Genomic DNA, 72089 nt, shown 5'->3' with positions numbered 1-72089 from the left:
AGGATTTGGATAGAGCACATCAAATATGACTTGTAGCAAAAAACCTCACTCAATTTGGCCAAATGGTTTGGAAGATATGCCACTTTGAAGTTCAAAAACATTTGAGAATGATTTGATCATAACTTGCCAACCACACTTGATAAATGAGTGTTCTTGGACTTTTTGGAAATGGGAGAACAAGATCTTCAACTTTCATGTTGGACAAAAATTCATTTGAAGCTTGTATGATGATGTAATTTGGAGGAGAAGAACTTTCTATTTTTGGCAAATTCCAATTACAGGTCAACTTTCTATTTCTGGAAATTTCTTGTCTGACTTCAAATTCTTCACTAATGATGTTTGACATGTTATATGAGGCTTATATGGACATGAATGAGACCTCTCAGACCAATTCCCACCATCAAATCACTGATTAAATGCACAGTTGACCACAGTTGACTTCAGTTGACTTTGCTAGGGTTTTGGTTGACTGAACCATGTTCTGATGAATTCCAAGCTCCTACCACTTGATATCTTGATTCAAAATGATGTCACAACTCATATGAACTCTTGATGAATGATCATGGTGCTCAAATTCTTCAAGAATGGCCACCATCCACTGTTCAATGGCTGATTTGACTGATTTGACCTAGCTGGCTTCATCTGCAAGTAACATGGTTAGATGACAATATTTTTGTACCTTTGGTTAATAGACAGATGAAAAGCAATGATACACAAATGCAAAACATGCTTGGTGATCAATAACCACACTCATAAGATAACCCACCCACTAGGAGGGAAGCAAAGGTGCACAGAGATCCTTGAGGCAATGATATGGTATGATATGATGCCATGAGGGATCTTAGGGACAAAATTGGGGTCTTACAGATAATACAGCTAAATTCAATGTCTTCTCATTCATGGACGGATTTTCCGGTTATAACCAGATTAAAATGGCACCCGAGGATATGGAGAAGACAACATTCATAACACCTTGGGGAACATTCTGTTATCGAGTGATGCCCTTCGGTTTGAATAACGCCTGAGCCACGTATCAAAGAGCTATGATTGCGAAGTCAAAAACGGAGAATGAACATGTAGAGCACTTGTTAAAGCTTTTTCAGCGTTTGAGGAAGTATAAACTCCATTTGAATCCGAACAAGTGTACATTTGGAGTCCGTTCCGGCAAGTTGTTGGGCTTTATTGTCAGTGAAAGATGTATTGAAGTTGATCCTGCAAAGGTCAAAGCAATACAAGAGATGCCTGCGCCCAAAATTGAGAAGCAAGTTCGAGGTTTCCTTGGCCGCTTGAATTATATTTCCAAATTTATATCCCACATGACTGCCACATGTGTCCCGATATTTAAGCTCCTCCGGAAAGATCAGCGTCATGATTGGACCGAGGATTGCCAGAAGGCCTTTGACAGTATTAAAGAGTATCTGTCTGAGCCTCCGAATTTGTCTCCGCATGTGGAAGGGAGACCCTTGATTATGTACTTGACAGTTCTTGAAGACTCTATGGGTTGTGTATTGGGTCAGTAAGATGAATCAGGGAAGAAAGAGTATGATATATACTATCTGAGTAAGAAGTTCACTGATTGTGAGTCTCGATTCTCAATGCTTGAGAAGACATGATGTGCTTTGGCTTGGGCTGCTAAGCGCTTACGCCAGTATATGTTGAATCATACGACTTGGTTGATATCCAAAATGGATCCAATCAAGTATATCTTTGAAAAGCCTGTTTTAACTGGGAGGATTGCTCGTTGGCAGATGCTGTTGTCTGAGTATGATATTGAGTATCGAGCTCAGAAAGCTATTAAAGGTAGTATCTTGGCTGACCACTTGGCACATCAACCAATTGAGGATTATCAGTCTGTTCAGTATGACTTCCCGGATGAGGAGATTCTATATTTGAAAATGAAAGATTGTGATGAGCCTACGCTCGATGAAGGGCCAGAGCCTGGTTCCCGATGGGGCATGGTATTTGATGGTGCTGTTAATCAATATGGAAATGGTATTGGGGCAGTAATTATTACTCCTCAGGGCACACATTTTCCTTTTACAGCAAGGCTAACTTTCAAATGCACGAATAATATGGCGGAATATGAGGCCTGTATCATGGGTTTAGAACAATTTATTGATCTTAGGATCAAGCATCTTGATGTTTATGGTGATTCGGCCCTTGTTGTTAATCGGATTAAGGGTGAATGGGAGACGAATCAACCTGGCCTCATCCCATACAGAGATTATGCAAGGAGGATTTCAACTTTCTTTACTGAGGTTGACTTCCATCATATTCCTCGAGATGAGAATCAGATGGCGAACGCACTTGCTACACTTGCTTCAATGATTATGGTGAAATTCTGGAATGAAGTTCCCAATATCACTGTGATGCGCTTAGATAGACCAGCTCATGTATTTGCAGTTGAAGAAGTGAAAGATGATAAGCCATGGTATTATGACATCAAATGTTTTCTTCAGAGTCCGATTTACCCACCTGGGGCATCTGTTAAAGATAAGAAGAGTTTGAGGAGATTATCCGGCAGTTTTCATCTCAATGGTGATGTGCTTTATAAGAGGAACTTTGACTTGGTTCTGCTCAGATGCATGGATAGACACGAAGCATACCTGTTGATGACTGAATTCCATGAGGGTTCATTTGGTACTCATTCCAATGGACATGCCATGGCAAAGAAGATGTTGAGAGCAGGCTACTATTGGCTGACAATGGAGTCTGACTGCTGCAAATACGTGAAGAAATGCCACAAGTGTCAGATTTATACGGATAAAATTCATATTCCCCCGAAACTTCTAAACGTGATTTCATCACCATGGTCTTTCTCTATGTGGGGAATTGACATGATTGGCATGATAGAGCCAAAGGCGTCAAACGGTCACCATTTTATTCCCGTAGCAATTGATTACTTCACCAAGTGGGTTAAAGCGGCATCGTATGCGAACGTGACCAGGCAGGTGGTTGTGAAGTTTATCAAGAATCAACTAATATGCCGGTATGATGTGCCAGATAAGATCATTACTGATAATGGATCTAACTTGAACAACAAGATGATGAAAGAGCTGTGTAGCGAGTTGAAGATTGCACATCATAATTCTTCTCCTTATAGACCCAAGACGAATGGGGCTGTTGAAGCTGCTAATAAGAATATCAAGAAGATTATCCAGAAGATGGTTGTTACGTACAAGGATTGGCATGAGATGTTGCCATTTTCTTTGCACGGCTATCTTACATCTGTCCACACTTCAACAGGGGCAACCTCTTTCTCTCTTGTTTATGGCATGGAGGTTGTGCTCCCTGTGGAGGTCGAGATCCCATCAACGAGAGTCTTGATGGAAGCCAAGTTGACTGAGGCTGAATGGGTTCAGAGTCGTTATGACCAACTGAATTTGATCGAAGAGAAGAGATTAACTGCCATGTGCCATGGTCAGTTATATCAGCAAAGGATGAAGAAAGCCTTTGATAAGAAGGTTAAGCCTCGTGTGTTCCGAGAAGGTGACCTCGAGCTCAAGAAAGTCTTGTCTTTCGCGCCCGATTACAGGGGCAAGTGGACTCAAAACTATGAAGGTCCATATGTTGTTAAGAGAGCCTTTTCAGGCGGTGCTTTGATACTTACAACTATGGATGGGGAGGATTTCACTCGTCCTGTGAATTCAGATGCAGTCAAGAAATACTTTGCCTAAAATTAAAACAGAATAGCTCGCTAAGTTGAAAACCCGAAAGGGCGACTTAGGCAAAAATGAGCGTCTCGGTGGATTGAAAATCCGAAAGGGCGATCCAGGAAAAAGTTAGAGACATGAAAAAAGTGAATATATATATATCCCTCTAGATTGAGTACCTCACCCTAGGGAAATCTAGGCAAACAAATTAGGGATTTGGCAAGTAACTGCATCCTGACAAAACTTTGTTCTACAGCTGTCATCTGTCAAAGATTCTTGCTCATTCATCGTCAACTGAAGCTTCAGATACATGGGATTCAGAGTTGGGGGAGAAATGGTCATTATGTTCAATGTAGCCCTTTTTCCAATATATATCACCAATTTCAAATTTGTAAAGATCCATGGAGTCTCGCCATTTGCAGACTACCATCCTATCAAATAAATTTGAGCCTTTATCCAATTATTTTCACTATTATTTGTTTATGTTTAAACAAATGTTTGCATATTTTAATTGATAAATATCATTGTTTTAAACAAATAAAGTTTTTATAAATTGTTTTTAAACAAAGTGAACATTCACAATGACTGAAAGGATAAATGGAATGTCTTCAGTGCTCTCCCAAGGATAGTACGATCTCCAAAAGGGTAAGACATTTGTTCATATTCCTAAAATAGTTGTATCCTCTTCACCATATTTTAGGTTGTCTCCTCAGCAAGCGCAGGGAAAGGTAACACGCCATCAAGTCCCCCAGGGAATCTGGAGTTTTGGCCTTGATATTTTGGGAGATGTGTATACCTCCATCCTCAGATCTCCAGGGAGTCTGAGTCTAGCATCTGTGTTTTATCAAATATATGGTTGTCACCCCTTGTGTGGACTGACCTAAAATCCCTTATAGATTTATAAAAAATTGATATGCTATCTTTTCGAGGAAGTTGGCCTTCCCTCATTGTGAATGGAAATCTCCCGCAGAGTGAGCAGGAATTCCCATCATGAGTGGAAATTTTCAGCAGGTTGGTTTGTAGCTTATCCCCAGCGGATTCGCATACAATTTCCCCCCCAGCAAGTTTTCTTAACACTCATCCTCAATAGGGTTGCTCACATTAGACTTTCCCCCAGTTGGGTCTCCTACAGGTTATTCCAGTACGATCGCCAGCAGTCTTTCCCCAGGGAGTTGCCTGATCAGAGCCTGATATATTTGTTTTTCCTCCTTATTGGATGGTTTCCTCCTAGCAGCTGGTGTTGAAGATGTTTATTTCCTTCCCAAGCGGAGCAATAGTTCTCCTTTCTCCTAGTGGAGATGTTTCTCTAGCAGATAGGAGGAAATTTGTTGTTTATTGGAACGTCTTTTTGGGGGTTGTTCCCCACAGAGTTTCATATCTTTCCCTGATAAGTTCCCCAGTAGAGTTTCTTCTACGATGGATTTTATCCGTGTTGTTCCCCGATAGAGTTTCCTCTGCATCAGATCTTTTGTTTGTTCAACAACAAATCGTTGGTGATGGCTTTGTAGCTTCCCTAGTTGAGACTTTACCTGATCCTAGTCTGGCGTTGGAACTTCGAGGAGGATGTGTTGTTTCCTTCCCAGCGGAGTAATTGTTTCTGTCTCCGCAGCAGAGATGTTCCTTCAGTGATTAGAAGTGAATGTTTGATTGATGTGTTTCTGTTTGGTGGTTGTTCCCCACAAAATTCCACATCACCCCTGATAAGATCCCCAGTAGAGTTCTTCTATGACCGATCTTATCCACATCTCGGCTTACTATTGGAGGATCCCTAGCATATGGTAGTTGTGACCCTTTGCTTATCCCCAACATCGGTCTTGTTCCCCTAGCAGCAGTCTTTATCCCCGACAGCGACTCTGCTTGATCTTCAACGATGATTGGTGTTTCCCGGTATTTGTTGCCCCCCACCTGATTGGATTTTCTCCTGTGGGCCTGGCCTTCTCTTCTTGAGATGTTGTACCGGATGTCTGTCCATTGATTCTTGGACCTGTTTGTGTTAGATATGTCTGTTTGTCAGCATTAATCATACATAAACCATGCATATACATACATATTTATAGCATTCAGATATTCATGTTGCATTCGTTGCCATATATCTTTGCTTGTTATCTCCTGCTAGTTGGTGAAATGTTCTTCCCCAAGCAGATGTTTGTGTCTGATCTCTCCATTTAAAGTCAGCCCCATAGGCAGAAAGTGTCTATCTTTTCTTCCATATTCCCCACTGAGTTATGTCCTCGTGGATGATTATTGTTTCAGTTTCCTCCCAAAATATATATTGGGATGGGATTACTCCCCTGAGTTATATCCTCATTGGGTTGAGTCTTGTTTCATTGTGTCTTTCTAGTTCGTTCCTAGATTGACTCCTTTCTTGTTATTTCCCCTGCAGTTCCCTGTGGTTCAGGTGACCAATTGCTCAGTAAATCGTAATTGTTCATTTTCTCCCCAACGGATCTTCTGTGGCCTTTTACCCAGTAACCGGTAGTTGTAAACCCCATTTTGTCTCCTTGCAGAGTTAATCCTTGATTTTGTTCATCCTAACCGATGACGGGTACTCTCACTTTCGGTTTTCTACCCAGTAACCGGTAGATGTAATCCCCTATTTGTTGGTTATCTTTATCCAATATTCGGTATTGATATTCCTTCATTTTTTGAGTATACCACCCAGTAACCGGTGATAAATCTCTTGGATAACTGCTCTGATCAAGCAATGTATCCCCGACGATTCATATTTCATTTACCCTTGTTTGGTAATGCTTGTTTCTCCCCTTGATTGGTCATCATTTTATACCCAGTAGCCGGTATCCCGATGTCCTTTCTTTTCGGTCGATTTATCCTTTATTAACCCAGTAACCGGTTGTGGATAATCTTCCATGCGAGTATGTTATCTACGTTCTGACGGTAATAGATAATATATCCCATGCACTCTTTAGTCAAAGTCTTTGTTCTTCCCCAGTTAAGTAAGATTCGTATTTCCTTGTGGAATCGAATGTCCATCCTGTAATCGAGTTTGCTTTTTCAGCCCTCCTTTCGGATGATGAGTGTCTTGGAAATATTCCCCAATTTACGCCTGGTTGGTCACCAATTATATGCCCAGTAACCAGTATCCCCGGTGATTCCTTCCTTCTGCTCCCTATTATGACTTTTTATCCCCTGTGGAGTCAGACTTTCCTGAGTTAAAATATACCTTTTAGGTCTTCCTCAAATGTTTTGGATGATTGATATCTCTCACCCTTATACCGGTCTTAGATATTCTTCCTCCCCAAGCGTGTTGTTCTTTCACCCTTATACCGGTGTATTTGATCACATGTCTCTTTGAGTTTATTACCCAGTAGCCGGTAATACCTCATTTGTTGTTTCCTCAGCTGAGTCCTTTGTGGAATTCCACGCCTGAGTTCGGATGTTTATCCGAAGTTTCCTTTGTGGATAGTTTTGTTGTATTGGCATATTCCCCAATACATGCATCTTTGCGTCAGCTCGAGTCTTTCCATTGATTTATTTTCATGGAATCCCTTCGTGTCTCCCAGCAAGTTTTCAAAGTCGTGACCTGCTCACGCATTTTATTCCCTTTATTCCCCCCAGAGTCTCGGTCTCCCTAGTGAGTGTATTACTCCTTTGGACTTTCAGTTTCTCCTGATTTCTTTTTTCTTTGTGGACATATATCCCCACAGAGTATTAACTTTTGCATGCACACATTTTGCATCATGAGGTCTCTTAGGGACCAAAATTCGTCTCTTTGTTATTATTTAAGCCCATTCTACCTCGTCGAGACGAAGATTTTTAACCTTCATATCTCCGGCTAGAATGACCTTAAATAGGGGCATCTGTAAGACCCTAATTTTGATCCTAAGATCCCTCATGGCATCATATCATTGCTCATTGCATTTGCCTCAAGGATCATATCATATTGGCTCCTTAACCCTAGGGTTGGGACTTGTGTGAGTTGGATTGAGACCACCAAGCATGCTTGAATTGTATATTATTGATTTTCTTATTTTGTTTACTAACCAAAAGCATAAAAGTATGTCACTAACCTCTTTTGTTTTGAAGCTTGAGCAATCATCTGATCCAAGGCTCCTAGGAGGCCCCTATGCTCATTGATATGGCTAGATGAAGATGAAAGCAAGCATGACAGTGGTTCCCAAAGCTCTCAATCATCATGTATTTCTCCCAAGCATCTCAATTTGTCAATTTTATCAAGATAAACCAAAGGGCTTGAGGATTGCTTCCCAAGGAAACCCTAATTCAACTATGCATTGACTGTGCCTTGCTCATGAAGCAACCTCAACCTATGATCAAATCCAATCAAGGGAAGTTATTTCATTCATAATTTTATGCATATATGAGCCCATGTGAGGCCCCTCAATCATTCATTCATCATGATTTGAAGTTTGGACTTGAGAAGTTGACCAGTCAAGTCATCTAACTATTTTGAGATCCACTGAGACCTAACTTTTGATGTGTTTGACAAATGAAGATGACCCTAATAGAACAAATGTTCTTAATAAACATATGAACAACTTTCGTGTTCATCAAAATTTGATTTGAAGCTTGGAAGGTCATCATCCATTCCAAGACATTATAGGTCATTTTGACTGAAACCCTAATTTTGGATCAATTTCCCAAAGACCTAACTGCTTCATTTTTTATGATTTTGAGGTTAGAACAAGTGAATTGGAAATATTAAGATGTATAATTCAATTGTTATGTTGGACAAAATTTTATAATCCTAAAATAAGTACATGTGATAATACAAAACATTATAGGTCACTTTAGACCAAAACCATTGAATCTTGAAAAGGTCCAACTTCAAGTGCCCATAACTTTCTCATTAAAAATCCAAATGATGCAAACTTTAAGTCCAAATTGATTGTCTTGAAACGATCTAAAACTTGGATTTTAAAGGTTTTGTCATTTGAGGCTTGTATCATTGAAACATAAGGGCTTGAAGTTGTTCATTTTTGGCCAATTTTTCAAATACATGTTTTGTACCTTGAACTTCATGGCCAGTTTTCATAAACTTCCAAACTCCAAATGGATTTTTGTTCAACATAACTTTTGTTTCTTATGTCAATACCTTTCCAACCATTACTCACATGCCTATGTTTGGATTTTCCAAATGGGATTTTCGAAGAGATGAATATTTGTGATCATTTATGGAAACCAAGTGAAATCTTCATGCACAAGCTAATGCCTTGCAATCTGCACGTCCAATTCAACTTGGTTGATGTTCAACATTCATTTGCAAGTGGTTTTAGGCCTCACATGCGCCTGTACAGGCCCATGCATGGAGGATCCAAGTTCATGCACACGAGTTTGCTCACCTTTGCCTTGCACTTTCATCTATAAATAGAATGCTCTCTTCATTGAAATGGTTACCTGAAGGCGCCTGAATCTCTGCTGAATTCATTCCCCAACCTCTAACCAAAGGAAGTTGAGTTTTCACTTTTCATTTTCAAGTATGATTTTCAACAACATCAGTTGATTATCATCACTAATTAAGCTGCAAGCAAAGGATTGGTTGAATTGTGCTCATAAAAGCTGCTCTACAAAGGTTTATACCTCAACTGTTTTGCTTCGAATCTTCTTATATTTTGTGCATTGCTTGTGTTGGTTTGCATTTCTAAAGTCCTCATGTGAGAGGCAAGCCAATGGTGGCTTTAATTTTGTGAATTAATGAACTTCAGATTGAACACCTAGTCTTTCAACCTCATATTTCTTCTTCCATAAGGATCTTGAGTGAAAACTAAGGTCACAGGGGTGATGTACATCACCCCAACTTTCATTTGGTATATAGATTGTGCGGTTTGGTTAAAGTTGCAAGACCTGCAACTGGTGGCCGAATTTTGGCTTCTCACCGGAGAAGATGGTGGTTTCCACCACCGTCCACACGTGGCTGATCTCATAGCCCTTGGATCCATTGGTCACGATCTAATCCTGGCCCTTGTTATGTTTGACTCCATTCAATTCATAGTACCACGCGCTTGACTCATGTACATGGTAAGCGCGCGCTTGAGAGCCTTCTAATCAGCCACGTCAATTAATGAGCTCCGATCAGACGCATGTGGTTTTTTCTAAGTTCTTAATTTCTGTTTTAATTTCTTTTAATCCATTTATTTTCCAAAATTCATAACTTCTTTATTTGGAATCACAAAAATATGGGACCAATTACAAAAAATTTCTCTTAAATTCTAGTTTCATAAAATGATTTTTAATTATTTTTGTGATTCCATTTAATAGTTTTTGTGAATTATTTTATTTTGATTGTTTTTAATTCATTTAAAATACCATTAGATATTCAAAAATGCCAAAAATGTTTTCTTAACATCTTTGGATGATAATGAATCTATGAAAAATATTCTCATCAATTTATTAATTGGTTTGAGATTTATTTGAGATTTTAGTCCAATTATGTTATTTTTCTTCATTTTTAATTGTTTAAAATTAGTTTCTGATTTCAAAAGTGTTGAGAAAATTTGTCAAACCTTGTTTGACCATGTTAGACTTATGATGATCCAATTGGACTTATCCAAGTTGATTTGAATTGGATTTGAAGTTTGACCTTTATTTGTTCATTTTATTTTATGCATTATTTTAATTCCAAAAAAATACCAAAAATATGTTTGACCTTTCTTGACTTCTAATCTTCATTTCACTTATGTTTACCATTGATTGATGTTGATTCGATTCATGTTTGATCAATGTGTTTTGGTTATGTTATTTGATTCTCATTTTTACATTCCATTTCCATCTTCATCTTCTTCTTTTTTCTTTTGACCAATGAGTTAATGATTTGTGGTTAGCCTTGATATATGAGAGGCTTAACCTTCTTTGATCCAAATAAAATTCATCTTGATCAAAGATCAAGTGAATTGCTTTGTGTCCAAGATAGGTTGCTTCTTGGTCAAGCAAAAAATCTAAAATCCATACAAGGTCATTCTTCTTTTCTTTTGGCATGGCAAGTTGTAGGAGCTTGGCTTACTAGTCATGATCTCTAACTTGTGTTTATTTGCCTATAGTTTAATTGACCGGTCTCAGATAGGTGTGACTACTACATTAGTCCACTTACGATTGCTTAACATAGCGCTAAATTTGCCTTATGACACACTAACACTAACTACTAATTACTAACTTTTAATTCAAGCATTTAATTCTTGCAATTTACTTTGATGAAATTTAATTTCTTGCTCATTTATTCATATTGTCTTTTTCCCTTTGCTACTTTGAGCTCATGTTTATGTTTATGTCATTTGCCTTTTGCTCACTTGAGCAAAAAGGAGAAAGGACTTAGAATTAGGACCTTACCTATGCTAAACGGATTTCAAGAGAAACTAGGCCTCATGCCTTTAGAATGCTAAATTTGTTGAAGAGCAACTAGGCCTCATGCCTTTAGAATGCTTAACCTTGAGAGTTGAATTGAAAGGACCCTTATTCTAAACTCACTCTTGTCCATTCTTTTATTGAATTGTGAACCTTTTTGATTTGTTTGTTCTTGTGTGATAGGGATCCTAAACTTGAGCTATTTAGAAGGACCATTGTCATGAGCATCCAAGTTAAGAGAAAGACAAGTCTAATTGGAAGATCCTAGGAGCTTGATTGTTTGAGTTAATTGCTTATTGCTTGTTAAGTCCAAAGGAAAGGAGCAACTTGAATCATCTTTATAATCTCAAGAAAGGAACTCCAAGGGTTTTATTCTCTTCTCTCATCTTTGCATGTTTAGGACCTAGCCCTTCTCTTTTTCTCTCCACTCTAACCCAAGCCAAATTTATTTTGTGTAAACACTGACATTGTTTTTTTAAACTAGAAACCTAGGCATTATGTCTTTGATTTTTCAAACTCTTTTCATAATACTTATTTTGAATTGAACCTTAAGTCAACTTTTACTTCCTTTTGTGAATACTTATAATTGGTAAATACAACTCACTCAAATTGTTTTTGTGGTCCCAATGGCCACCTTTGCCAAATATTTTCATAAACATTAGCTATTAGGTTTGAGTTATCATAGTGGTTGATATAAACCTCACCTGTATCCTTAGTGATTGGACTATATGTCTTCCATACTTATTATAGGGTGGATCCCTCACTAGTATGTTGAAGCTCTCCTCACATGGTGGATTGTGGTTTAGGTTGAGTTTTCTCCCTTTGATAACAAAAGACCTTAAGGCTTTTGACAAACCAATTCACCAACTTATTTTGAGATTTTTACCCCGAACTACGAGGTTTTGATCCTACCTGTGATGGTATGTAGGCAATGGGTTTATCCATTCAAACAACAAAATTATAATTAATTTGTATATTCTTTTCTCATCTCCCCAATCATGTTTGCACAAATATTTTTCCAAATACCAACCTACCCTACAACATTTGCAAAAAGGGTTCCCTTAGAGTACTAAGGATGTTTTGGGTGCCATAAAAACAAAAGAATTTCCCGATAAGTTGAGTACCCCACCTTGGGGAAACTTATGCAAAAATTAGGGATTATGGCAAGTACAGAGTTCCGATTCCTTTCCCCAGCTGGGTTGGTTGATTCAGTACCTTGTGGTGTGTTATTTCCCCGGCAATGTTTATGTATTCCCCAACAGGGTGGATCTTCAGCAGAGTAAGATCTTTTCCCCAGTAGATCGCATTGGTTTCCCCACCAGTCGCCATCCGACTCGCTCCTAGTCAGAGCTTCCTCCTGGTTCCCGAGCATCTATTTTGTGTTTATCTTCTGCACGGTTGCCTCCTATTTGATATGGTGTTGAGCTAAAATTCCCTGCACACTCGATAACTTTGCTTCTCCTCAGCAAGTTTCTTCTTTCCCCAGCTAGGGTTGAGCTTTCGGTTTGTGATTTCGGTGTTCTCCAGCAGTTGTCTCCCTCTTTTTGAGGATTGACCAGGGATTGTACCGATGATTCGAATTCTTTGCGACACCTTTGTATCCTTTGTGATCATTTTGTCAGAATAATCATATATATATATATATATATATATATATATATATATATATATATATATATATATACATTCATATAACTTCATAGTTGCATATTGGCATCATCATATTTGTTTGATCTGTCGATTTGAGATTCTCATTCTCTGTATGACGTTACTTTATCCCCATACAAATTTCGGTGTCTGTCCTCCCTCAATTGTAGAGCGTCATCCCCTTAGGCAGAAAGACTTCAACCTTTCTCCTCTTCCCTACTGAGTTTGTTTCCTCGTGGATGATTATTACTTCAGTTTCCTTCCCAGTTGCTTATCTGGATGGAACCACTCCCCTTGAGTTATGTCCTCATTGGGTTGAGTCTTGATTGATTGTTTCTTTCTAGCTCTTACCTAGATAGATGCTTTGAGTATCCTAAGAGTCTATTGCCTAGTAACTGGTAATATTCTTCTTAGTTTACAGTTTGTTGCTTCTTGCCCAATACCCGACAAAAGTATCCCAGTTTTCCCAGCAGTAGAGTCCCCAGTGGATCTATTCCCCAGAAAGTATATCCTTGATATGTTCATCCTAACTAGTGACAGATATCTTTCTCTCCCCTGCCCGAGTTTATCCTTGATATGTTCATCCTAACCGATGACGAATATTCTCACCTTTGGTATTCTACCCAGTAAAAAGGTAGTTATAATCCCTATTCTTGTTTCCTAGAGAGTCAATCCTTGATATGTTCATCCTAACCGATGACGGGTTTCCTTCTCTTTGCGGTCTTCTATCCAGTAACCGATAGTTATAAATCCTACTTTTGTTCCCTCCGTAAAGTTTATCCTTGATATGTTCACTTTAACTAGTGATGGATTCTCTCTCATGGTATTGTATCCAGTGACTAATAGATGTAATCCCTATTTTCTCCCCTCTCAGAGTCTATCCTTGATATGTTCATCTTAACCGGTGACAGATTTTCTCTTTGACGGCATTCTATCCAGCATTCGATAGATGTAATTCCTACTTTTTGCTTAGTTGGTTTATCCTTGATATGTTCATCTTAATCGATGATGGGTATCCTCCTTGACATTTCCCAGGCAAGTCTATCCTTGATATGTTCATCCTAACCGATGACGAATTTTCTTCCCTGTCGAGTTTATCCTTGATATGTTCATCCTAATCGATGATGGATATTCTCACCTTTGGTCTTTTCCCAGTAACTGGTAGTTGTAAATCCTATTTTCCACAGTTTTCCCCAGCAAGGCTATTCTTACTCAGTAACTAGTAATGAATATTCCCTCCTGGATTTTCCCAGCGATTCATCCTTGATATGTTCATCCTAACTGATGACGGGTGTCCTCTCTGTCAAATCTTTATTATCTCCTCATCCAGTAACAAGTAGTAGATAATAGGTTTCTGCTCCTCCTGTGTTGAAGTTTATTTCTTCCCCAGTCGAGTTAAGTGCGTATTTCCTTAGTGAAATCGCTTTTCCTGCATGATTCAAGTACTTCAGTTTTATCCTGATTTACTCGTATCCCCTACAGATGTTGTTGTTTCCCCGACTGAGTCTTTTCCATTTTATATGGAATTCCTCGAGTCCACCAGTAGTTTTAAGTCGTAGCCTGGCCTACGCGTAACTCTTTTATCCCCAGAGTCTCTGTCTCCCCAATGAGTTTTCCTTACGGAATGCATTATACTCCTGCGGACCTTCGGTCTCTCTTATTTCTTTTCCTTTCTGGCGATATTTCCCCACAGAGCATTAAATTTTGCATTCATATCATATGCATCATGAGGTCTCTTAGGGACCAAAATTTGTTTCTATGTGTTGTTATTTATGCCCATTCTATTGAGTCGACATGAAGATTTTAACCTTCGCCTCCTCAGTTAGAATTTCCTTAAATAGGAGTAGCTGTAAGACCCCAATTTTGACCCTAAGATCCCTCATGCAATTTCATCATAAGCATTAGCATTGGGATCATACCTTGGCATCCTCCTTACCTCTCTTTATTGGGTTTGTTTTGGGAGAGATCACCAAGAACCTTGTGATTGTATCATACTTGTATATTATCATTTTACTAACCAAAATACAAAAAATATGTCTTTGCATTTGCCTAACTCTTTTGTAGGTAGGGCATAATCACCATTGATCTATCAAGTTCATATCTAGGGTGTATGACCCTCATGACAAAGAGCACAACCATGAATTGATCCAAGAATGGTTATGAGCATCATATATGAGTTCCATTGATTACTACTTGTTATATTGATCAAGTTTTCTTCAAGAGTTTGGAAGTGATTTGCCTTGGAAACCCTAGTTTGACTGGGTATCTTAAGTAACTTCTCCAACAAGCTATCTCACCAATTGATCAAATTTCTCAAGGGAAACTTCAAAATTCATCATCTTATGTATATATGATCTACCATGAGCCAATAAAGTCAAAAGAATTGTAGGTTAGCAATTTGGTTGATGGTGGTTAGCTAGATGAGTTCATCTAATCAAAATGGGTCTCCCTAGACCCTATCTTCTACAATTTTCACCATATGAAAATGATTCCAAGATAAAATTTACTCTAAATGACATTCCAAACAACTTTCATGTTGAGACCTAGAGCTAGTTTTTCTTGGAAAGACATTTTCTTTGTTGAAACATTATAGATCATTTTGTCTAAACCCTAATTTGAAAGTCAACTTCCCAAGGCCATAACTTGCTCATTTTTTATGAGATGAAATATTTCCAAGTTTCACAATCAAATTCAATATGTATACTTCAACTTTTATGTTTGGAGTGAGAGATAATTCAACTTTTATGAGCATGTGATATGAGGCTACATTATAGGTCACTTTTGACCTATACCATTGAACAAGTGATTTTTCCAAACTTCAAAAATGCATAACTATATCATTTCAAATCCAAATGACATGAAATTGGTGACCATTTTGAAGGTATTTGAAGGAGATACAACTTTGATCAATACATGTTTCTCATTTGAAGCTCACATAAAAAGTTAAGCAAGGTGGAATATTGGGATATATGGCTTGACACTTGGAAAAAATTTCAATATGTTGAAATTTCCAAACTTCCACCTAAAATTTTATCATGATACAAGTTTCAAATGGAAAAGTGTTGAACATGAAAGTTTTCCTCTTGATCTAACCTTTCCAAAAAGTCAAATTTCATCCATTTTGGACAAGAATTGTTATCGTTGCGCATGGCATGAACATTGCATCATCAATTGGCAAAGATCAAACTTCAAACAGTTGTGTACAATTGCCTTGCATTCCAAGCTGATTTCAGACATGTTCACACTTAATTATGGATCAAATGGAATGATCTCATGGGCCTCTACACGCCCATGCACCCATGCATCACTCATTGCCAATTTTGGAAAACTATTTGGAATGTGCAAATATCACATGATCCAGCTATAAATAGAGCTCCATATGCTCAGAATTCAACATACATTCGTGCCAGCTTTGATCCTAAACCCCTAACCCTTCCATTTGAGAGGATAATCCTGAGAATTTCCATTGGAAATTGAGTTGAATTCTCACTGTTTTGATATTCAAAACGCAAGGGATCCAAGTCTTTTGTGCATTCTAATCTACTCCTGCAAGCATCCTGAGCAAGATCAAGCACAAGCCAAAGCAAGAGCAGTTGAATCCAGACCTACATTGAAGGTATTTTCCAGAAAATTGCATCTCTTTGATTCTCTCTTAATTCCACTCAATTCTATTGGATCTTTGGTTGTCTGAAGTCCTACCAATGTAGGCAAGAAGATTGAGTTGCTTAGAGGTCAAATCGAAGCAACTCAGTTGACACACCTCAAAATTGACTCCTCATATCTTTCTATATATGTGGAGTTAGTTAAAATTGATGTCAGATTTGTGCTCTACGCCATTTTTTCTTTCAGATCATGTCCTCCTTTTTCATTTTTTTGATGGTGATGAGTGAACCAGTCCGGCCAGAGTCACCGAAGAAGATGACCGACCCTTGGACGCCGACGATATGTTGGCATGGTTCAGAGCCATTTATCCCTTTTAAATTGTTTAAATCTTGTGCGTTACTTTTAAATACCAAGCCTATGCCGCGTTGACTCAAGTCCACCATGGAACGCGCGCTGGTAGCCACTTGATCTTCCACCTCAATTAATGAGAGAGATCAAGTGGTCCACGTTTTTTCTGATTATTTGAATTTCATTTTAATTGCTTTATTTTCATTAATTCATATTAATTTTAATATTGATCCAAAAAATATGAGAGTTTCACCAAAAAAATTCAAAAAATTTCCTCTTTAATATTCTGAATTAAAATTATTTTTTGGATCATTATTAATATTTTTCATGATTTAATTGATTTTGCATTTGTTTTTAATTGTTTAAAAATACTTTTAAGTCTTCAAAAATTCTGAAATTATTTTTCCAAGGTCCTTTGACCTTGTTTGACCTATGATAAATCTCATGGCCATTTATTTGGTGTTTTATTGAGGTTTTAGGAATTTGACAAACCATATTTAATTCAAATGTATTATTTTAGTATTTTTAATTTGAATAAATGCCAAATAATTTTGTTGACCAATTGTGATGACTTGTTTGTGTTTGACTCTTGTTGTTGGGAATTGGTAAAGGTTGATTTGACTTTGTCAAGTTAATATCATTGGATTTATGGGATTGATGGAATGTACATTCCATCTCCCAAAATGAATGGATGATATTAATTTGGTAAGAGTCCTCCTTTGATCAATTTGAGTTTTCATTTATTCCCCTCCCTCTTCATCTCATTCCCCTTATTTATGTATTCATCTCATTTGGCCTATGATATCTCAAAGTCCTAAAGCTAGTTGATTGAAAAATTAACATGAGTATGGATGAGATTAGACCACACCTTCAGCATATTCTTTTTGTGTGTGGTATGTTTCATGAGCATAGTTCATAATACTATATCTCTAACATGCATTAACACCAAAATTCTATTGCCCGACCTCAAATAGTTATGACTTCTACATAAGTCCAATTATGATTGCTTAACATAGCGCTAAATTTGTGACAGAAAAGGCATAACATTCTAGTTAGTGAGATTGTAAGTCTCCCCTCTTTCATGGTATTGTGTGGAAACTTGGCCTTTTTTCCTTCCTTTGGAAGATGTCTTGGTTCAAGGATCCATGCTTGTGATAAGTGGGTTGAGTGTTCTCCAAAGAATGTCTTAAAATGAAAAGCAAAAGCAAACAATACTAACTTCTAACTCATTAATAACTAACTTTTAATTTCAAGCCATTTACTTTAATGTCATTTAATTCTTGCCTTTATTCATTTGTCATTGTTCATAACGTTCTAATTGTTTATGTTAATGTAATTTTCACTTTGTCCACTTGGACCATATTGTGTGATATTTCTTTTTTGTATATACTTTACTTGTTTGTGTGGTCTTTGACCATTAATGTACATAATAACAACAAAAACCCTAAAAAAACATCTGTGTGGACTGTTGGCTTGATCTTGGACAAATGGACTTAGAACTTAGGCAACATTCCTATGCTAAAGGACTTGGCCAATGCCAACTTATGGAGAAACCAAGTGCTTGAAATTTTGAGATTTCATCTGATACATCATTCAAAATCCCTCTGAGTTCATCTGTAACATGATCATTATGAAGCTGTTATTTTGAACCTGTGATTTGTGGAATTCATCTGTTACATGGGCTAATTTGAAGAAGATCATGGAATGGCTAAAGATTGGATGTGGCTATCTTTATTTGATGCCTTTGCTCTTCAAAATAATATAATTGTGCATTTGTGTGTTGCTTGATTCTAAATGTCCAAGGGAATTCTGGGTTTTCTATTGACACTCTTGTCTATTGGATTGCTACCAATTTGGCCAGATCTTTTCAACTCCTAACTTTTAATTTTGTGCATAGGATATTTTGTACAAAGTGATGTTTACAAACAAATAGAATGGGGGGATGAGAAAAGAATTCATTAATTATATTTTTATGTTTGACAAGACCTTCGGTCTTGCGCCTACGTACCAACATAAAAATGAGGGATCAAAACCTCGTAGTTCGTGATACAAATTTCAAAATGGATGCATTGCTTTTAACAAAAAATAAGTTTGAAAGGCACAAAGGCCTAAAATGGTTTGAATGTGTTAGTTATTTTTTGGCTTTTTGAAAGTTGAAGTCAAGTATAGTTAAGTTTATTTACAAGTTTGATTTAAGAAAAGAAGTTTGAAAATGCAATGGCATAAGGCCAAAGTTTGTATCTTTTTACAAAAGTGATCAAAGTTTAGAACAAAAGTAGTTCACACAAAGAAGATTTTAAAAAAATGGAGGGAGAGATTTTGAAATTAAATAAATGGGGAGAAGATAAAGAGACTATCCTATGTACAAATTAAAAGTTTAGAGTTGAAAAGATCTGACCAAGTGGGTAGCAATCTAATAGACAAGAGTGTCAATAGAAACCTAGAATTCCCTTGGACTTTTAGAATCAAGCAATACACAAATGCACAATTATATTATCTTGAAGAGCAAGGCATCAAATAAATATGGACACATCCAAGCTTATCCATTCCATGACCTTCTCCAAAATAGCCCATGTAACAGATGAATTCCATAAGTCACAAGTTCAAAATAACAGCTTCAGAATAATCATGTTGCAGATGAACTTATAGATGTCTTCAAAGATGTATCAGATGAATTTCAAATTGCAAGCACTTGATTTCTCAAAAGGATGGCATTGGCCAAGACCTTTAGCATAGGAAGGTTGCCTAGATTCTAAGTCCATTTGTCCAAGATCAAGCGAACAGTCCACCCAAAAGTTTTTTAGGGTTTTTGTTATTATTATGTACATTAGTGGTCAAAGACCACACAAACAAGCAAAATATACACAAACAAAATATATCACACAATATGGTCCAAATGGACACAGTGAAAATTGCATTAACATAAACAATTAGAGTGATATGAACAATGGCAAATGAAATAGAGTGGTAAAAGTAAATTGCATTAAAGTAAAAACTTGAAATTAAAAGTTAGTAGTTAATTGGTTAGAAGTTAGTATTGTTTTGCTTTTTCTTTTCATTTCAAGATATTCTTTGGAGAACACTCAACCCACTTATCACAAGCATGAATCCTTGAGCCAAAACATCTTCCAAAGGAAGGAAAGAAGGTCAAGTTTCCACATAATACCATGAAAGATGGGAGACTTACAATCTTACTAACTAAAATGCTTATGCCTTTTATGTCACAAATTTAGCACTATGTTAAGCAATCGTAATTGGACTTATGTAGAAGTCACAACTATTTGAGGTCGGGCAATAGAATTTTGGTGTTAATGCATATTAGAGACATAGTATAATTGACTATGCTCATGAAACATACCACACACAAAAAGATTATGCAAAAGGTGTGGCCTGATCTCATCCATACTCATGTCAATTTTTCAATCAACTAGCATTAGGACTTTGAGATGTCATAGGCCAAATGGAATGAATGAATGAAGAAAGGGAATAAGATGAAGTGGGAGGGGAATGGATCAAAACACAAATTGGTCAAAGGAGGACTTTTACCAAATTAATATCATCCATTCATTTTGGGAGATGGAATGTACATTCCATCAATCCCCTAAATCCAGTGATATTAATTTGACAAAGTCAAATCAACCTTGACCAAGGCCCAACAACAAGAGTTAAACCTAAAAAGGTCATCACAATTGGTCAATAAATTTATTTGACATTTATTCAAATTAAAAAAAATACTAAAATAGTGCATTTAAATTAAATATGGTTTGTCCAATTCCTAAAATCTCATCAAGATACCAAAGAAATGGCCATGAGATTTATCATAGGTCAAACAAGGTCAAAGGACCTTGGAGAAAAAATTTCATAATTTTTGGACATTTAAAAATGTTTTTAAACAATTAAAAACAAATGCAAAATTAATTAATTCATGAAAAATATTAATAATGATCCAAAAAATAATTTTAATTCAGAATATGATAGAGAAAAATATTTAAATTTTTTTTGTGAAAGTCCCATATTTTTTGGATCAATATTGAATTTAATATGAATTATTGAAAATAATGCAATTAAAATGAAAATTAAAATATCAGAAAAAATGTGGACCACTTGATCTCCCTCATTAATTGAGGTGGCAGATCAAGTGGCCAGAAACGCGCTATCCACGATGGACATGAGTCAGCGCGCCGCAACATTGGTATTTAAAAGGGACGGTCGGGATTAAAACAAATGAGATGGATCCTATGGCTGTGAGACATGTCAGCGCATGGCCGGAGCTGTAGCTCCGGTCTTCTTCTCCGATGGACCTCACTGGACTGGTCCACCATCAACCATCACGAAAATTAAAAACAAGGACTTGATTTCAAAGAAAAAATGGCACTGAGCTCGAATTTGGCCTCAATTCAATCTAACTCCAAGTATATTGAGAGATACGTGGAGTTGAAATTTGAGGTACATGAACTGAGTTGCTTCGATTTGACCTCAAAGTAACTCAATCTTCTTGCCTACATTGGTAAGACTTCAGACAACCAAAGAATCAATATAATTGAGCAAGAATTTGAGAGAATCGAAGAGATCAAAATTTCTGGAAAATACCTTCAATGGAGGTCTAGATTCAACTGTTCTTGATCTTGCTTGTGCGTGATCTCACTCCACTTTCTTGCAGAAGAAGGATTGGAGGCTTACAAGGTTGTGGATTCCTGGAGATTTGAATTTCAAAACAGTGGAAATTCAACCACAAATTCAAATGAATTTCTCAGGTTTATCCTTTGCAAAGTGAGGGTTAGAGATAGGGGATCAAAGCTGGCGCGAATGTGTGTTGATTGTTGAGCATATGACGCTCTATTTATAGCTGAAACCATTGACATTTGCACACTTGAAATCACTTTCCAAATTTGGTCATTGATGATGCATGGGTGCATGGACGCGCATAGGCTCATAAGATCATTGTCATAAGTCCACAAATGAATGTTAGATAGTCTAAATTGAGCTTGGATTGCAAGGCAAGTGTGCATTTGGATTTGAAGTTTGATCCTTGCCAAGTGATGTCACCATGTTCATGCCATGCATAACCTATGCATTCCTTGTCCAAAATGAATGAATTTGAGCTCTTTGGAAAGGTGAGATGAAGAGGAACAACTTTCATGTTCAACACTTTTTCATTTGGAGCTTGAAACTTGGAGAAATTTTTGAGGTGGAAGTTTGGAAAGTTTTGACATATCAAATTTTTTCTAAGTGTCAAGCCATATGTCAAAAATTTTCTAAGTGTCAAGCCATATGTCTCAAATATTTTCTAAGGAACAACTTTCATGTTCAACACTTTTTCAAATATCTTCAAACTAGTAACCAATTTCATGTCATTTGGATTTAAAATGATAGAGTTATTCATTTTTGAAGTTTGGAAAAATCACTTGATCAATGGTATAGGTCAAAAGTGACCTATAATGTAACCTCATATCACATGCTCAAAAAAGTTGAATTAGCTCCCACTCCAGACATCAAAGTTGAAGTAGACACATTGAATTTTATTGTGCAACTTTGAAGAATTTCATCTCATAAAAATTGAGCAAGTTCTGGCCTTGGGAAGTTGACTTTCAAATTAGGGTTTAGACAAAATGACCTATAATGTTTCAACATAGAAAATGACTTTCTAAGCAAAAATAACTCTAGGTCTCAACATGAAAGTTGTTTGGAATGTCATTTAGAGTAAGTTTTCTCTTGGAATCATTTTCACTGTAGCGGGGTATTCGTTACCATTAGAGATATTGACTAGATCTAAGGTAAACCATACAAGTCGAGTCGCCACCGCACTTCTATTTATCCAAAGGAATGGTTAGAAAGCAAACAAAAACCTAAAAGTTTTATCGAATCAAAAACTAGTAAAAATGTCAGAGATCGGGGTAAGGGGGTTGGTTATGCAATGGGAAGGTTTTAAGCACCCAAAACATCCTAGGTACTCCTAGGGAGCCCTTTTCACATTTGTTGTAAGGTTGATATTTTGTGAAAAATTTATTTGTGCAAACATGATTGAAGAGATGAGAAGAGAATATACAAATTATTTACATTTTGTGTTTGGATGGATAAACCCATTGCCTACGTACCATCTTAAAAAGATTAGGATCAAAACCTCGTAGTTCGGGGTAAAATTCTCAAAATGAGTTGGTGAATTAATTGGTCCAAAAGCCTTAAGGTCTTTTGTTATCCAAGAGAGAAAACTCAACCTAAAACCACAAATCCACCATGTGAGGATAGCTTCAACATGCTAGTGAGGGGTTAACCCTATAATAAGCATGGAAGACTCATTGTCCATCACTAAGGATATAGGTGAGCATTATATCTATCTCAAGGATAACTCAAACCTAATAGCTAAAGGTTATGAAAAAGTTTTGATTAAAAAGTGGCCATTGAAACCACAAAAAGGTATTTGAATGAGTGGTATTTACCAATGAGAAGTATTTACAAAATATAGTCAAAGTTGATTTAAAGATTCAATTCAAAATAAGTGTTATGAAAATAAAGTTTGAAAATCAAAAGTATAAGGCTTAGGTTTCTAATATTTGAAAACAAGTGTTAAATGTTTGCAAAAAAAGTTTTGGCTTGGGTCAGAGTGGAGGGAAGAAGAAGAATGGCTAAGTCCTAAGCATACAAGAGATAAGGGATAAGAAACAAGACCACAATTGGAGTTCCTCTCTTGAGATCATATTGATGATCCAAGTAGCTCTCATCCTTTGGAATATGCAAGCAAAATAAATGTAAGCTCAAGCAATCAACATAATCAAACAAGCTTCTTAGAAGATCCCCAATGCCTTTTGTATCTTTCACTTTGGATGAACATGGCAATGATTCTTCATGTTGAGTTTTCATAGGATCCCCTAGCACAAAAGCACACACACATCAAAGAGTCTTATGAAGCAAATCAAGAATGGACAAGAGTGAGTTTAGAGGTTTGGTCCTTCTAATCCATCTTCAACATCAAGGTCCTTTTACTCCAATTTGCATAGGGAAAGTCCTAGAAACTAAGTCTATTTGTCCATTTCTTTGCATTTGGTCCACAATAATCAAAACAAAACACAAGCACAATAATATATACACAATTATGTGCTCAAGTGAGCAAAAGGCAAATTGCATTAACATAAACATGTGCTCAAGTGAGCAAAGGAAAAAGCGAATGAATAATATGTACAAGAATAGTAAATTGCATAAATGTAAAGTGCAAGAAGTAAATGTTAATAGTTAATGGTTAGTGTTAGTAGTTAGTGTGCCATAAGGCAAATTTAGCGCTATGTTAAGCAATCGTAATTGGACTTATGTAGAAGTCACAACTATCTGAGGCTGGTCAATAATAATGTAGGCAACAACACAAGTTAGAGGTCTTGGTTAGTGAATCAAACTCCAACAACTTGCCATGCCAAAAAGAAAATGACAAATGATCTTGTATTGATTTAGGTTCTTTGCATGATTTAGGAAGCAATCTATCCTTAATGCAAAGCCATTCACTTGATCTATGATTAAGAAGAATTAGATTTGAATCAAGGAAGATTAAACCTCCATGTATCAATGATAACCACCAATCTTTAACTCATTGATTAAAAAAGAAAAAAAAAAGGAGAAGAAGAATATGAAGAATTAAAGTGCATTAATGGAAACAGTATGTAATAATCAACAAGTGTTGACCAAAGATAGAGAAGATCAAGGTCAAATAATAGAAAACAGAAGCAAAATGAAGACTAGAAGTCAAGAAACAAATAAAATATTTTTGGCATTTTTAATATTTAAAATAAAACTTGAATTAAAATAATAAAGAAAGATCAAACTTCAAACTCACTTCAAATCAACTTTGAAAAGTCCAAGTGAATTATCCCAAGTTCAACAAGACCAAACCAAGTTTGACAAAAAATTTCAGCATTTTTAAAAGTCAGAAACTATTTTAAATCAATTAAAAATGCTTAAAAATAACCTAATTGAATTAAAATCTCAAATAAATCTCAAATCAATGAATAAATTGATGAGAATATTTTTCATAGATCTATCATCATTCAAAGAGGTTGGAAAAATATTTTTGTATTTTTTGAATATCAAAAACTATTTAAAATGAATTAAAAATGACCAGAAAAGAGAAAATTACTAAAAAATAGCAAATGATAAAATAAAACATATTAAAAATCATTTTTAGAAACTAGAAATTAAAAGAGAAATAATGCAATTGGTCTCATATTTTTTGGACCAATAACGAGAGAGATATGAATTTTAGAAATAAAATGGAATTAAAAGAAATAAAAGAAAATAGAAAGCAGAATTTAAAATAGCAAAAAAGGAGAAGCGTTGGATGAAGCTCATTAAATGAGCTGGCAGATCACACGGATCACACATGCGCGCCTACCAAACGCTTCAGTCAATGCAACCACACCTAGCCATTAATTAGGTCATAACATTGAAGGGCCTAGATCAAATCTGGAAATGGAAATACACGGTCATGATTCAATCTGGAGACCAGACGGTGGCCAGCGCCACCGTCTTCTCCGGCCGGCTCCGGCGAAGTCCAAAAATTACAGAGAAATAAATGTGCACGAAAAGCCACGATCCAGGTACCAAAGGAAAGGTGGGGTGATGTACATCACCCCTGTACCAACCAAATCCACTCTAGATTCCTATTGAGAGAGAGAAATCAGAGGTTGAATTTCATGGAGTTCAACTGAAACTTATTGGATTTTGAAAATTCAAAGCATGAAATGATTGCCTCTATGAAGAGGACTTCAGACAACACATCAACAACAAGAAACAAGCAATATATGAGTTGATTCGAAGAAATTAAAATCAGAAGTAAACCTCTGATATGCAGAGCTTGGATTCACAATTCTTTGGTGCTAAAGCTTGCAGTACACTCTATGAATCAAGGTGATGAGGTTTAGGAACTTTTAGATCTAAGAAAACAGTCGAGGCAACTAAATTCTAGATCTGAAAATTGAGAGAAAAAGAGAGAGTTCCTTTGGTGTAAGGGTGAGGTTTCAATTGCACATCATTTGGGGCGCCTTCAGGTTAGTGAAATGAAGGTCATACGCAATGTATTTATAGGCAAGGCAATGCTGAAATGCATGATATCAAACTTGCATGAATGGAAAGGGCCTCCATGCATGGGCCTGTACAGGCGCATGGAGGGCCCAATTCCACTTGGATTTGGAAGCTAATGCATGATAGAAGCAAATTGGACGTGCAGCTAATGTAACATTGGTTCATGCAATGCAAATTAATTGATTTTTCCAAAATGTGCCATAATGTTCAAGCCTTCGAAAATACCATGTCCAAAATTAAAATGCAACCTTATGAGTAATGGTTGGAAAGCTTGTTGCATAAGGAACAAATGTCATGTTGATCAAAACTCCATTTAGGCCTTGGAAATTAATATAAATTAAACTTGAAGTTTAGGGTGCAAAACATGCATATGTGGAATTTTCAAAATTGGCCAAACTTCAAGCCCTTCTGTCTCAGTGATGCAAGCTCCAAATGATAAAACTATAAACATGAAAGTTGTATATCTTTTAAAGACAATCAATTTGGACTTACATTTTGCATCATTTGGATTTTTTATGAAGACGTTATGGGCACTTGAAGTTGGACTTTTTCACATTTCAATACATTTGGCCTATAATGTTTTGCATTATCACATGTATTTATTTTGAGATTTTGTAATTTTTCTCAACATAACATTTGAATTAGACACCTTAATATTTATAATGCATTTGATCTCACCTCAAAATCATGAAAAATGAAGGAGTTATGTCTTTGGGAAGTTGACCCAAAATTAGGGTTTCAGTCAAAATGACCTATAATGTCTTGGAATGGATGATGACCTTCCAAGCTTCAAATAAACTTTTGATGAACATGAAAGTTGTTCATATGGTTCCTAAGAACATTTTTTCTCTTGGGGTCATATCCATTTGACCAACACATAAAACGTTAGGTCTCAGTGTATTTCCAAATAATAAGATGAATTGACTGATCAACTTCTCAAGTCCAAAACTCATATCTTGATGAATGGATGATTGAGGACACTCAAATAAGTTCAAATATGCATGAAATGATGAATTAAAGAACTTCCCTTGATTGCATTTTACCATGGGTTGAGGTTGCTTCAAGAGCAAGGCACAGTTGATGAACAGATGAATTAGGGTTTCCTTGGGAAACAAGCCTTAAACCCTTTGATTTTCTTTGATCCAAATGACAAATTGAGATGCTTGGGAAGCATATTTTATGAATGAGAGCTTTGGGAATCATTGCCATGCTTGCTTTCATCTTCTGTTGACCATATCAAAGCCCATAGGATCTCCTAGAAGCTTTAGACCTTGTGACTGCTCTAGCTACAAGTAAGAGATGTTAGTGACATATTTTTGTGCTTTTGGTTAGTAAATAAAAAATGAGAAAAAGCAATGATATACAATTCAAGTATGCTTGGTGATCTCAAACCACTCACAAGAGATCCCACCCCAAAGGTAAGGAGCCAAGATGCTTATGATCCTTGAGGTAATGCTAATGCAAATGTTATGATGCCATGAGGGATCTTAGGGTCAAAATTAGGGTCTTACAGATGCCCCTATTTAAGGTCATTCTAGCCAGAGATATGAAGGTTAAAATCTTCGTCTCGACGTGGTAGAATGGGCTTAAATAATAACAAAGAGACGAATTTTGGTCCCTAAGAGACCTCATGATGCAAAAATGCATGTATGCAAAGAGTAATACTCTGTGGAGATATGTGTCCACAAAGGGGAAAAGAAATCAGAAGAGACTAAAAATCCATATGAGTAATACACTCAATGGGATAGAGACTCTGAGGACTCTAGTGGGGATAAGAAAGGGAATAAAATGCGTGAGCAGGTCACGACTTAGAACTTGATGAGACACGAGAGGAATTCTAGGAGAATAAATCAATGGAAAGACTCGAGCTGACTCAAAGGTGCATGTATTGGGGAATATGCCAATACAACAAAATTATCCACAGAGGATACTTCAGATGAAAATCCAGACTCAGATGGGGAAAATCCACTAAGGGATTCACTAGGGAATGTCCAATCAGGACCCATCTGAGGAAACAACAGGAAGAGGTATTATCGGTTACTGGGTAATAAGCTTAAGGAGACATGTGATTAAAACATCGGTATGAGGGTGAAGGAACAACATGCTCGGGGAGAATGAATATCTAAGACCGGTATAAGGGTGAGAGATATCAAACATCCAAAATCATCTGAGGAAAACCTAAAAAGGTGTATCTCGACTCAGGAAATCTGACTCCGCAGGGGACAAAAGTCATAATAGGGAGCAAAAGGGAAGGAACACCAGGGATACCAGTTACTGGGTATATAATAGGTGACCAACCAAGGCGTGAATTGGGGAATATTCCCAAGACACTCATCATCCAAAAGAGGGATGAAAAAGCAAACTCGATTACAGGATGGGCATTCGACTCCACAAAAGGGAATATGAACCTTACTCAACTAGGGAAGAACAAAAGACTTCGACCAAAGAGCGCATGAGATATATTATATATTACCGTTAGAACATAGATAATATACTCGCGCAAAAGATTATCCACAACCGGTTACTGCGTTAATAAAGGATAAATCGACCGAAAGAAAAGGGCATCGGGATACCAAATACTAGGTATAAAAAATGATGACCGAATCAAGGGGAGAAACAATCATTGCCGACAAAAGGCAAATGAAAGATGACTTGCCGGGGATACATTGACAAAGGCAACGATCCGGGATATATATCACTGGTTACTGGGAGATATACTCAAAAAGGTGAAGGAATATCAATAACGAATGTTGGATAAAGATAACCGTCAAAGAGGGAATTACATCTACCAGATACTGGGTAGAAAACCACGGGAGAGTAACCGTCATCAGTTAGGATGAACAAAAAATAAGGTTAACTCTGCAAAGGAATAGAAATAGGGTTTACAACTACCGGTATGATGGTAGAAAACCACAAACTTCGCCGGGGAAAAGATGGATAATTACTAGTTACTGAGCAATCATTCATCTAAACTACGGGGAAGCGCAGGGAAAATCACGAGAAGCCAATCTAGGAACAAACTAGAGGCACGCTGAAATAAAACTTATTCCTATGAGGATATAACTCAGGGGAAACTCCATCCCAATATATGTGTTGGGAGGAAACAAAAACAACAATCATCCAAGAAGACATAACTCAGTGGGGAATACGGGAGAAAGGATAGACTCTTTCTGCTTATGGGGCTGACTCTACATGGGGAGATCAGACACCAACGGCTGCTTGGTGAAAAATGTATCACCGGATAGCAGGAGACAAACAAGCAAAGGTATTTATGGTAAATAATGCAACATGAGTATTTGAATGCATAAAATTATATGCATATGTGCATGGTTTATGTATGATGAATACTGACAAAACAGACATATCTAACACAAACAGGTCCAAAGATCGATGGACAAACATCAGGTACTACATCCCGAGAAAGAAAGCCAGGTCCACTGGGGAACATCCTATCTGATGGGCCCCAGAGATACCAGGAGACAAAGATCTCTGCAGGGGAATGAGCATCAGTCATTCCAGTTGGGGACAAGAGCCACACACAAATAAAATCCGCCGCGGAAGCAGCTCTACTGGGGAAATTATCAAAGGGGATAATGGAACTTTGCGGGGAACAACCACTAATCAGAAGCCTCCAGGGTCACCACTAGGACGAACTCACATCTGCTGAGGAGGAAGGATCACAATTTCGCTGAAGGAAAGAGAGATGAATACCTTTACCAACCACTCTGCTCGGGAGAAAAAATGCAAACAGGCTCCGACAAAAGAGGATATAATCATGGGCAATAGGACCCAATGTCTTACCATGCTGGGAATCATACCATCCTTGGGAGAGCACTGAAGACCTCCTAAGTATCCTTTTGTCATTGTGAATGTTCACTTTGTTTAAAAACACATTATGAAAAATTTATTTAATTAAAACAATGATATTTCTCCATTAAAACATGCAAAACATTTGTTGAATAAAAACAAATAAGAGTGCAAAATAATTGGATAAAGGCTCAAATATATTTGATGGAATGGTAGTCTGCAAAGGGCGAGACTCCATAGATCTTTACAAATTTTAAATTGGTGATATATATTGGAAAAGGGCTACATTGAACATAATGACCATTTCTCCACCAACTCTGAATCCAATGTATTTGGGACTTCAGTTGACGATGATTGAGCGAGAATGTCTGACAGATGACAAATTGTAGAACAAAGTCTTGTCAGGATGTAGTTACTTGCCAAATCCCTAATTTTTGCCTAGATTGCCCCAGGGTGAGGTACTCGATCTAGAGGGATACATACTCATTTTTTATATGTCTCTAACTTTTTCCTGGACCACCCTTTCGGGTTTTCAATCCACCGAGATGCTCATTTTTGCCAAGGTCGCCCTTTCGGGTTTTCAACTTAGCGAGTTATTTTGTTTTTATTTTTAGGCGAAGTATTTCTTGACTGCATCTGAATTCACAGGACGAGTGAAATCCTCCCCATCCATAGTTGTAAGTATCAAAGCACCGCCTGAAAAGGCTCTCTTAACGACATATGGACCTTCATATTTTGGAGTCCACTTGCCCCTGGAATCGGGCGCGAAAGACAAGACTTTCTTGAGCACAAGGTCACCTTCTCGGAACACACGAGGCCTGACCTTCTTATCAAAAGCTTTCTTCATCCTTTGCTGGTATAATTGACCATGGCACATGGAAGTCAATCTCTTCTCTTTAATCAGATTCAACTGGTCATAGCGACTTTGAACCCATTAAACATTAGTCAACTTGGCTTCCATCAAGACTCTCATTGACGGGATCTCCACCTCTACTGGGAGTACAGCTTCCATGCCATAAACAAGAGAGAAAGGGGTTGCCCCTGTTGAAGTGAGGACAGACATACGATATCCATGTAAAGCAAATGGCAGCATCTCATGCCAATCCTTGTACGTAACAACCATCTTCTGGATAATCTTCTTGATATTCTTATTAGCAGCTTCAACAACCCCATTCATCTTCGGTCTGTAAGGAGAAGAATTATGATGTGTTATCTTGAACTCGCTACACAGCTCTTTCATCATCTTTTTGTTCAAGTTAGATCCATTATCAGTAATGATCTTATCTGGCACACCATACCGGCATATGAGTTGATTCTTGATAAACTTTACGACCACCTGCCTGGTCACATTTGTGTATGACGCCGCTTCAACCCACTTGGTGAAGTAATCAATTGCTACGAGAATAAATATGTGTCCATTGGACGCTTTCGGCTCTATCATGCCAATCATGTCAATTCCCCACATGGAGAAGTGCCATGGTGATGAAATCACATTCAGAAGCGTTGGGGGAATATGAATCTTATCCGCATAAATCTGACACTTATGGCATTTCTTCACGTACTTACAGCAGTCAGACTCCATTGTCAGCCAATAGTAGCCTGCTCTTAACATCTTCCTAGCCATGGCATGTCCATTGGAATGAGTACCAAATGAACCTTCATGGACCTCAGTCATCAACAGGTCTGCTTCGTGTCTATCCACGCATCTGAGCAGAACCATGTCAAAGTTTCTCTTGTAAAGCACTTCGCCATTGAGGTAGAAACTGCCTGATAATCTCCTCAAAGTCTTCCTATCTTTCACAGATGCCCCTGGCGGGTAAATCTGGCTCTGAAGGAAACACTTAATGTCATAATACCATGGCTTATCATCTTACACTTCTTCTACTGCAAATACATGAGCTGGTCTATCCAAGCGCATCACAGTGATATTGGGAACTTCATTCCACAGCTTAACCGCAATCATTGAAGCAAGCGTGGCAAGAGCATCTGCCATCCGATTCTCATCTCGAGGAATATGGTGAAAGTCAACCTCAGTAAAGAACGTTGAAATCCTCCTCGCATAATCTCTGTAGGAAACGAGACTAGGCTGATTCGTTTCCCATTCACCTTTAATCTGATTAACAACAAGGGCCGAATCACCATAAACATCAAGATGCTTGATCCTGAGGTCAATGCATTCCTCCAATCCCAATATACAGGCCTTATACTCAGCCATATTATTCGTGCATTTGAAAGTTAGCCTTGCTGTAAAAGGAATATGTGTGCCCTGAGGAGTAATAATCACTGCCCCAATACCATTTCCATACTGATTTACAGCGCCATCAAACACCATACTCCATCTGGAACCAGGCTTCGGCCCTTCATCGAGTGTAGGTTCATCGCAATCTTTAATTTTCATATACAAAATCTCCTCGTCTGGGAAGTCGTACTGAACTGACTGATAATCTTCGATCGGCTGGTGTGCCAAGTGGTCAGCCAAGATACTACCTTTGATAGCTTTCTGAGCTTGATACTCAATATCATACTCAGACAACAACATCTGCCAACGGGCAATCCTCCCAGTTAAAGCATGCTTCTCAAAGATATACTTGATTGGATCCATTCTGGATATCAACCACGTCGTATGATTTAACATATACTAGCGTAGGCGCTTAGCTGCCCAAGCCAAAGCACAACATGTCTTCTCAAGCATCGAGTATCGAGACTCACAATCAGTGAACTTCTTACTTAAGTAGTATATAACATACTCTTTCTCCCCTGATTCATCTTGCTGACCCATGACACAACCCATTGAGTCTTCAAGAACTGTCAGGTACATAATCAACGGTCTTCCTTCCACAGGCAGAGACAAAATCGGAGGCTCAGACAAATACTCGTTAATAGTATCAAAGGCCTTTTGGAAATCCTCGGTCCAATCATGAGACTGATCTTTCCGGAGGAGCATGAATATCGGCGCACATGTGGCAGTCATGTGGGATATAAATCTGGAAATATAATTCAAGCGACCAAGAAAACCTCGGACTTGCTTCTCAATTTTGGGCGCAGGCATCTCTTGTATTGCTTTGACCTTTGCAGGATCAACTTCAATACCTCTTTCGCTGACAATAAAGCCCAATAACTTTCCAGAACGGACTCCAAATGTATACTTGTTAGGATTCATACGAAGCTTATACTTCCTCAGACGCTGAAAAAGCTTCAACAAGTGTTCTATATGTTCAACTTCCGTTCTCGACTTTGCAATCATATCATCAATATATACCTCGATCTCCTTGTGCATCATATCATGAAACAAGGTAGTCATAGCTCGTTGGTACGTGGCTCCAGCGTTCTTCAAACCAAAGGGCATGACTCGATAACAGAATGTTCCCAAAGGTGTGATGAATGTTGTCTTCTCCATATCCTCGGGTGGCGTTTTGATCTGGTTATATCCGGAAAATCCGTCCATAAACGAGAAGACATTGAATTTAGTTGTATCATCTACCAACATATCAATATGTGGTAGAGGGAAATAATCTTTCGGACTCACTTTATTCAAGTCTCTCTAGTCCACACATCGTACTTTTCCATCTTTCTTAGGCACAGACACAATATTGGCCACCCATTGAGGATATGTAGAAGTCACCAGAATCCCCGCATCAATTTGCTTTTGAACTTCTTCTTTGATCTTTACTGCCATATCAGGATGAGTTCTTCTGAGCTTCTGCTTCAGGGGCACGCACTCATGTTTCAAAGGCAGGAAATGTTGCACGATATCAGTATCTAGATCAGGCATGTCTTCATATGACCAGGCAAAGACGTCGATGTATTCTCGTAGCAACTCAATCAACCCCTTCTTAACAGATTCTTCCAGGAGTGCCCCAATCTTTACCTCTCACACACAATCTTCAGACCCCAAGTTGACTGTTTCCAGATTCTCAAGATGCGGATGAATGATCTTTTCTTCATGCTCAAGTAACCGGGTGATCTCATCAGGAATCTCTTCAACATCATTCTCCTCTGCCTCAAATACAGGGAACTCAAAATTGGGAGATGGTGTTGGATCATTATGTTCAATGGGTTTGATCAACCTGCATAATGATTTCGGATATGAAAAGCTTTAGAATTCAAACAAGGCAAATCATTATGCAGATGAAAAGATTCATTTTATTCTATTTTTTAGGGTTTTATGTGATCACCAATTTCATGCAAAAAGCGAAAAGGGAAAATAATTGGAAAAACGAACATTTAACATGAATTTATTGAATGAAAACATCATTGTATTTATGTTCCCAACAATGTCATCACTCCTCCTTTTGGCATGGGAGAAGGGTTTTTTAAACACAATGAACATTACTTTGACTTATGGATAACTGTTGGAACATCAACAACGACCCAATTATTGCAGACCCCTCCAGGGATGAAATTGTTAGAGTCCTCTGCATCCTCTTCCAAGACAGCAGCAACTTCTTCATCCTGACCAGTGTGGATGAAACCTCCACTCTTGAATAACCCTTGCGCGTTGAAGACCCCAGAAGAAAGGCCAATGCCAGCCCGGGACTTATTGTCTTACAACAATCATTTTTCCTAAACCAGCAGTTGCACCACACTCAATGGCCAACTTCGCACCTTTGCAAAGGTTATTGTTTATGAAATTATTTTTGTGCAAACATGATTGAAGAGATGAGAAAAGAATATACAAGTTTATTTACATTTTTGTGTTTGGATGGATGAATCCATTGCCTACGTACCTTCTTATAAAAAGAATAGGATCAAAACCTCGTAGTTCGGCTAAAAGATTTCGAAAACAAATGAGTGAATTGATTGGTCCAAAAGCCTTAAGGTCTTTTGTTATCAAAGGGAGAAAACTCGACCTAAACCACAAATCCACCATATGAGGATAGCTTCGACATGCTAGTGAGGGGTTAACCCTATAAGAAGCATGAAAGACTTACGGTCGACTCACTAAGGATGAGGTGAGTATTATATCTACCACAATGATAACTCAAACCTAATAGCTAAAGGTTATGAAAAATTTGATTAAGAAGTGGACATGGAGCCACAAAAGAAGCACATTTGAATGGGTTGCATTAACCAATTAGAAGTATGTACAAAAGATGGTCAAAGTTGACTTAAAGATTCAATTCAAAATGAGTGTTATGAAAAGAAAGTTTAAAAATCAAAAGCATAAGGCTTAGGTTTCTAATGTTGAAAACAAGTCAAATGTTTGCACAATTTTTGGGTTTTTGGTTTGGGTTAGCATGAAGATGGATGTATAAGGAAACAAAAAGGTGGGGGATTAGGAACAAAACCACATTAGGAGTACCATCCTCTCTTGAGATCATATGTAGATGATCCAAGTAAGTACCATCCTTTGGAATAAGCAACAAGCACAAGGCAAAAGCAATCAACAATAAAGAGGAAATAGAATGCCAATATATGGACTTATATCCAACTCCAAGCAACAAAAAGGAAATAGAGTGCCAATATATGGACTTATATCCAACTCCTAACAAAAAAACGGAAACAGAATGCCAATATATGGACTTATATCCGACTCCTGAATAATCAAAGGAAATAGAATGCCAATGTATGGACTTATATCCAACTCCTGAACAAAAAACATGCTTGAAAAGAAAACACATGAAAAGCAATCATCACACTCTATATACAAACAAGAGGCTCAGACAAATGGTTGGGCTTTAGTCAAGAGGGGTCATATCAACCTCGACAAACAAGCCAAAACTGTAGGGGTGTTCTGAAGCTCTTAACCACTAACATTGAGAGTTAGGGTGAAGCTGATGAAATATGGTAATGAGGATGAGACTTCATGCTCTTAACCCTGGCCTGGGTGAGCTTTAATCAAAGAAAGCGTGGGGATCCAGAAAGAGGGACCCTATTCCACTTGACTGACTCTATACAAAAATCTTAGGTACTTGTTCAAGAGCATCAACACGTAGTGCGAGCATACTGAACGACTCACTGAATAACAGGGGATTGATTGCTAATCCTTTTTATCTGTCAATTTCCTCTTCACTTATGAGGACTTATCAAGTAAGATGCCTCACTTGGAGGTCTTTGGCACAAATGTAAACATACACAGTCAGAGCCTCTTAAGGAGGACTTCAGCCAAATGCCTGCCAAAAAGGTGGCAGGACTTCCAGACTACATGGAGTAAAAGAGTGGCTATCTAAGTGGTGTATCAACCACACTCCAAAGCAAAGCTCAAGCAAGAGCTAAAAGCGACTAATGTACCTGTACAAAATCCAAACAGTTAATATTGTATTCAGACAAAGCAACAGACAACACAGTGGAATTTTCCAATATCTACACAATGTAAGTCATAAGTGCAAGCACTCAAGTGAGTTCATCACATCAATGGACCTACAACATAACAAGAGTTATTAATCAAAGCAACTTGCATCTCAAGTAATGAGATCACATCAACCATTAGTGTTAAATGCTCAAGCCTGAAACACAAAACACAATTGGTAAGTACAAACCACTAGTACAAAGACTAGGGTCAAAGGCAAGTCAAATAGTCAAAACAGAAGTCAATATTTCACATGAAGCACATTCAATCAAACAAGAAAGAGTCCTCAAAAGGACCAAAGCCAATTCATAAGGCAAAGCCATCAAATGATCAAGGTAAAGCAAAGGCACACAATGTGATCAAAATTGGACATCAAAAATAGAAAATCCAAATCAAAACAGAAAAGCCTCCAATGGCTATGAAATTTTTTATACAAGCTCAACATGTTAAGAATGAACATCATGAAAAAAATTAGGTCCATAAGAGCTCAAATGATATGTAAATGAAAATGCACAAATGCAACATCAAATATGTGACACAAATTGTCACACCATATGTTCATGTGTCCAAAAGAGTGATGGAATATGATAAAAATCTCAAACCAAAGCTCAAACATCAAATCATATGTTAGGATCAAGCATGCCAAATTTCAAGTCAATTGGATAAATCATGAGCATTTTACAAGCAAATGAATGCAACATATCAATATGGCATCATGTTCAAACAAACAATCACAATTAAAATCCAGAGGCACAAAAATCATGAGATAAATGCTATAAAAATCTAGAGATTAAAACAAAAATGTGAAAAAAAGTTTGGATCAATTTGGACATGTTTACTATTTTTAGTGATTTTTGAAATTGAATGAACAAAATGAAATAATATGAAAATAAAGTTTGAATTAAATTGGAATGTGCATATGCCAGGATCGAACCCATGCAATGAAGGTAAAGGAGAATTCACAAGCGAAATTCAGGAAAATGCACCAGCGAAGAATTGAACCCACGCACACCAGGTCCATAATGAGAATGCAATTAAAATCAAAACATGAGCGAGCCAGGTATCGAACCAGCGCACGCAAGGCAGGAAATGATAGCCCTCAAATGAAAATTCAGAAAAAAAACGCATGCTAGGAGAATCGAACGCGCGCCTCACAGGTCTAAGAAGCGCTCAACTGAAATTCAAAAAACGCAAACGCATAGAATCGAACGCGCGCTCCTAAGCTCGAAGCGTTTGCCAAAACGCGGCATTTTGAAGCACAAGCCCTAGGCCATTTGCAGGCGGTGGCGGACGGTGGTTTCCACCGTCTTCTCCGGTGGTACAGGCGGAGATTCATGAACAAAATTTCCAGAATTCAATGAAATGCATATGGTTGGAAAGATCTTTCAATGTAGATCACGAATATCATAATTATTCAGCCTAAAACCTCATGGATTGAGCAGATCGAAGGAAAACATTTTCAACAACCAAACTTTAAATCAACATATCTTGATCAATATCCATCCATTTCAAAATCTAATTATATCAGCATCATCAGCACAACAGGATCTACCTAATCATGTACATGAAACAACAAATGGTGAAGATCGAATTTCAACTTACTTGAGATGCAGTGTTCAAAACTCGTGTGTTCAAGCCTCCAAAACGTCCAGATCTACTTCCTTAACCTTGTTGTGAAGCTTTATGCACGAATTGGCAATTGGAAACACCTAGATCTAGCTCAATTTGAAGCTTTCATGTTCATGTTCATGCTTATGAATCTGCTTGAATCTTGCTCAATTCCAACAAATAATGGTTGATCCTTGCTCAGAATTCCATGAGGATGAAGAATCTACAAAAATCTTGAAGAGTTGTGTGAAGAAAAATGAAATTTGAAAGGAGAGAAAAATTGGAGGGAAATGAAAATTTTGAGATCTGAAATTGTTCTCCTTTGAAAAACAGTTATGATTTAGCTTATATATGATGTGTTAATGATGCTGTAATCAAGATTAGGGTTTGGCTAATTGAGATTAGAGAGATATGAGGTGTTTTGCAAAATTGCAAGTGTGAGGTAGCATGTACAATCCACACGTGAACAGTACCATGCAAGCTGGGATTTCACTCAAAATCATTCAATAATCATAATGGAAGTGTTAATTTGCTTGTATGCTCATCCAATTTTGAATTCTTAAATTTCCCTCCAAAATGTACATGTATGAACAAGTGATCATATGAGCTTCTTTCATGCAAGGCCATGATTCATTTGGAAAGTATTGGTCACAAGGAGTATTTTGCAAAAAGGATGGACCAATTTGGAGTTTTGAATCAAAAGTTATGCCATGTTGAACTTCCATGCATACTTTGTGATCATTTGGCCATAACTTCTCAACCAATCATCAGATGGACATGATATAGGACTTTTTGGAAATGGGAGAGAAAGATCTTCAACTTTAATGTTCACCAAAAATTCATTTGAAACTTCTTTGATGTTGGAAAGTCAAGTTGAATGTGAACCAAAAACTTGCCATTTTTGGAAACTTGAAATTATAGGTCACTTTCCATTTTGGGAAACTTTTGCCATGACTTAACAATCTTCAAGATAGATGTTTGACATGATGAATAGGCCTTGTTTGAACATGAATTGGAGGTCTCAAATCATTTCCCATACCTCAAAGCCCTCAATTGACTGCACAGTTGATTATTTGGTCCTCAGATGACCTTGACATGCTTTGATGAACTTGAGCCTTTACCACTTGGGGAATTTGCTTCAAAATGAACCCTAGCTCATATAAGCTCAATATGATGATCATGTGGTCCTCACACCAAGAAAATACCATCAGCTCTTGTACAATGGATGCTCTTGAATTGCTTGACCTGTGCTTGCTTAGGCTGCAAAACAAATGTTAGATGACATATTTTTGTGCTTTTGGTTAGTGATTAAAACAAGAAAAGCAATGATATATAATGCAAGCATGCCTAGTGATATCAAACCACTCACAGGAGATCCCACCAAAAGGTAAGGAAGCAAAGATGCTCAAAGATCCTTGAGGCTATGCAATGCAATGCTATGATCCCATGAGGAATCTTAGGGACAAAATTGAGGTCTTACAGCGACCCATCGAAGGCCTTCACAACTACTCCACTCTGCCTCATGGGAGGCCCTTAGTAAGACAGTTTCGAGAGAGTGGACTTCGACAATACATTCAGGGATGACCCAGTATCCACTAGCACATTGGACATGGCGTCGTCTTTACAGTTCATGGAGATGTGTAATGCCAAGTTGTGGTCTCTTCCCTCCTCAGGAAGATCAGAGTCACAGAAACTCAAATTGTTACAAGCGGTAATGTTTGCAACAATGCTATGGAATTTCTTTATTATGACATCATGATCTACATATGCGACATCCAAAACTTTCTGCAGAGCCTCTCTATGTGGTTCTGAATTCAGGAGTAATGATAACACGGATATCTTGGATGGCGTTTGTAGAAGCTGGTCTACAACATTGTACTCACTCTTCTTGATGAGCCTCAGCATATCATCACAGTCTTCTTTCTCATTGCCACTAGGGCCAACAGAAGTAGGAGTTTTTAGTACAGAGGAGGGTTTAACAGCAAGGGCCGGATTCGGGGGTCCCACAGCATTCCCAATCGGGCGTTCAACAAAATCAGCCTTAGCTTGAGGCTTCGGTGTTGCTGAAAACACACAACCGCTACGGGTCAAACCACTTACGTCAGCAATATTCACAACAGAGGAGGATGGCAAAGTCACCTCTTTCCCATCTTCTACAGCAACAGCGTTGTAACGAAAGGGAATTGCTTTTTCAGATGAGTATGGCACTGGACCGGCAGGTTTAATGATAAGAGAAGGAGAAACCTTCTGCTTGCTACCATCGTACTTGATGATAACAGGCTCAGGTATCCGGAATACTGGGGAAATCACAGTGACCTCAGGCTCATCTCCGTCAACATTCCTATTCTGAAGAATCTCAATAACTCCTTCATTCAGCATTTCCTGAAGATCTTTACGCACCTGGCGACAACCCAATCGGTTAACAGAGCAGACTCGGCATCTATCATGGTCGTGCTCATAATGACTGTTATCACATAGCAAACGGTGCATCTCGACCAAAGACTGTCGAATATGACTGACATATTTGACCTTGTACTTGCCAGGGCAACCCTGGACCATGTTGACAGATTTCCCATGCTCGGGCAATGGGTTCTTCTTCACGTTAGGACCTACGTCCTCGAAACACAAAATGCCACACCTCACAAGGTCTTGAACCTTGGTCTTCAAAGGATAGCAATTCTCCACGTCGTGGCCGGGAGCACCAGAATGATAAACACAATGCAATTCGGGCTTATACCACCACTGAGGGTTAGCAGGTATAACCGGTGGGTCTCTCGGAGTAATCAGCTTCCTCTCTATCAAAGAGGGATATAATTTTGCGTACGTTATCGGAATAGGATCAAAACTGACCCTTTTCCTCTCGTAACTCGTGCTGGTTTGATTAATGTTTCGAGGCTGGTAGGCCTGCTGCTGCGGACAATGCTGTTGTTGCTGATATTGCTGATGTGGTTGCTGATTGTTGTTATGTTGATTGTCTCTGAATATAGGTTCTATATGAGCCACCTGGTGCTGGTTACTGGCGGGACGCACAGTCTTCCTCCTCACAGAGGGTCTTCTTGGTTTCACGTGGGAGGTCACAGCATGTGCCTCTCCATCTTTCTTCTTTGCAAACGCCCCATAATGTTTGGCAGAAGAGCCTTCTTCTCTGGTCAGACGCCCTTCTCTGACCCCCTCTTCTAAAGGCAACCCCATATTCACCATCTCGGTGAAATCAGAAGGAGCGCTAACAATCATCCGCTCATAATAGAATGAACTCAAGGTCTTCAGAAAGATCTTGGTCATTTCCTTCTCTTCTAGCGGAGGTACGATCTGGTGCTACCACCTCTTGCCACCTCTGGGCATATTCTTTGAATGTTTCTTTGTCCTTCTGGGACATGGCCCTAAATTGATCCCTATCGGGAGCCATATCCATATTATACTTGTATTGCTTGACGAAGGCCTCACCAAGGTCGTTGAAGGATCGGATGTTCGCACTGTCTAACCCCATGTACCATCTCAGGGCAGCGCCGGACAAACTGTCCTGAAAGTAGTGGATGAGCAACTGGTCGTTATCAGTCTGAGTAGACATCTTCCTGGCATACATGACCAGGTGGCTGAGAGGACAAGTGTTTCCTTTGTACTTTTCGAAGTCAGGGACCTTGAATTTCATAGGAATCTTCACGTTGGAAACTAAGCAGAGATCGGCAGCAGACTTGCCAAAAAGATCCTTTCCTCTAAGAGTCTTCAATTCCTTGCGAAGCTCAAGAAATTGATCGTTCATAGCGTCCATCTTCTCATAGACATCTGGGCCCTCAGACGGCTCAGAATGATAGATGGTGTCGTCTACCCTGGGAAGAGTATGCACAACAGGAGGAGGAACAGCAAGGATCGGGCTAGAAGCAAAAGTGGGAGAAGAACCCTCGGGCATAAAGTTGGGAGGCATCCCCCACGGTAACCCGGTTGGCATGGCTGTTGGAGAAAAGTGTGCACTGGCAGCAGGCACAGTTGAGGAGACAATTTATGAGATAACTGTCCTCTAGGGAGGAGTTGAAGGTGTTGGAGAAGACTGGCTCTGGGCAGCCAAGAATGATTCCATCAAAGCGCTCAGTCTGGCCACTTCCTCTTTGAGTTCACAGTTCTCTTGCTCTAGTTGATCCACCAGTCTTGAAGAGTTGGCTCTAGTGTAGTACCGGTGAGTCAGCTTGTCTTCAAAATAAATGAAGAGCACAGAGTTAGACCACAGGACAAGAGACCGGAAACCAAAACCTGCTTATGCACATGATGCATGCAATGCTTGTGCACATGATTTGTTTTCATATTTCAAAGGAACTCCAGCGTTTTACCTACAAATTTTTGGAATCATTTAATATTTATCGCATATAGAAATATCTCATAAAATAATATCAGGGAAAAGAAGTACAACATTTGTCAATCATGTACAAGAGGAAAGGAAAATAATCATCCTATGGATCCCTAGAAACAATCATCTAATGCTCGGGACACAGGAAGATAAGATGCACGAAGCCTCTTTACTTCTTCCTCAAAATTTGCCTCCATATCCGCCTTCTCTTTGGCGAGTCGATCGTACTTCCTCTTCCAAAACCGGGAAGACTGAGGAAGTAGAGAAGTCCATGCGTCATTAGGATCATCAATAACCTGATGCTCAAGGAACTCTATCAAAGTGTCCTTCTCCTTGATCTGCTGAAGCAACTCTTCACGTTCACGGATCCAGGCACGTGATAGGTCTTCGTCTCTCAACTCCTCTACTCCTTGATTAGGGAGGGTTGAAGGCCCATCCATAATCATAGGTGTAGGTCTCGAATACTCGTAAGGCATGAGATACTCAGACGCTCTCTTCCTTACCCAAGCAGTGTAACGCTCCAAAGCGATGCAATTCTTAGGACCTAACTCTTTCCTTCCTTTCTTATGAATCTTGCGCCAAGTGCGGACCATTCTAGCTTTCAAGCCTTGGGGATCTTTACCCTCTTGAAAGAACACACCCTCTAACAAAATGTTATTAGGTTTATCCTTTAGGGGGAACCCAAGCTGACGACGTGCCAAAACAGGGTTGTAGTTAATCCCACCACATGTACCAAGAAGAGGCACATTGGAGAATTCACCACAAGAGTCGATAATCTGCACACCATCATACACACGGTTATACCAAGAGATATCATCATTAATGAGAGACATGAGTCTCGTGGACCACCGTAGACATCCCTTGTTCTCCTTGAAAGCGACCGTCTGAGGTAAGTGAGAAATAAACCACTTATACAACAGAGGCAAACAACACACAATGGCGCCACCACCCTTTGCATTCCTCATATGCAAAGAGAAATAAGCATCACCCAACAGAGTCGGAATGGGATTAAGAGTAGAAAAGATCCTAATAGCATTCACATCCACAAACTTGTTGATGTTGGGGAACAATACCAACCCATAGATGAGAAGTGCAAATATGGCTTCAAATGCATCCTTACTCATGGCTTTCCCATAAACAGTAGCTTGAGCAATGAGGAACTCAGAAGGGAGACCTTGAATTCCACCTTTGGTAGTCATATGAGCACCAACCAGAGATTCATCTATGTGCAACATGTCAGCTATCTCTTGAGAAGTAGGAATACTCTCCAAGCCACTGAATGGCAACTGATCCAGAATAGGTATACCCACAAGATAGGCATACTCCTCAAGGGTAGGCAAAAGTTGAAATTCCGAAAATGTGAAGCAACGGTACAATGGATCATAAAACTGCACCAATACACTCATCAACCCTTCATCCACCTGAGTAGTCAGAAGAGGGAGAAGCTTCCCAAAACGAGCCTTGAAACCCAAAGGATCTAGTGTAGCACCTCAAATTTGCACCTATCATTGTACATACCATCTCATATTAGGTCATAGCATATCATGATACATTGCATAGCATCTGCATTGTCCTCAGTTGCCTCAAGAGCAAGCAAGCAAGAAATTAGGTCAAACTGATCAGGAGATCAGTCTACCAATCAAGCAAAGTTGTTTCTCAAGGAATCAAAGCCTTAGGGTTTGTCCAACAAGTTCACATGACTTGGGGGTCCATTTGAAGGGTTCAAGTCAAGGGTTGAAGGCTCAAGGGTCATCAGTCAATGCATAGCCAGGCAAAAACCCTAGACAGTCAACAATCAGTCAAAGCAGTGGATGGTGGCCATTCTTGTGGAATTTGGGCACCATGGTCAATAATCAAGAGTTCATATGTCTTGGGACATCATTTGAAGTCAAGGTCTCAAGGAATTAGGGTTTGGAATTCATCAGAAGTGCACAGTCAGTCCAAAACCTTAGAAAAGTCAAAGTTGGTCAACTGTGGTTGATTTTATGGTTTTGATGGATGGAAATGGTTTGAGAGAGAGCTTATTCATGTCCTAATAGGCCTCATGTGTCATGGCAATCAACATCATGGAAGAATTTGAAGCCAATCAGAAAATTTCCAAAAATAGAAAGTGGACCTGTAATTTCAACTGCCAAAAATAGAAACTTCTTGATCCTCAACTTGCATCATGATACAAGCTTCAAATGAATTTTTGCCCAACATGAAAGTTGAAGATCTTGTTCCCCCATTTTCAAAAAGTCCAAGAACTCTCAAATCCCATGTGTGGTTGTCAAGATATGATCAATTCATTTTCACAAAATCTTGAACTTCAAATGGCCATATCTCTCAAACCATAAGGCCAAATTTGGTGGGGTTTTTTCCTACAAACCACATTTTTCATCCTCTTTCCAAAAATATAAATTTCACCCTCCAAAACCTTGCCAATCAAAATGGCATTTTTTTGACCTATTCCATTAAAAATCAAAGTTTGACCAAACTTTGACTTTTTGATTTATTGATCTTTTCACCATTTGGCCAATTGGGAAATGTTTCATATGTCATTTGTAACTTGTCTAGAGCCTAAACTCATGTTCATACTATCATCTTACCATCATTTTGGGCCAAGGTACAAAATTGGCATTTTTTGCAAATGAAGTCATAAGAGCAAGGCAATGTTAGCAATCCATAAGCAGACCAAAAACAGCATAAACAAATGTCATTTGAGACCTATCCCAAAGCCCAAATCTTGCAAGCTTACACCCTCCTTAAACCATTGGCTCACACTTAGCAAAATGGCAAATGATTCATTTTAAACCAAACCAGCTTAGCACATGGATTAGGCATTGCTAAACAGAGGTATAAGATCAACTTTTCTGCATTTCTAAACCTAGACACACAACAGCCACCATACAGAATTCTCTCTACTCTCAAATCACCATTTTCACCAAATTGAAATTTCTGGCCAAAATTCCCAAAGAGATTCGAGCTAGCTTTGTATTCTCATCATCTACCAATAACCTTGAGTGAGTTTGAAACCCTGTTTCCTTGCTGTGGCTTCAATTCGTGCTGCTGCTATATGAAGTTACAACAATGGTGAAAGGAGATTTGGAAGTTCCCAAGCATCATTGAGCTGACTAGATTCAAGAATCCATCAATCCAAAGCACAAAGGAGATCTGTTTCAAGCTTATACCATCAATACACCACTGTTGCTCCATTTACTTCAAATCCAAGTAAGATTTCGACCCTATCTTTTTCCAAAATCATGAGATGCCTCTTGTAGATCTTTGTTTGCTGGTTGCATTAAGCTTAAAATCGTGTGTTTTGGCTGCTTATATTGAGAGAAATCTGACCTTAAAGTTTCATGTTCATGAATGCTTTTGCTTATTGCTTCTTAGTTAGTTTGTTTTAATGATAATGGATGTTGGATTATGATTATGTTTGGTGTGCTGAATCGATTGCCATATTTAAATGATGTTTCTGGGATAATTTGTTTTTCGCGATTGACTGCTGTTGAAGAACAAGTTGCCGCTGTACTGTACGCAAACCCTAAATTTCGTTTTTTCCAGAAATCCACTGTTCACGTGTTGGCTTTTGTTATTCTTTGTTTGCATGAACAGCACTGTTGCCTTGCCCATACTGAATTGCTGCGTGCCACCTCTCCAACCAAAACTCACCGTTTCATTTATTTGCGCACAGTAACTTGTTTTCATTTCATGAATTATGTTTTGGTCTGTGGTTTATTTTGTTTTACATGCACAACACTATTTCTTTTGCCTTGCCAAATCCCAGCGTGCCACATCCCCAGGTGCTACGCACCGTTTCACTTAATTAAACCAACAATTACCATAATGCCCCACGGTTTATTTAATTCAAATTAAAACCAATTCACTTCAATGCTTATTTCATTTTGTTACTTCATTTTACAAAAATCACAATTCACTCATTTTAATTCCAAAATTCATGAAAATTTCAGCATTGTGTACATCTTGATGTCTATTATTTTATCATGATTTTTGCTGAATTTTTGGTTGGTCGAATTTTTAATGGTATGAGGCTTCTTGACATGTGTGTTTAAATGATACCTCTTGCCATTCCTTTTGTGAAATACTCATGTTGCATCCTTTGGTCTTGAAATTTTGTGTGGTAAAACTAGACATGCTCACCTTCATTTTGATATAAAGTTTGTGCATTTATCATTTGTGGATTGAGAGATATGATTTTATGAAGTTAAGTGTTACATTTGGTGTTACATGAATGATGTGCATTTTCCCAATTTTTGTTAACATGCTTCCTTGCATCCAAATGACCCCAAATTTTGCATGATCCATCCTTTATATGTCTAGTTCATGTGTGATTTTTCTTGGAATTGATTGTGCTGTTTTCCATTTGATTGTGAATTTTCTTCCCTGCCTAGTCCATGGTTGACTTTTTGTGCTACACATTGCCATTTCATTTGGGAAATTCTCATACCATATTGTATGATCATGAAATTTCATATGTGATAACTAGACATCTTGAGCTTTGCATTGGTGTTAATTTCATTCATTTCTCATCTGTTTTCAAATTGATATGATTTTTTGAAGTTGACCCATGTTTGTTGACTTTCATTGTGCTTACTTGAAATTATGTTGACTTCTTGATTTTTATTGACTGCCTTCCTCTCATCCAAATGCCATAAAATTTGACATGCTTACCATGTTAGATGTTAGGATTGAATGTGATTTATTTGATGATTTTTGAGATTGTTTGGGTTGACTTTTGATGCAAGTCATTCTGTTGACTTTTGTGTGCTTTCATTTGCCATGCCTTGCCTTCTTTTGCTTATGAGTTGATGATGATGCATGATGTGATTGTGAGTCCAATTGAAATAGCTTCTTAAATGTTTTACCTTGACTTTGGTTGACTTTTCTTTGCTGTTTTGACTTTTTCTTTCATCCTTGACCCTAGGCTAGTCCTAGTGGTCTTTTGAGCTTACAATTGAGTTCCTGTTTCAGGTTAAGCACCAATGCCTCAAAGATCATTCAAACTTGTTTGAACTTGATTGTTTATCATGTGCTAACTTTTGTTTTGTAGGTGTGACTCATTTGACTTGAGTCTTGTGCTATGCACATTGGTCCTTCTGTGGTTAACTGTTTATCCATTCCTTTTGATTTAAACTTTCGAACTGTTCGCTGATTGTTTTGACCTTTTCAGGTACTTTAGTTGCTTAAGTTCTCTGAACTTGATTTGCTTTGCTTTTTAGCAACTTGCTTGAGGTATAATCTCTTTTACTTCATGTAGTCTGGAGACCCGGCCTGTTACTTGGCCGGGCAAACTGTCTGAAGTCCTCCTTAAGAGGTAATGCCTGTGTGTGTTTAAAATTGTCCCAAGCAGGAAAAGTCCTTCAAGTAAGGCAATTGGTGGAAGGTAGGGATAAGCAATCTATCCCCCACTACTCTTGTTGTGTCATCCCTCTGCTCACACTGCTGTGTGTTGACGCATTGGGATACAAACCCAAGATCTTGTACAAAGTGTACAATGTCAGAGTCTTCGAGTATAGAAGGGTTCCCACTTTCTGGACCCATGCTCATTTGTCTATTAGCTCTCCCTGGCCAGGGATAAGAGCTGTGAGGTCTCATCCTCACCCCATCATTTCATCTGCTTCACCTTAGCCTCTCAATGGCAAGGTTAAGAGCACACTTACCCTATTCCAGTTGGCCCTAGTGCCTAACCTTTTGCTTGAGCCTCTTGTATGCATATAGAGTGTGCTTCTTGTGATTGTGATTGCCTGTTTGCTTTGCCTCTTTAGGTTTAGCTTAGACTTGCCCTTGTGCAAGGTAGGTTGTGCTTGACTTGCTTCCTGTGCAAGTCAAGTCGGTGTGGCTTGCTTCCTGTGTGAGCCATGCTTAGAGTTGTTTGGCCGAACTACGGCAACTCTGATTCTCATGTTCAGGTGAGATACGTAGGCACGAGACGCGATGTCTTGCCGAGTTTGACTAACCACTAACATCTAATCCTTTTCTCTCGCCCTCGTTGCGATTGAGACCTCCCCTTTCTCTTGCCCTAGTTGCAATCGAGACCCTCCTTGCTTCCTGTGCAAGTTAGGTGTGTGTGTGGCTTGCTTCCTGTGCAAGTCCTGTCTAGGATAGGTTGGCCCTTGTGCCATTTAGCTAGAAACCTTAACTTAGGGTTGACTTTGCATGACAACATCTAGGCTCGAGTCGTAGTCTCCCTAGAGTTGTGTCTCCCTCTGTTATCTGGTTAGGCTAGATCCTTGTCCCTGCGTAGGGGAACTACATCGCCCTGATCTTCACACCAGATGAAGTATGTAGGCAGGAGATTGAGCTGATCTCTCCGGGCGCCTTTTTCTTTTTGTGTGCTTGACAGTTATAGGCTCGAGTCCCCGACTCCCTATTAACTTGTTGTGTTGTCGTGTGCTTGGAAGCCGATGTAAGTCCATCGAGTGGCATTTGGGTTCCAGTGTGTGTGTCTTGGTTCGGATGCTGATGTAAGTCCAGTGATTGGCATTCAGGCTCCACGTTTGCCTTTGTCCTGTTCGTTCGTGTGCGTGTCAGCCGAGCTACGAATGCTCTGATTCTTCTCTCGTCCGAGAAGATACGTATGCATAGGATGCGACATCCTAGCGAGCATGTGTCGTTTTCCCCAGTCCGAACTACTTCGACTCTGATGTCTATGCCTGATAGACTAAGTAGGCCCAGGATGCGATATCCTGCCGAGTCAGTTTCAGTCAGTTTCTTTTGTCTCTTTTCAGCCAGTGTGTGTGAGTTTGAGCAGTGTTTAGCAACCAATTTTCCTTTCTAGTGTGCGTGGATCCCGTAGAGTACTACGGATGTGTAGGGTGCCTAATACCTTCCCTTCGCATAACCGACTCCCGAACCCATCCTCTTTGGTCGCGAGACCATGTTCTTTCCTAGGTTTACTTCGAGCGTTTCCTTTCCCTCTTTTGGGATAAATAACGCACGGTGGCGGCTCTGTTGTTTCTTTCTTTTCCCGCCGGTTTTTCGCGTAATGCGACAGCTGGCGACTCTGCTGGGGAAATCTCACCAGAATCCTTGGTTGTATTGCCTACTTTTCACCCTTGTTGTGCTATATTATTATTTGTCATTTGACATATTTTTGTACAATTTGGGATCACTGTATTGATTGTAATGTGTGAATTGCTTGATATACAATTGCTGTTTGCTTTGGTGATCTGTGAGATGAGTTCTATACCCGAACTCGAGTGCACTCTAGGATAGGAGAATGGCATAGTCTTGTTGACTGGTGTGGAGTATTCCTTAGCCAGTTGACTTGCGAGCCCATTCACTTGGTGGAGGTCATGTTGGACTAATAATGTCACACAAGTTATTTGTGGTTAGGCATTATTCTTTCAATCATGTTCCGCAGAAGCCAAGGACCGTAGTTTACCAAACCCATCTTGGCCTATTTTTAGGACCGTAGTGCGGAGGTCGTTCAGATGTCAGTTCTGATACGATTGTTACGCGATACTACACTCATAAGAGTTTCTCTTGAGAATATTCTTGGAATACGAGTATTCGTTCCTCCGATAATATTCGAAAGATGGAACGACGATTATGGGAACCTCTGATAGAACATGTCTGGCAGGTTTAAACCCTAGTACACTCCCTTTGGGTGGTTCTTAACCGAGACTCCATGCTCGTGACTCTCAGCAAACCCGTGATTCGTGGTTGAGTCGTTCAAACATTGTTAATATCAATGGATCCCGGATCAGGTGTAAAACCTAAAATCCACCAAAGCGGCTGGTTGATATTAAGAATGTCTGAGCCGGTTCACGTACCGTTAATATCAATGGAACTTGGGTGTCGATAAGGTGAAAACCTAAATCCACCAAAATGGATGATTGATATTAGGGATACAATGAGCTTTCCCACGACCTTTGTTTGGCGTGCTTTGCTTGATCCTTGAGTGTGATTGTTGCATTCATACATTCACGCATTCATCCGCATTCATATCATCAGAAAGAAAGAAAATTTTCAAGGAACTCAAAGGAGTTTATTTGCAAAAAATTTCAAAACATGAAAAAACCGGGAAAATTTTTTCACCTGATATATCTGATGAGATATTTTCATGTATGATCAAAATGCTTAAACATTTCAAAGTTTGCAAATAAAACCCTCGAGTTCCTTTGAAATAAAAAACAAGCATATGCATAAACACTTCATGCATCATTTGCATAAACAGGTGTTTTGTTCCGGTCTCCCGTCCTGTGGTCTGACCCTGCGATCTTCATTTATTTTGAAGACGCACCTCGCCGGTATTATACCAGAGCCAACTCTGCCAGATTGATGGACCGTTCTGAGCAAGAGAATTGTGAACTCAGAGAGATGTTTGCCAGACTAAGTACTGTTGATGGATTTATTCCTGGTTAATCAATCCCGGGCTGGCATTGGCTACTGTTCTGGGGCATTTAATGAGCAAGGTTTGTTCAAGAGTGGAGGATTCATCCATACTGATCAACCTGAAGAAGAAACTGCTACTTTCTTGGAAGAGGATGCAGAGGACTTGAACAATTTCATCATTCCTGGTGGTGTCTGCCACAATTGGGTCGCTGTGGATGTTCCTACGGTCATTCATAAGTCAGCGTGATTTGTTCACCTTGTTTAAAACCCTTCTCCCATGCCAAAAGGAGAAGTGATGACATTGTTGGCAGCATTTAATACAATGATGTTTTCATTCAATTAATGCATTGTTCAACATTTGTTTTTCCATTTGTTTTCACTTTTTGCTTTTGCATGAAATCAGTGATCACAAAAAACCCTGAAAAACAAGAAAAACAGCTTTTTCATCTGCATAACTGATTTGCTTGTTTAAATACAAAAGCTCTTCATTATCCAGAATCATTATGCAGGGGTTTCTAAACCCATTGAACATAATGATCCAACGCCATCTCCCAATCTTGAAGTCCTTGTATCTGAGGCAGAGGAAGATGATGTTGAAGGGGATTCCTGACGAGATTACCCGCCTTCTTGAGCACCAAAAAAGCTCATTCAGCTGTATCACAAGAATCAGCAGAACAGTCAAACTGGGGCACTACAAATGCAATAAATAAAAAAATAAAAAAAAAAAAAAAAAAAAAGAGGGTGAAAAAGATGAAAAAATCAAAAAATCAGCAAAAAAAAAAAATTTCAAAAGAAAGAAGAAAATTATACCCTCAAGTCCCTAGTTGACTGATGCTGAATGGGTTCAGAGTCGATATGACCAGTTGAATCTGATTGAAGAGAAACGATTAACTGCCATGTGCCATGGTCAGTTATATCAGCAGAGAATGAAGAAAGCATTCGATAAGAAGGTCAAGCCTCGTGTGTTCCGAGAAGGTGACCTTGTGCTCAAGAAAGTTTTGTCTTTCGCGCCCGATTCCAGGGGCAAGTGGACTCCAAACTACGAGGGTCCATATGTTGTTAAGAGAGCCTTTTCAGGCGGTGCTTTGATGCTTACAACAATGGATGGGGAGGATTTCACTCGTCCTGTGAATTCAGATGCAATCAAGAGATACTTTGCCTAAAAAAAAAAAAGAGGTATATGCAAATGAAAAAACAAATGAAAAAAACAGAATAGCTCGCTAAGTTGAAAACCCGAAAGGGCGGCTTAGGCAAAAATGAGCGTCTCGGTGGAGAACCCGCAAGGGTAATCCAGGCAAAAATTAGAGACTTTGGAAAAAAGAATTTGCATCCCACTAGATTGATCACCTCACACTGGGGCAATCTAGGCAAAAATTAGGGATTTGGCAAGTAACTGCATCTTGACAAGACTATGCTCTATATCTGTCATCCGTCAGGGATTCTCGATTCGTCGTCGACTGAAGCTTTGAATACATCGAAAATTCAGAATGGTAGAGGAAAGGTCATTATGTTCAATGTAGCCCTCTCCAATATATATCACCGATTTCAAACTCGTACAGATCTATGGAGTCTCGCCCTTTGCAGACTACCATCCCATCACATTAATTTGAGCTTTTACCCAATTATTTGCACTCTTATTTGTTTCAACTCAACAAACGTTTTGCATGTTTTAATTGATAAAGTATCATTGTTTTCAAAATAAACAAATTTTTCACAAAATTGTTCTTAAACAAAGTGAACGTTCACAATGATGGAAGGATACTTAGGAGACCCGCAAGTGCTCTCCCGAGGGTGGTACGATTACCAACAGGTAAGACAATTGTTCGTATCTCGAGCATGACTGTATCTCTGTCCTGCAGAACCTCGTATGGTCTCTCCTCAGTGAATTTGCCCGATGCAGTGTTGTTTGAAGTTGTTCATCTTCACGTTCCCGGCAGTACAGATTCTCCCTCCAAATCCCTGTTAGCTCTATTGTGGGGCATCCCTAGTAGAGTGCTGTTTGAGCCCTATCGTGGGGCATCCCCAGCAAGTTTGCTGTTTCGGACATTATTGTGGGGCAGTTCCCCAAGCAGAGTGTTTACTGAAGACTTCAACTTTCGCCTCTCTAGCAGGGCGGTCTTCCTCTCCACCAGCATGGGTGTTTTTCTTTGAAGATTCAGTATCCGGTGGATTGACGTCCCAGTAATCCGACATTCCCTCAGATAGATCCCCGAGCGGAGTTGTTGGCATGATGAGCTTATCAATGCCTATGTACCCTCATCAGAGATCTGGTTGCTTCTTGGTATCCCTGATTTCCAGCACAAGTTGTTGCGGCGCATTCGCCTGTATGTTGAACTCTGTTCACCGGTTGTGACCGACGATCCCTCCGGAAGCCTCTTGTGGCCTTCCTCCCATGCAGGATAAGTGTTCCCTGACGTCCCAGTCCCCAGTGGATTTTCTTTGCTCTCTGGTGGCTTTGGTTTTCTCTCCGGACGGTTGATTCCCGGACCTGCGTGTTGAGCATGTCTGTTTGACAACATTCATCGTACATTCATCATGCATAATGCATACATGCATAATCATAGCATTCAGATACTCATGTTGCAGTTGTTGCAGTATATCTGTTGATGGTTGTCTCCTGCTTTTTGGTAATACAAATCTCTCCAGTTAGATCTTCCTCAAGCAAATATGGGTGTGTCCGATCTCTCCATGTAGAGTCTACCCCTTAAGCAGAAAGTGTCTACCATTTCCTGCCATTTCCCCACTGAGATACATCCTCGTGGATGACGGTTGCTTCCGTTCCCTCCCTATGCGGGATGGATTTTCCCTTTTGAGTTCTCTCCTCATTAGGATGAGTCTTGTTTCAGTCTGCCTTTTTGGATCAATCCTAAATTGGCTTTCTGTTGTCTCCTGTGCTTCCCTGGGGCATAAATGAATAGTCGCTCACCAACCGACACTCATTCATCTTATCCTCAGCGGAATTTGGTGGCCTCTACCTACGAACCGGTAGTTGTAAGTCCTATCTTTGTGGTTTTCTACCCACAAGCTGGTAGTTGTAAAATCCCACTTTCATCCCATGGCGGAGTTTGTTTGTTGGCTTCTACCTACGAACCGGTAGCTGTAAGTCCTATCTTTGTGGTTTTCTACCCACAAGCTGGTAGTCGTAAAATCCCACGTTCTCCCCTTGGTGGAGTTAACCCTTTGTGCTCATCCCGATGATGACTGGTTACTTTTCCGTGGTGTTCTGCCTACTAACCGGTAGATGTAATCCCCTCTTTGCAGTTATCAGTATCCGGTCTGTGATATTGATATTCTTTTCCCTCTGGATACTTGCCTTGATCAAGCAGTATTGTTCCCATTGGGTCTTCCCCTGCCTTTGGGTATTTGCTCCGAGTTAGCAACTTTATCCTCTCTTGATTGGTCATCTTTTGCATACCTAGTCTGGTACCCTGATGCCTTTCTTTTCGGTCGTTTATCCATCTAACAACCCACAACCCGGTTATGGATAATCTTCCATGCGAGGTTATTATCTACGTTCTGACGGCTATAGTATATCTCATGCACTCTTTGGTCAATCCTTCGGTTGTTATCACCAGCAGAGTAAGATTCGTATTCCTTGTGGAATCGGATGTTCATCCTTTAACAAGTTTGCCTTTGCTCTCTTCAGGATGTTTTCGGTCGATTATTCATTTAACAACCCACAACCCGGTTATGGATAATCTTCCATGCGAGGTTATTATCTACGTTCTGACGGCTATAGATAATATATCTCATGCGCTCTTTGGTCAATCCTTCGATTGTTATCACCAACAGAGTAAGATTCGTATTCCCTGCGGAATCGGATGTTCATCCTTTAACAAGTTTGCCTTTGCTCTCTTCAGGATGTTTTCGGTCGATTATTCATTTAACAACCCACAACCCGGTTATGGATAATCTTCCATGCGAGGTTATTATCTACTTTCTGACGGCTATAGATAATATATCTCATGCGCTCTTTGGTCAATCCTTCGATTGTTATCACCAGCAGAGTAAGATTCGTATTCCCTGCAGAATCGGATGTTCATCCTTTAACAAGTTTGCCTTTGCTCTCTTCAGGATGTTTTCGGTCGTTTATCCATCTAACAACCTACAACCCGGTTATGGATAATCTTCCATGCGAGGTTATTATCTACGTTCTGACGGCTATAGATAATATATCTCATGCGCTCTTTGGTCAATCCTTCGATTGTTATCACCAGCAGAGTAAGATTCGTATTCCCTGCGGAATCGGATGTTCATCCTTTAACAAGTTTGCCTTTGCTCTCTTCAGGATGTTTTCGGTCGATTATTCATTTAACAACCTACAACCCGGTTATGGATAATCTTCCATGCGAGTTTATTATCTACGTTCTGACGGCTATAGATAATATGTCTCATGCGCTCTTGGGTCGAAGTCGTCCTCCCCAATCGAGTAAGATTCGTATCTTTTGTGGAATCGAATGTCCATCCTTTAACAAGACTGCTTTTCTAGCCCTCTTCAGGATGTTGAGTGTTTTGGAACACAAACCAATTCACGCTTTGGCACTCAGGCCAACTTTGCCGGTATTCAGACCGAAGAAGTTTCCGACGATCAGGTCGATGTACTTACGACGCTCAGGCATTGGTTATCCCTGTGTTGCCATTTATTTTGGTATCCAGGTCGACGTTTCTGTTTCGGTATTCATGCCGATTTCTTTTCCGTTCCAGACGGATTTTTTCTCTCAAGACTGTTTCTTTGCCGATCCTGACAGGCATTCTTGTATTATATCCGGTCGGTGCAAATTTCTACGGTTCTTTTGTATTCAATCCCTGTTTACCCTGAAAGTCTGACAGCCATTGCTATCATCCGTTCGGGTTCCCAGCTGATTGAATAGGGGCAGCTGTAGCACCTCAAATTTGCACCTATCATTGTACATACCATCTCATATTAGGTCATAGCATATCATGATACATTGCATAGCATCTGCATTGTCCTCAGTTGCCTCAAGAGCAAGCAAGCAAGAAATTAGGTCAAACTGATCAGGAGATCAGTCTACCAATCAAGCAAAGTTGTTTCTCAAGGAATCAAAGCCTTAGGGTTTGTCCAACAAGTTCACATGACTTGGGGGTCCATTTGAAGTGTTCAAGTCAAGGGTTGAAGGCTCAAGGGTCATCAGTCAATGCATAGCCAGGCAAAAACCCTAGACAGTCAACAATCAGTCAAAGCAGTGGATGGTGGCCATTCTTGTGGAATTTGGGCACCATGGTCAATAATCAAGAGTTCATATGTCTTGGGACATCATTTGAAGTCAAGGTCTCAAGGAATTAGGGTTTGGAATTCATCAGAAGTGCACAGTCAGTCCAAAACCTTAGAAAAGTCAAAGTTGGTCAACTGTGGTTGATTTTATGGTTTTGATGGATGGAAATGGTTTGAGAGAGAGCTTATTCATGTCCTAATAGGCCTCATGTGTCATGGCAATCAACATCATGGAAGAATTTGAAGCCAATCAGAAAATTTCCAAAAATAGAAAGTGGACCTGTAATTTCAACTGCCAAAAATAGAAACTTCTTGATCCTCAACTTGCATCATGATACAAGCTTCAAATGAATTTTTGCCCAACATGAAAGTTGAAGATCTTGTTCCCCCATTTTCAAAAAGTCCAAGAACTCTCAAATCCCATGTGTGGTTGTCAAGATATGATCAATTCATTTTCACAAAATCTTGAACTTCAAATGGCCATATCTCTCAAACCATAAGGCCAAATTTGGTGGGGTTTTTTCCTACAAACCACATTTTTCATCCTCTTTCCAAAAATATAAATTTCACCCTCCAAAACCTTGCCAATCAAAATGGCATTTTTTTGACCTATTCCATTAAAAATCAAAGTTTGACCAAACTTTGACTTTTTGATTTATTGATCTTTTCACCATTTGGCCAATTGGGAAATGTTTCATATGTCATTTGTAACTTGTCTAGAGCCTAAACTCATGTTCATACTATCATCTTACCATCATTTTGGGCCAAGGTACAAAATTGGCATTTTTTGCAAATGAAGTCATAAGAGCAAGGCAATGTTAGCAATCCATAAGCAGACCAAAAACAGCATAAACAAATGTCATTTGAGACCTATCCCAAAGCCCAAATCGTGCAAGCTTACACCCTCCTTAAACCATTGGCTCACACTTAGCAAAATGGCAAATGATTCATTTTAAACCAAACCAGCTTAGCACATGGATTAGGCATTGCTAAACAGAGGTATAAGATCAACTTTTCTGCATTTCTAAACCTAGACACACAACAGCCACCATACAGAATTCTCTCTACTCTCAAATCACCATTTTCACCAAATTGAAATTTCTGGCCAAAATTCCCAAAGAGATTCGAGCTAGCTTTGTATTCTCATCATCTACCAATAACCTTGAGTGAGTTTGAAACCCTGTTTCCTTGCTGTGGCTTCAATTCGTGCTGCTGCTATATGAAGTTACAACAATGGTGAAAGGAGATTTGGAAGTTCCCAAGCATCATTGAGCTGACTAGATTCAAGAATCCATCAATCCAAAGCACAAAGGAGATCTGTTTCAAGCTTATACCATCAATACACCACTGTTGCTCCATTTACTTCAAATCCAAGTAAGATTTCGACCCTATCTTTTTCCAAAATCATGAGATGCCTCTTGTAGATCTTTGTTTGCTGGTTGCATTAAGCTTAAAATCGTGTGTTTTGGCTGCTTATATTGAGAGAAATCTGACCTTAAAGTTTCATGTTCATGAATGCTTTTGCTTATTGCTTCTTAGTTAGTTTGTTTTAATGATAATGGATGTTGGATTATGATTATGTTTGGTGTGCTGAATCGATTGCCATATTTAAATGATGTTTCTGGGATAATTTGTTTTTCGCGATTGACTGCTGTTGAAGAACAAGTTGCCGCTGTACTGTACGCAAACCCTAAATTTCGTTTTTTCCAGAAATCCACTGTTCACGTGTTGGCTTTTGTTATTCTTTGTTTGCATGAACAGCACTGTTGCCTTGCCCATACTGAATTGCTGCGTGCCACCTCTCCAACCAAAACTCACCGTTTCATTTATTTGCGCACAGTAACTTGTTTTCATTTCATGAATTATGTTTTGGTCTGTGGTTTATTTTGTTTTACATGCACAGCACTATTTCTTTTGCCTTGCCAAATCCCAGCGTGCCACATCCCCAGGTGCTACGCACCGTTTCACTTAATTAAACCAACAATTACCATAATGCCCCACGGTTTATTTAATTCAAATTAAAACCAATTCACTTCAATGCTTATTTCATTTTGTTACTTCATTTTACAAAAATCACAATTCACTCATTTTAATTCCAAAATTCATGAAAATTTCAGCATTGTGTACATCTTGATGTCTATTATTTTATCATGATTTTTGCTGAATTTTTGGTTGGTCGAATTTTTAATGGTATGAGGCTTCTTGACATGTGTGTTTAAATGATACCTCTTGCCATTCCTTTTGTGAAATACTCATGTTGCATCCTTTGGTCTTGAAATTTTGTGTGGTAAAACTAGACATGCTCACCTTCATTTTGATATAAAGTTTGTGCATTTATCATTTGTGGATTGAGAGATATGATTTTATGAAGTTAAGTGTTACATTTGGTGTTACATGAATGATGTGCATTTTCCCAATTTTTGTTAACATGCTTCCTTGCATCCAAATGACCCCAAATTTTGCATGATCCATCCTTTATATGTCTAGTTCATGTGTGATTTTTCTTGGAATTGATTGTGCTGTTTTCCATTTGATTGTGAATTTTCTTCCCTGCCTAGTCCATGGTTGACTTTTTGTGCTACACATTGCCATTTCATTTGGGAAATTCTCATACCATATTGTATGATCATGAAATTTCATATGTGATAACTAGACATCTTGAGCTTTGCATTGGTGTTAATTTCATTCATTTCTCATCTGTTTTCAAATTGATATGATTTTTTGAAGTTGACCCATGTTTGTTGACTTTCATTGTGCTTACTTGAAATTATGTTGACTTCTTGATTTTTATTGACTGCCTTCCTCTCATCCAAATGCCATAAAATTTGACATGCTTACCATGTTAGATGTTAGGATTGAATGTGATTTATTTGATGATTTTTGAGATTGTTTGGGTTGACTTTTGATGCAAGTCATTCTGTTGACTTTTGTGTGCTTTCATTTGCCATGCCTTGCCTTCTTTTGCTTATGAGTTGATGATGATGCATGATGTGATTGTGAGTCCAATTGAAATAGCTTCTTAAATGTTTTACCTTGACTTTGGTTGACTTTTCTTTGCTGTTTTGACTTTTTCTTTCATCCTTGACCCTAGGCTAGTCCTAGTGGTCTTTTGAGCTTACAATTGAGTTCCTGTTTCAGGTTAAGCACCAATGCCTCAAAGATCATTCAAACTTGTTTGAACTTGATTGTTTATCATGTGCTAACTTTTGTTTTGTAGGTGTGACTCATTTGACTTGAGTCTTGTGCTATGCACATTGGTCCTTCTGTGGTTAACTGTTTATCCATTCCTTTTGATTTAAACTTTCGAACTGTTCGCTGATTGTTTTGACCTTTTCAGGTACTTTAGTTGCTTAAGTTCTCTGAACTTGATTTGCTTTGCTTTTTAGCAACTTGCTTGAGGTATAATCTCTTTTACTTCATGTAGTCTGGAGACCCGGCCTGTTACTTGGCCGGGCAAACTGTCTGAAGTCCTCCTTAAGAGGCAATGCCTGTGTGTGTTTAAAATTGTCCCAAGCAGGAAAAGTCCTTCAAGTAAGGCAATTGGTGGAAGGTAGGGATAAGCAATCTATCCCCCACTACTCTTGTTGTGTCATCCCTCTGCTCACACTGCTGTGTGTTGACGCATTGGGATACAAACCCAAGATCTTGTACAAAGTGTACAATGTCAGAGTCTTCGAGTATAGAAGGGTTCCCACTTTCTGGACCCATGCTCATTTGTCTATTAGCTCTCCCTGGCCAGGGATAAGAGCTGTGAGGTCTCATCCTCACCCCATCATTTCATCTGCTTCACCTTAGCCTCTCAATGGCAAGGTTAAGAGCACACTTACCCTATTCCAGTTGGCCCTAGTGCCTAACCTTTTGCTTGAGCCTCTTGTATGCATATAGAGTGTGCTTCTTGTGATTGTGATTGCCTGTTTGCTTTGCCTCTTTAGGTTTAGCTTAGACTTGCCCTTGTGCAAGGTAGGTTGTGCTTGACTTGCTTCCTGTGCAAGTCAAGTCGGTGTGGCTTGCTTCCTGTGTGAGCCATGCTTAGAGTTGTTTGGCCGAACTACGGCAACTCTGATTCTCATGTTCAGGTGAGATACGTAGGCACGAGACGCGATGTCTTGCCGAGTTTGACTAACCACTAACATCTAATCCTTTTCTCTCGCCCTCGTTGCGATTGAGACCTCCCCTTTCTCTTGCCCTAGTTGCAATCGAGACCCTCCTTGCTTCCTGTGCAAGTTAGGTGTGTGTGTGGCTTGCTTCCTGTGCAAGTCCTGTCTAGGATAGGTTGGCCCTTGTGCCATTTAGCTAGAAACCTTAACTTAGGGTTGACTTTGCATGACAACATCTAGGCTCGAGTCGTAGTCTCCCTAGAGTTGTGTCTCCCTCTGTTATCTGGTTAGGCTAGATCCTTGTCCCTGCGTAGGGGAACTACATCGCCCTGATCTTCACACCAGATGAAGTATGTAGGCAGGAGATTGAGCTGATCTCTCCGGGCGCCTTTTTCTTTTTGTGTGCTTGACAGTTATAGGCTCGAGTCCCCGACTCCCTATTAACTTGTTGTGTTGTCGTGTGCTTGGAAGCCGATGTAAGTCCATCGAGTGGCATTTGGGTTCCAGTGTGTGTGTCTTGGTTCGGATGCTGATGTAAGTCCAGTGATTGGCATTCAGGCTCCACGTTTGCCTTTGTCCTGTTCGTTCGTGTGCGTGTCAGCCGAGCTACGAATGCTCTGATTCTTCTCTCGTCCGAGAAGATACGTATGCATAGGATGCGACATCCTAGCGAGCATGTGTCGTTTTCCCCAGTCCGAACTACTTCGACTCTGATGTCTATGCCTGATAGACTAAGTAGGCCCAGGATGCGATATCCTGCCGAGTCAGTTTCAGTCAGTTTCTTTTGTCTCTTTTCAGCCAGTGTGTGTGAGTTTGAGCAGTGTTTAGCAACCAATTTTCCTTTCTAGTGTGCGTGGATCCCGTAGAGTACTACGGATGTGTAGGGTGCCTAATACCTTCCCTTCGCATAACCGACTCCCGAACCCATCCTCTTTGGTCGCGAGACCATGTTCTTTCCTAGGTTTACTTCGAGCGTTTCCTTTCCCTCTTTTGGGATAAATAACGCACGGTGGCGGCTCTGTTGTTTCTTTCTTTTCCCGCCGGTTTTTCGCGTAATGCGACATCTAGTACATAGGATGTCAAATTCCTTAACTCTTTCAAATCTGATTGTCTGAAGCTGTACTTCTTTGTATTCCTTCTTTGTCTTTCCATGTCTAAAAATTTTGCAAATAAACCCCTTAAGTTCCTTGAAAATTTTCTTATTATTGATGATATGGATGCAAATGGGTGCATGAATGCATGAATGCAACAATCACACTCAAGGATCAAGCAAAACACACCAAACAAAGGTCATGGGATGGATCATATCATCCTTAATATCAATCATCCATTTTGGTGGATTATGGTTTACACCTTATCAACACCCAAGTTCCGATGATATTAAGGATATATGAACGGATCAACCATGAATCAAGGGTTTGTTGCAAGTCACGAGCGTGGAGTTTAGGTTAAGAACCACCCAAAGGGAGTGTACTATGGTTTAAACCTGCCAAACATGTTCTACAAGAGGTTCCCATAGTCATCATCCCATCTTTCGGATATTATCAGAGAAACGAATACTCGTATTCCAAAAATATTCTTAAGAGAGACTCTTATGAGTGTAGTATCGCGTAACAATCGTATCATATCTTACATTTGAACGACTTTCGCACTACATCCTAAGAATAGGCCAAGATGGGCTTGGTAAACTAAGGTCCTTGGCTTCTAAGGTCTATATTGGAAAGAGTAATGTCTAACCACAACTTACTTGTGTGACATTATTGATCCCAACACGACCTCTACCAAGTGAATGGACTTGCAAGTCAACTTGCTAAAGAATAACTCCACACAAGCCAACAAGACTATGTCATTCTCCTATCCTAAGTGCACTCGAGTTCGGGTATAGAACTCATCTCACAAAGATCACCAAGCATACAAGGAATTATTATTCAAGCAAATCAATCATTACATACAATACAGTGTAACACCCCAAAATTTGCCCTCCCCATTCATGCATTCATTTAGCATTTCATATTGCATTTCATCATGTCAATCAGAATTAGATCCGAAAAGAAAAAATTTACAAAAAAAATAAATAAATAAAAATAATAATAATAAAATAAATAAAATATAATAAAATTTTTTGGACTTGGGTCTCTCTCATTTGAGCCCACAAAACCATGAAATTCAGTCTATAAATACCAAGGCTTCACTTGAGAAAAAGGAAGAGAAGCAAAATACTTTGAGGTTTCCTTGGAACAAAACCCTCAACAAAACCTGAAGAGAAACCTGATAGAGAACTCAGAGCAACCTCCAAACCCTGAAGGGCCTCACGGGTGCAACTCAATTTCAATCAAGCTCTCCAATCAGGTTTGCCCTATTCCCATTATTTTACGCCTTCAATTTGAATGTTCTAAATGTGTGATGTATTATGAATGGGTGAAACCTATGCCTTGAATGTTTAATCACATGATTTCTGAATGTTTAACCCCTAGAGGTTCATTCCGATTACCTGTACTGACCCACTTTCTTTGATGATGTTAGCTTGGAAGGATCTCAGGGTTTCCCATTTCTCTAATTGTTGTTACTTCGGATCTTTATCCGCGTGGTACTTTTACAATTTTCCCGCATTTTACTGCTTTCCTAGCTGGAAGACCTCGATAGGAGGCAATGTTTTTGTGTTTACTTTATGCAGGTTCCCTTGTCCAGGGTTAAGAGCTATGAGGTCTTATCCTCATTACCCTTTTGCATGCACGTTCCTACAATGCAAACAAACCCTTCATTGATTTTTCTTCTCCATAACACACGTTTACTCCTTCTACTACAGGTGAGTAAGTCTCCAAAGGTCGAGCATCCGGTAGATTTCGTAGTGACGTCGTTCGTCCAAAACCCAATCCATAACCCCGTAGTTAGCCGAACTACGGCTTACTCTGATTCTCATTCCAGATGAGATACGTAGGCATAAGACGCGATGTCTTAGCGAGCACACATCCCCCAACCCATAGGTCAGCCGAGCTACGAAGACTCTGATTCTCATATTCAGATGAGATACGTATGCAGTGGATACGACATCCGCGCGAGTCATTTTCATTTAACCCTTTTTTTTGGTAAACAGCACAAGATAAACTCACACCCTTTAGACAAGAACTACAAAAGTGGATCCCGTAGAGTACTACGGATGCGTAGGGGTGCTAATACCTTCCCTTCGCATAACCGACTCCCAAACCCAAGATTTGGTTGCGAGACCCCGTATTGTCCTTTACTTTTTCAGGTTTACTTCGAGCGTTTCCTTTCCCTCCTTTGGGATGAATAACGCACGGTGGCAACTCTTCTGTCTTTTTCTTTCGCCGGTTGTTTTTTTTGCGCACTGTATTTTTCAGGTTGCGACAGCTGGCGACTCTGCTGGGGAATAAGAAGTTGACCTCTTGCTGGTCCATCTTCCCTAAGCGAGTCCCTCCTAGCTTGTGTGATTTCTTGTTTATTGGGTGTTCATGCTTTTGTACATTTATTTGCTTACCTGCTTGCATGCATCTGTTGTATCTATTGGATCTGTTTGTTTGTTTGTTGGGATGGGATGTTCTATGAGAGATAAGCCCATTACCCAGGCTTGAGTGTACACACAGGTTTTAGAGGGGATGATCATGAGGCTTGCGTGGCATGTTGCTACGTTAAGTCGTTCGTGAAGAACCACACCCAGACGAGGTTTCTTTTGGATATATTATGTCCTACGGATGTTCCGTAACGACATGGTGTTCCTTTAGAAATCGTCGACTCTGGTGACCATTTCCCGAGAACTCAGTCGAGGCCTCTCCTCCGAGACGTGATTATGTTAGCTCTGGTGGGCGCATTCTCGCTGATCAATCCGAGGACCCCGAGACTGGGAACTTGCTTTAGGATGTCCTGTTGAGGGGAGTCAGTGGAGGTCTTTTATCCCGTAATAATGCCAAACCTTCAGTGGTAAACGTATTATTCGCGACTGAAGGGCTGAAGCTGACGAACTTCTGTTCTTAGAACCTATCAGTGAGGGGTGGGCTAAATTCAGGAAACCTTAACCTCCAACCAACCCGATTTTCTAGAGCAGAGTTTTGGTCTTGTATTATATTCCTCAGTGAATTTCTCTCCAGGAAGTGCAACCTGACAGATGTTCAAGAGGATCCATCAATTCTGATTGACATGCCTTTGCATTGCATAACATCATCTGCATATTTGCATCCAACATCTCATGCTTATTCATTTGCAGGGTATTCCATTTCAAAACGGGGGTGCCTTAAAACTGAACAAGCAGTGCATCGCATACCATGCATATTAACCCTTGTCTATTTTGCAGGTGTCACCGCAGTGTCTAATGTTTGTTCCCTGTATCAGGCAGTTATTGGTCCCAAGCGAGTCCACAGATAGCCGACAAAGGAAAACCGTTCACGACTAGCGATGGACCAAGTACAGAAAGAGTTGGCTGATATGCGTGAAAGGATGGATCAGTTCATGACATTGATGACTGGTATGGCAGAAGGCCAGGAAAAGCTGAGGGAATTGGTTGAGCAACCGAGACCCGATCCGGAGGTGGAGATACCAAATGCTGAGGGAAACCCTGGTAACCCTGGGAACGCTGATAACCCTGTGAACACTGGTAACACGGGTAACGCAAATGCTGATGGAAACCCAGGTAATGTTGGCAACACAAGGAATGTTGGAAATGGTATTGGCGGAAGGTACAATGTGAATCAAGGAATTCGGATTAACGGGCGCCCCGTTACTGAAGATTATCAGTATGATCAATTTTCTTTGCACGACGAGGCCCTCGAGACCACTCGCCGTATGGATGAGCTTGCTGAGAAGCTCAAATCTTTGGAGTCTCAAAATTCCTTAGGCTTTGATGTCACAAATCTTGGTCTGGTTCAGGGAGTAAGGATTCCTCACAAGTTCAAACCCCCTACTTTTGAGAAATACAACGGGGATTCTTGCCCACGCACTCATCTCCAATCTTTTTTGGGAAGGTTGGGAGCTCACACGGAAGATTAAAAGCTGTGGATGTACTATTTTGAAGACAGTCTAACTGGAGCTTCTCGTGAATGGTATTCTCATTTGTCTCGTACTACCATCAAGAGCTGGAAAGACTTGGCAGAGGCTTTTGTCAAGCAATATCAATACAACTTGGACATGGCTCCAAATCGGACCTTGTTGCAAGGTATGTCCCAGACTGCCAAGGAGACCTTTAGAGAATATGCTCAGCGTTGGAGACAGATTGCTGCGTCCGTCCAACCCCCTATGTCTGAAAGGGAGATGGCGGACATGTTCATGAACACTCTTCAAGGCAATTATATTGAGAGATTGGCTGCTTGCCCGTCAATCAGCTTTGCAGAGATAGTAATTGCTGGAGAAAGAATCGAGAGTCTGTTGAAGATGGGCTGAATTCAAGACAATAGTGTTTCCAACCCATCAGGTCCCAAGAGACCGTTTGCTGGTAACAGTCAGCGAAGAAAAGAAGGCGAGGCAAGCGTTGTGTATGCCGGCAGAGGCAGGAGTAAAGGACGCCCTAATTATTATCAAGATCAAGTGGCCGCAGTCACTATTCCAACACCTGTTCCTCAACCGCAATATCATCCGCAACAACAACCCAGGTACAACAATCAACAACAAGGAGGTAATACGGGTCAGCAGAGACACTATCAACAACGTCCAAGGCAGACGGACCGGGTCATCGAGCCAATCCCAATGCCTTATTCAGTATTACTTCCCAAGCTGATTGACATGAATCTGGTTACATTGAGAACTCTGGCCCCACCAATCGATCCCAATAATTTGCCTAGAGGTTATGATGTCAACGCCAGATGTGCTTTTCACTCCAACGCACCTGGCCATACTACAGATAATTGCAAGGCTCTCCAGTTAAAGGTACAAGATTTGAGAGATGCCCAGGCTATCAATTTTTCTCCGGTGCCTAATGTTATCCAGAACCCGATGCCGGCTCACGGCGGGCAGAGGATTAATGCTGTTGATAGTGGGGAAACTTTGAATTTGGTTTCTGATGTGACTAAGGTGAAGACTTCACTATCGGTGGTTAAAGACCGACTTCTGAAAGGACAGATTTTCCCGGGCTGTGGGGAAGAATGCAGAAATTGTCAAGCTGCCGAAAACGGATGTGACAGTTTGAGAAGGGGTATTCAGCAGCTGATAGATGAAGGTTGTCTTCAGTTCGATTAGGCCCGTCCGGTGAAGAATGATGTATCGACGGTAACGTTTTATTTCACTCCTGAAGAAATATATGTTCCCGAGAGACTCGCTCCGACAACAATATATTTCCCAGAAAGTACAGAACCAGCAGCGGTGAACATCGAAAGTTCAGCACCAGTCGCAATTTACTCTGACAGCCCTCAACCGACTTTGGTTGGTCCAATCACCATCACGGTACCAGGACCTGTTCCGTATGAGAAATACAGTTCTATCCCGTGGCACTATGGGGTTGATATCTACTGCCAGGGGCAGAAAGTTAACGAAGAAGACATTGACATTGGTAGCTCCGCTGTAGACAATGTTGGAGGGGTTGGTGGCTTCACTCGCAGTGGACGCCTATTTGCACCATCAACATTACGCGCAAATACTAAAGCCGAGGCAGCTGCCAAGGCTAAAGGGAAACAGGTATCCACCGAAGAGGTTACTACTGAGGAAGATCCTCCTAAGACCGCATTCGAGAAGGAAGTGGATAAGTTTATGAGGATTATCAAGAAAAGTGACTACAAGGTAGTCGACCAGCTAAATCAGACACCCTCAAAGATCTCCATTCTCTCACTATTGTTGTGCTCTGAGGCGCACAGAGCAGCCTTGTCGAAAGTACTGAATATGGCCTATGTTCCACCGGAGATAACTGTTAACCAGCTGGAGTCGGTAGTTTCCAATGTAAACACTAGCCGGGGGCTAGGTTTCACCGATAATGACCTGACACCTGAGGGCAGGAATCACAACAAAGCCTTGCATATCACAATGGAGTGCAAAGGGGTGGTGCTTTCCCATGTTTTGGTTGATACAGGCTCTTCTCTGAATGTTCTTCCAAAGAAAGCCTTAATGAAGTTGGATTGCGATGGCATCATCCTGAGGCCAAGTAACTTAGTTGTGAGGGCTTTTGATGGCTCTAAGAGAGCTGTTTTTGGCGAAGTTGAGTTGCCAGTTAAGATTGGACCGCAGGTGTTCAAGAGCACCTTTTATGTGATGGATATCCAGCCTGCCTACAGCTGTCTGCTAGGTCGGCCTTGGATTCATGCTGCCGGTGCTGTTACTTCTACCCTCCACCAGAAGCTCAAATATGAACTAGAAGGTCAGATCGTCACTATATGTGGTGAAGAGGATATTTTTGTTAGCCACCTGTCTACATTTAAGTATGTAGAGATGGATGGCGAGATGCATGAGATGCTGTGTCAGGGCTTCGAAACTACAAACATCAATGAGGTCGCGCCCGAAGCTGTCTTTTCACCTGAGTTTGAGAAGGTCGGGACTTCTATCTCTTCATACAAGCAAGCTATCGAAGTGGTTAAAGCTGGTAATGCCCAAGGCTAGGGAAAATTTGTGGAGCCAGCCATCAAAGAAGACAAGTTTGGATTGGGGTATGCTCCGGGATCTCAGAAGAATGAAACCGGTACTCTCTCCAGCGGGGGTTTGGTTTCCCCCCACATCGTCAATGCTGCAGATGAAGACAAGGCTGACAGTGACTGTGACTTAGATAGCTGGATTCGCCCGTGTGTCCCGGGAGAAAAGCTCGACAATTGGTCGTCTGAAAAAACCGTTCGGGTTACTCTACTGAAAGAGTGATTTTTATTGTTTTCCTTTATTACATGCATAATAAAGTCTTACACTTTACCCAAGGTGTAACGGCTCATTTGTAGGGCCATCCATTTAGTTACGTTTCGCAATTATTTTTATCATCAATAAAGGACGGCTTTTGCAAACAATTTTGTGTTCTCTTTCTTTCAGTTTTTTTTACTTTTTACAAAAAAAAATGGCAATGTTTCTTTTTTCGTTTTTCCTTTCTTTCAAAAAAAAATCTCTCATTCTAAGGTAAAGCATGATCCTCCATCATGCAGAGCCGACCACTCGGATCTCACTGCTAACGACACTGCTATGGCCAAGTATGACTTCGACAATCCTATCTATCAAGCCGAAGAAGGGGCTGAGGAAGATTGTGAATTGCCTGAAGGGTTAGCCAGATTGTTGAAACAGGAGGACCGAGCTATTACACCTTATCGGGAGGTGGTTGAGACCATCAACGTTGGTACCGAAGACGACAAGAAAGAGATCAAGATCGGGGCCAGTCTACAGGCCAAGAGGAAAGACCGTTGATCATGTACTTGACTGTGTTAGAAAGGTCAATGGGTTGTGTGCTCGGTCAGCATGACGAGTCAGGTCGAAAAGAGCATGCAATATACTACCTTAGCAAAAGTTTACCGACTGTGAACAAAGATACTCATTGCTCGAGAAAACTTGCCGCGCTTTGGCATGGGCTGCTCGCCGACTAAGACAGTATATGTTGACTCACACGACTCTATTGATATAAAAAATGGATCCAGTCAAGTATATTTTTGAAAAGCCATCACTTACCGGAAAGGTTACTAGGTGACAAATGATACTGACAGAGTATGACATCCAATACACTTCACAAAAAGCCATCAAGGGAAGTGTCTTGTCAGACTATCTTGCAGAGCAACCGATTGATGATTACCAACCTATGAGGTTTGACTTTCCTGATGAGGACATCATGTTTCTCAAATCGAAAGATTGAGAGGAACCACTCCCGGAGGAGGGGCCTAACCCTGAATCCAAATGGGTTATGATGTTTGATGGGGCGGTCCACGTCAATGGTCACGGAGTTGGTATAGTGTTGATCACACCGAAAGGGGGTTCATATGCCATTTGGTGCCAAAATAACTTTTCCCTGCACCAACAATGAAGCCGAATACGAAGCTTGTGTCCTAAGACTTGAGGAAGCCGTCAATATACAGATTAAAACCCTGGATGTATACGGGGATTCAGCTTTGGTCATCAATCAAACCAACGGGAAATGGTGCTATGCTGGAACTACGTACCCAGAATTGACGTATCTCGGTCAGAGACGAATGAAGAAAGCATTTGGTCAGAAAGTGCGCCCTCGGGGGTATCAAGTCGGTGAATTGGTACTCAAAATATTTCTTCCTCCCAACACAGATCACAGGGGCAAATGGACACCGAACTATGAGGGTCCGTATGTGGTTAAAAGGATTTTCTATGGCGGAGTTTTGATGCTAACAACCATGGATGGCGAAGGATTCCCGTCCCTTATTAACTCAGACGCAGTTAAAAAAAAATACTTCGCATAAAATAGACCCGCTGGACGATAAAAAGAATAGTCCGGGAAAAAAAAAGGGCATCCCGACGAACCAAAAAAAAAAAAAAGAGAATAAAGAGGTTCGGGCAAAAATTAGGGATATAAAAAAGAGTACACCCGGTGAGTCGAAAACCCAAAAGGGCGGCTCAGGCAAAAATGGGTATCCCAATGGATTGAAAACCCGAAAAGGGGGCGATCCAGGCAAAAGTTAGGGAATAAGCGAATGACTGTGATCTGAGTTCATCAGTGTTATATCACCGTTTCATTCAATCCGGCAATCTTCGAAGGTTAAAGATCGACTAATCATCCACTTCAGGAAGCAAGATGAGCAGAGCGTCTTGAGGACATACGAGTCATAGCAGAGTCGAAAGTTAGTGGGACCCCGTATCCCCGTTGTCATCCTGATACCCTCGCCTATTCTTGGCACAAATTTTCTCCCCATTAAGAGTCGAATAATTCAGTTAAAGAGCCTCTTTATTTTTCATTTATCAGTTTGTTTGCAAAAATGTCCGAATTTTTGATAAAACATATTGCATATGAACATAATGGTGGCTTTTGCAGATGATTTGCACAGGAAAACATTTAAAATTGCTTTGAATGTGCTTAATCCCGAACGGTGAATTCAAACCGAGTAATTCCCCCGAGGCATACGTGTATTTTTGGTTGCAGGTCACAGGAACCGGATGCCAAGTCATGAATCCTCATCCCCAAGCGGTTGACAAAGTCTCTCCTCAGTAGAGCATGTTCCCCAACAAAGTTGACAGTATCCAGACTGTCTATCCCCAATAGAGTTGACAGTATCCAGACTGTCTATCCCCAGTAGAGTTGATAGTATCCAGACTATATACCCCCAGTGGAGTTGACAGTGTCAGACTATATCTTCCTAGCAACAGCGGAGTGGTTGCATAACCAACAGATGAGAGGGTGGCGTTCCCAATGTTCATCTTATTCCCCAACAGATTATTTTTAACAGATTTGTTAATCCCCACCTTGAGGGTGATTAGCAAGTTCATATCCCCAGCAAAGGTCGTTTCCTACGACATTTCCCCAAGAAGTGTTTTCCCCACAGACTCTCCTCACAGAGCCTCGCCGAACAAAGTTTCCATAGTTGATACTCCCCCTGCAAGGTCAACTTTTCAAGCAGCCAATTTATTTTTGGTGGCTCATTGGTCCCGGCAGACGGATCATTCCCCACAGAGCATTCAAGGATTGATACAGCGATCTGTTCCCTACCGGAGTTTGCTTCCCGAAGCAGATTTCTTTTTACACCATGCATAACATTTGCATTTGCATGCATATCATATCAAGCCTACACATAAGCTGATAAACAGGTTCTTCCAAGCAGACTGAAGAATTACTTTACAACCAAGGTCATGAGATCCAGCCAGAGGATCAAGCGTGAGTGATCTAGCCTGAGGGTCGTTTTGAAGATTCAGCCTGAGAATCGTGTTCCAGTGATCCAGCCTGAGGGTCATTTTGAAGATTCAGCCTGAGAATCGTTTTCCAGTGATCCAGCCTGAGGGTCATTTTGAAGATTCAGCCTGAGAATCGTGTTCCAGTGATCCATCCTGAGGGTCATTTCGAAGATTCAGCCTGAGAATCGTGTTCCAGTAAGCCAGCCTAAGGCTCGATTTGAAGATTCCCCAGTGAAGTCGCCTACAAGCTTTATTTCCCCAGCAAGCCCAGGTCTAATTGAGGAGTCGTTACTGTAGCACCTCAAATTTGCACCTATCATTGTACATACATTCTCATATTAGGTCATAACATAACACGGTCCACTGCGTAGCATTGCATTGTCCTATTTGCCTCAAGTGCAAGCCAATCAAGAGAATTAGGTCAAACTGGTCAGGAGATCAGTCAGTCAAGCAAGCGAGTGCATTTCTCAAGGAGCCAAGGCCCTAGGGTTGGTCCAACATGTTCACATGACTTGGGGATCCATTTGAAGTGTTTTGGTCAAGGATTGGATGTTCAGAAGTCATCAGTCAATGCACAGTCAGTCAGAAACCCTAAAAAGTCAAACTTGGTCAACTGGGCTTGATTTTATGGTTTGGATGGATGGATTTGGTTTGAGAGAGCTTATTCATGTCCAAATAGGCCTCATATATCATGTCAAATACCATCATGGAAGAATTTGAGGCCAGATCAGAAATTTCCAAAAAATAGAAACTGGACCTGTAATTTTAACTGCCAAAAATGGAAACTTCTTGATCCCAAACTTACATCATGATACAAGCTTCAAATGAATTTTTGCCCAACATGAAAGTTGAAGATCTTGTTCTCCCATTTCCAAAAAGTCCAAGAACACTCAATTCCCATGTATGGTTGGCAAGTTATGATCAAATCATTTTCAGAAATGTTTGAACTTCAAAAGGCCATATCTCTCAAACCATTTGGCCAAATTTGGTGAGGTTTTTTCCAACAAGTCACATTTGACCTCCTCTTTCCAAAAATGTAACCATCACTCACCAAAACATCATAGATCAAAATGGCATTTTTTGACTTACTTGAATTAATTTCAAGTGAAGTGAAATTTTGACTTTTTAAAATAAACCTTTTCCATCATTTTGGCCATTTGGAATTGATCTGAAATTGTATTTTGGACATGTTCAAAGCCCATTTTCGTGCAGTACACACACCCATCACCAACTTGCTTGAAAATTGGCAAAAGGACACTTTTCACCAACTCCATTCCACTTTTTCATGAACCTTGATCAGTACCACAAAGCAGAGTATATATTCATCATTTTCCTGCTGAAAGAAACCCTAGCAGCCACATTCGACAAGCAGAAAAACTCTTTCTCTCATTTTCTCATTCTTCCTCATTTTCTCTCATTTTTGAAAAATCTGCAAAAGAAACTCAAAGAGCTTGACATTGCCTTGCCTAAAACAACATCCATACACCATTTTAAGCTTGTTTTCACCATCATTCCACAACTGGAAAGCCTCCTGCCCGACTGTTTTTTTAAGGCATCATCAATGGCAAAGTGTGGTTGAAGCTGTTTCAGTTTGTTTCAAGCCAAGCCAACTTCACCATTCAACTTTAGGGAGCTTAAGGAGCATCTGTTTCACTTTAACATGGCCAAATAACAACTGTATCGACACTGCTCTCCCACTTTGGTAAAATTTCGACCTCCTTGTTTCTTTAAACTATTACATGCTTTAGAAAGGTCTATCCATGCTGAGCTTCATGATGGTTTTGCTTTTGAAAATGGTTGATTATTTCTTGAGTTATGTCGAAATGAAGTTTGGTGATGAAACATGTTTTTGCTCGATTCATGAGTTGTGTTATGTTTTAGTGAAAATTATTGTTGGATTCATGTTGTTGGTTGTTTGCTGAGTTGTTTGGTATATCCAATTGATATTTCTGGAAAAAAATTTGAGCAACTCGATTTGGGGAAGATGAATATTGCTCCCTGTTCA

Source organism: Lathyrus oleraceus, chromosome 7 (genome assembly GCF_024323335.1).
Source record: "Lathyrus oleraceus cultivar Zhongwan6 chromosome 7, CAAS_Psat_ZW6_1.0, whole genome shotgun sequence".
Taxonomy (NCBI): Eukaryota; Viridiplantae; Streptophyta; class Magnoliopsida; order Fabales; family Fabaceae; genus Lathyrus; species Lathyrus oleraceus.
Note: the sequence above shows the minus strand (reverse complement) of the source record.